This window comes from Neoarius graeffei, chromosome 4 (assembly GCF_027579695.1).
Source record: "Neoarius graeffei isolate fNeoGra1 chromosome 4, fNeoGra1.pri, whole genome shotgun sequence".
Taxonomy (NCBI): domain Eukaryota; kingdom Metazoa; phylum Chordata; class Actinopteri; order Siluriformes; family Ariidae; genus Neoarius; species Neoarius graeffei.
Genome location: NC_083572.1, coordinates 6,560,613 through 6,621,560, shown reverse-complemented (window position 1 = coordinate 6,621,560; position 60,948 = coordinate 6,560,613). Strand labels below are relative to the sequence as shown.

At 42.8% G+C, this 60,948-nt stretch overlaps 3 protein-coding genes and 1 long non-coding RNA gene across 9 annotated transcripts in view; 1 reads left to right on the top strand and 3 right to left on the bottom strand.

Annotated features, from left to right (window-relative positions):
* Positions 1 to 4,778: 4,778 nt before the first annotated feature.
* On the bottom strand, positions 4,779 to 21,681 carry sp3b (Sp3b transcription factor). Of its 3 annotated transcripts, none has more exons than XM_060918730.1 (6): positions 21,512 to 21,681; positions 21,075 to 21,178; positions 12,837 to 14,016; positions 8,581 to 8,770; positions 8,066 to 8,262; positions 4,779 to 5,964 (listed from the first exon to the last, which is right to left on the bottom strand). In XM_060918730.1, the coding sequence occupies exons 1-6, from the start codon at positions 21,516 to 21,518 to the stop codon at positions 5,687 to 5,689; spliced, it is 1,956 nt and encodes a 651-aa protein (XP_060774713.1). In that variant the 5' UTR covers positions 21,519 to 21,681; the 3' UTR covers positions 4,779 to 5,686. The 3 variants fall into 3 exon arrangements, with proteins under 3 accessions (XP_060774713.1, XP_060774712.1, XP_060774714.1); XM_060918729.1 differs by having other exon boundaries at positions 4,786 to 5,964; positions 12,837 to 14,019; XM_060918731.1 differs by having other exon boundaries at positions 4,787 to 5,964; positions 12,837 to 14,019; positions 21,473 to 21,680.
* Positions 20,946 to 54,606, top strand: LOC132884787 (uncharacterized). The gene is made up of 2 exons (XR_009654493.1): positions 20,946 to 22,162; positions 53,742 to 54,606. It is a non-coding gene; the product is annotated as an uncharacterized LOC132884787 (long non-coding RNA).
* Positions 27,051 to 54,618, bottom strand: ola1 (Obg-like ATPase 1). Of its 2 annotated transcripts, none has more exons than XM_060918732.1 (11): positions 54,508 to 54,618; positions 53,840 to 53,940; positions 46,262 to 46,405; positions 45,931 to 46,058; positions 41,290 to 41,465; positions 39,197 to 39,277; positions 38,754 to 38,851; positions 36,223 to 36,363; positions 30,915 to 31,011; positions 27,680 to 27,802; positions 27,051 to 27,463 (listed from the first exon to the last, which is right to left on the bottom strand). In XM_060918732.1, the coding sequence occupies exons 2-11, from the start codon at positions 53,938 to 53,940 to the stop codon at positions 27,362 to 27,364; spliced, it is 1,191 nt and encodes a 396-aa protein (XP_060774715.1). In that variant the 5' UTR covers positions 54,508 to 54,618; the 3' UTR covers positions 27,051 to 27,361. The 2 variants fall into 2 exon arrangements, with proteins under 2 accessions (XP_060774715.1, XP_060774716.1); XM_060918733.1 differs by having other exon boundaries at positions 53,845 to 53,940.
* A 4,944-nt stretch (positions 54,619 to 59,562) lies between these two features.
* gpr155b (G protein-coupled receptor 155b) overlaps positions 59,563 to 60,948 on the bottom strand; it is a 51,426-nt gene continuing 50,040 nt past the window's right edge. For all 3 annotated transcript variants that reach the window (XM_060918725.1, XM_060918724.1, XM_060918726.1), the window contains one exon: positions 59,563 to 60,948. This exon is cut by the window's right edge and continues 552 nt beyond it. The gene's annotated coding sequence lies outside the window, so the exon portion shown is untranslated.

Here is a 60,948-nt window from a genome sequence, read left to right as displayed (position 1 = left end):
GAAAATTTGAAAATTATGGAAAACTGGAAAATATGAAAAATGAATCAAATTAAAAAATTGATTTTTGCGTTTGAAAATGTAGTGAAATACAGGTTGACAGAAACATTTAGAAGTTTATAAATACTTCTTCTTCTTTTGGCTGCTCTCGATTAGGGGTCTCCACAGCAGATCTTTCATCTCCATTGCTCCCTGTCTTCTGCATCCTCTCTCACCACATCTCCTCTTTGGCCTTCGTCGTTTTCGTTTGCCTGGCAGCTCCATCCTCAACATTCTCCTTCCCACATGCTCTGCATCTCTTCTCAGGATGTGCCCATACCATCTCGGTCTCATCTCTCTTAGCTTCATTCCCAAGCTCTCCACGTGTGCTGTCCCTCTGATGTGCTCGTTCCTTATCCTGTCCAACCTCCCATCGCAAACCTTAACATCCTCAACTCCGCCACCTCCAACTTTGCCTCCTGTCTCTTCGTTAAGGGTATGGTCACTTTTGCTGGGACTTCTCCATTGACATTCTTAAAGCAAAAATTGCATCCGATGTGCTCTTCCTTGGCATAAACCTGTACTGCTGTTCACAGATTGCTACCTCTCTTCTCAATCTCGCCTCCAATACCCTTTCCCATAGCTTCATGGTGTGGCTCATCCATTTTATTCCTCTGTAATTACTGCAGCTCTGTACATCTCCCTTATTCTTGTATATTGGGACGAGTACACTCTTCCTCCATTCATTTGCCAATTTTGGTGACTGGATAACGGTTGGAATTTGAAATGTGCCAGGAAAATGGAAAATTTGAAAATTATGGAAAACTGGAAAATATGAAAAATGAATCGAATTAAAAAATTGATTTTTGCGTTTGAAAATGTAGTGAAATACAGGTTGACAGAAACACTTAGAAGTTTATAAATACTACTTCTTCTTGTTTTGGCTGCTCTCGATTAGGGGTCTCCACAGCAGATCTTTCATCTCCATTGCTCCCTGTCTTCTGCATCCTCTCTCACTACATCTCCTCTTTGGCCTTCCTCGTTTTCGTTTGCCTGGCAGCTCCATCCTCAACATTCTCCTTCCAACATGCTCTGCATCTCTTCTCAGGATGTGCCCATACCATCTCGGTCTCATCTCTCTTAGCTTCATTCCCAAGCTCTCCACATGTGCTGTCTCTCTGATGTGCTCGTTCCTTATCCTGTCCAACCTCCCATCACAAACCTTAACATCCTCAACTCCACCACCTCCAACTTTGCCTCCTGTCTCTTCGTTAAGGGTACGGTCTCCAATCCATACATCACAGCTGGTCTCACTACTGTCTTATACATCTTACCTTTCACTTTTGCTGGGACTTTCCGATCACAACTGACTCCTGAAATCCTTCTCCAACTGCTCCACCCTGCCTGCACTCTCTTTCTCACCTCATTATCGCAGCCCCCATTTTCCTGCACAGTTGACCCCAGGTACTTGAATTCACCAACTTTCTTTACGTCTACTCCTTGCATCTTCACTACACTCTCATCCCCGTTCTCATTGATGCACATGTATTCTGTTTTGCTACTGCTCACCTTCATTCCTCTTCGTTCCAATGCATACCTCCATCTCTCCAAACCCAACTCAACCTCCTTTCTACTTTCGCCACGTATCACAATATCATCCGCAAACATCATGTTCCATGGTGACTCTTGCCTCACTTCGTCCGTCAAGCTATCCATCACTATGGCAAACAAGAAAGGACTCAAAGCAGATCCTTGATGGAGTCCCACCTTCACCTTGAACCATTCAGTTGTTCCGACTGCACACCTCAGTGCTGTTTCACTGTTCTCATACATGTCTTGCACCACTCTAATATACTTCTCATTCACTCCACTCTTTCTCATACAATACCATAACCCATCTCTCGGCACTCTATCGTATGCCTTCTCCAGGTCTACAAACACACAGTGTAGCTTTCTCTGGCCTTCTCTGTACTTCTCCATTAACATTCTTAAAGCAAAAACTGCATCCGACGTGCTCTTCCTTGGCATAAACCCATACTGCTGTTCACAGATTGCTACCTCTCTTCTCAATCTCGCCTCCAATACCCTTTCCAATAGCTTCATGGTGTGGCTCATCCATTTTATTCCTCTGTAATTACTGCAGCTCTGTACATCTCCCTTATTCTTGTATATTGGGACTAGCACACTCTTCATTCATTTGGCGATGTTGGTGACTGGATAATGCTTGGAATTTGAAATGTACCAGGAAAATGGAAAATATGAAAAATGAATCAAATTTAAAAATTGATTTTTGTGTTTGAAAATGTAGTGAAATACAGGTTGACAAACATTTAGACATTTATAAATATTTATAAATAGTTAAAAGTACTAAAACTGCTTACTATTAGCCTGTCCAGTCAACAACACTGGTTGGGGAAAAAAAAGTAATAAAAAATAATAAATTATGAATTATTCACCCATTCCATAACACTAATGAATTCTTGAATCTGATTGGTCAGAAGGTGTTGCTTAATTTTCTTTCACATCAGCTCTGACATTAGTGGTGGCTGGAATGCTGGGATCAGATTATATGGTATTTTTGTCTTTCACAGTGGTCACCATGTCAGATTAGACAATCATCTCATCTCATCTCATTATCTCTCGCCGCTTTATCCTTCTACAGGGTCGCAGGCAAGCTGGAGCCTATCCCAGCTGACTATGGGCGAAAGGCGGGGTATACCCTGGACAAGTCGCCAGGTCATCACAGGGCTGACACATAGACACAGACAACCATTCACACTCACATTCACACCTACGCTCAATTTAGAGTCACCAGTTAACCTAACCTGCATGTCTTTGGACTGTGGGGGAAACCGGAGCATCCGGAGGAAACCCACGCGGACACGGGGAGAACATGCAAATTCTGCACAGAAAGGCCCTCGCCGGCCACGGGGTTCGAACCCAGACCTTCTTGCTGTGAGGCGACAGCACTAACCACTACACCACCGTGCCGCCCTTAGACAATCATAGCACCATAAATTCTTGTCTTATCTTGGTAGCAAGACTGGTAACACTCCAAGTTTGGCCCTGACCAATCCTAGCTCACGTCATTGGGGAAGAGGGTCAATAAAATGTCAGTCATGGCTACAGAAGGAGCGACAAGGAACATGTCATAGGAGTCATCAAACTTGGCTGGAAAATGAAAAAATTTTCTGACATGCTAGATTTTCGTCAAGGTGTTGTCAAGCGTCCCATAAGCCACATTGCTGTTCTTTGATGGTCACACTACAAGGCCCATTCATCTTCCCAGTGTTCATATTTGGACCTGGCACTGGATATTTGTCAGCTGCTGCAAAATTGTTTCAAAATTGGGCTGAATTTTTGTCGTCTGAGTCTGGCATTAAGCAAATCATAGTTGAATAATATTTATATGGTTTGGGTTTGTTTTTTGACTCGTGGAGCTTACCTCCATTTCTGACTAGGTACGCATAGCTCCACCCCCACGTCCTATAGTGGTTCAGTGGTGGAGAGTCAGCATTAGTAATTACTTCATATCACTTTCAAGTGTACTCAGACATTCCAAAAGCCAAGTTACAACTCTATTAACATGCAATTTCTCCTCATAAGGATTTAGGTGTTGGGGGGGGGGGGGGGGGGGGGGGGGTGTATCTATAAAATGACTGACAAGAGGCCAACTTAAATAAAAACACATATACCAGACCTGAAAGCAGGTTTCCAAACTGGGGTTTTTTCTCAGCCATGTATACATTTGTACAAAACCCATGGCCTAAACTTTTATTTTTGTATCATCTCTACATATTTTTCCACATTATTTTCACTAATAAGAAATTAAAAATATTGACTACTGCACCTTTAAAAACATATGGAATTTTTTGATATGGTTAAGTTTTGTAAGAAGACACTTATTTAGCCTTTTTGGAAGGAGTCTCCAGTGTTAGTGCTAACACTCGGACGTTTTCAGGACGTGGTTTCTTGATAAGACAAGGTATGTTTTTGTTTTATTAACTTCAAAATTGGAGGGAAAAAAAGTAATAGCAAGCAATAAGTAATAAAGTTGTATTGTGCATGTTCCATAACTTTATGCGTAACTATAAATAGATAAAACTTACAGCATGGTGTTCTTTAATAAATAGAAAATGTCAGCATTGGGGGTGGCACGGTGGTGTAGTGGTTAGCGCTGTCGCTTCACAGCAAGAAGGTTCTGGGTTCGAGTCCCGTAGCCGACGAGGGCCTTTCTGTGCAGAGATTGCATGTTCTCCCCGTGTCCGCGTGGGTTTCCTCCGGGTGCTCCGGTTTCCCCCACAGTCCAAAGACATGCAGGTTAGGTTAACTGGTGACTCTAAATTGACCGTAGGTGTGAGTGTGAATGGTTGTCTGTGTCCATGTGTCAGTCCTGTGATGACCTGGCGACTTGTCCAGGGTGTACCCTGCCTTTCGCCCGTAGTCAACTGGGATAAGCTCCAGCTTGCCTGTGACCCTGTAGAACAGGATAAAGCGGCTACAGATAATGAGATGAGATGCCAGCATTGGCAAATTGCTATACTTTAGCATGGATCCAGTTATTCCACACACTATTGCGTGACTGATTATTTTCCAATAAAAGCACTCCCTGGAGTTTTTTTTTTTTTAAATTCTTTATAACAATTAATATTGTTGCAAAAATAGTTTCCTAATTCTCGAAAATATAAAAAACACCTATACTGAATCATTCAATTCATTAAGCATCCCCACCCACCCTTATAGTAAACAATAAACGTGAAGTTATAGGAAGGATTTTGACTTTAATTGTGTTCCATTTGACCAAAAAAAAAAAAAAGTATAAAAGTAACATAATTTTACACATTTTAAAAAGTAATTAATTTGAAAAGTCCATGGCAACAGAATCAGTTATATACTAAAAATAAATGGTGGCTATAAACAATCTTGGGCACTGGAGGAGGGAAAAATAAAAAAATGCAAAAGAGAAAAACAAGGGGACACCATCATGAATATAGAGAAGTAAGACAATAATTAAAAAAAGAAGTCTTACATTACTGACGTTGTCACCCGAGTTGCATATGGACAATAAAATAAAACTCAAATTTAAAAAAAAAAAAAAATCCTCCAAATCATGATACACAAAGGGTGTGAGAGAAGCGCAGAGTCAATACACATTATGTTAAATGAAACATAATGAAAGAGTGAAGACATGCTTGGACCAAGGCCAGTCGAGAGAGGGATTCAAGAGGAAGATAGACAGATCATGAGTATCTCGCCTCTGATGATGTCACTTCCCTCTCCTATTGCCAAATTTGCACAAAACATCACTCTCTCTCGCTCACACACACACACTGTACCATATCTTTCATGCACACACATCATCCCCTGAACAATTTGATCAGAAGAAAGTAAAAATCCATGCAAGTCCAGCATCATATAGTACAGAATATGATATGATACAAAATAAGGCATTTCTGTGTTAGTGTGTATTCCTATATACTGTATATGCGTGTATACGAGTGTCAAGTGTGTGCGCGCGTAGACCCGAACCATATTTAAATGTCCCTTCCCCCTGCCCCTTCCCTGCTTGTTTGTACAAAAAGACTGCTACAGAGCATAAATTGATAATTCATTTTTTAAAATATATATTCATATTATATATATTTATCACATATATAAAAATTGATAGTGAAAAGCCAGCTGTGAAAGTGGACGGTTTTGGTTTTTTTGGTCACTCCATGACCTCATTGGCAGACACAGTGACCAGCTGAAGCGGGAGGTCAGAGTTTGAGAGGATGTCTTGAGTGCCAGCCTGGGGCAGGTTGGTCAGGATGAGCGTGGCCCCTCCTCCGGCGACGATGCTGTCCGGAGGGGCGGTGGTCTCCGTCTGCCCTGCTGCAGGGACTGAGTTCAGGCCTTTTTTGTTCAGGTGAGTTTTAATATGTTTGGCCAAATGATCGCTGCGCATAAAGCGCTTCGAGCACTGCGGACACACGAACTTCTTCTCTCCTGTGGACAAAAGACACGGCAGATCAACAATGCATACAAACTGTATACGTTCCCTACCGAACAAAACAAGTTCAAGCATTTGGTCAAGCTATATTAAAAGGTTTGGCTTTACTGGTAGTGATGTACAGGCAAATGGGTGGCTGAGAAAAGAAGGCAGGGTTTAGGTTCAATCAACAATTAAAAAAGGTTGTATGGAGAAAATTTGGTATTTCTAAAAATATTTTTAAAAGCAATTAGTCTGAAGAGAGTTTACATTTGATTCTGGTTGCATCATTCAGTTCAGTTGGTCGGGTTCTATGCCCGAACTGATAATCACATCATCAGTTTTTCTTTGGCTAATCAGACACTCTTGCCAGAGCGGTTGGGTGCCCTTGCTTAAGGGCACTTAAGCCAATCCTGCTAGCCTAGGGAATCGAACCAGCAACCTTTTGGTCCCAAAGCCATTTCTCTAACCATTAGGCCATGGCTTCCCCTATGATTAGATATGCAGGGATTTTAAGGTTGTGTGTACAGTAGAGATGAAAGTGGAGCAAAGAAAAAAAAAAAAAATGCTGAACTTTTGAAAGTCAAACTAAGATGGGGGAACGTAGTCTGGCTAACGCAACTTCAAAGCTCTGCGAGCATTTGGTCTGGCAAAGATATTAAGCCCAACCGTTTCCCAAAGCGCGTGGTTGACCCGCCTCCCTAAAATGCCTCAGTTTGCTATTGGTCGAAGCCAGAAAAGGCTGTGACAAAGCTTAAACCAATCACATCACTCTTTCCTCTGACGTATGTGACGCGACGGAAACTGCTTGAGTAACAGGAAGAAGATAAATACCTCCAGGGCTGCTCTTTGCTCCGTTTTCAATGAGAACTTCCCGTTGAATGCTTTCAATACAGCATCTACCGCTGTGTCAAAGGCTTGCCGCTGCTCCATGTTCGTAATGTTTCTAGTGAATGAAGCGCTTCCGGCATAGATTCTGTAAACAATCTATGGCTTCCGGTCGCAGTTCTACTACGTCACTGCCTTGAACACGCCTCTACCCAGGGCCGTTGGAGATGCTCAAAGTTGATTGGCTCCCGATTTTTCGGGAGCTTGGAAGAGCTTGCCTTGCCAGACTAAGTTCACAACAAGCCCCCATGTTGCGTCACACTTAGGATGGGCGGGCCCAGGCTAGGGGGAACGTCCCCCGGAAAAATTTTAACAACATGCAAAACTCTGCATTCTAGTGCATTTTAGTACTTATCTTCACTAACTAAAGTGATAACTTTTAAGCCTTTTTCTTTCATGTACATTAATGATTAACATGTCAAAAATTTCAAATTTAATTCCCCTAGTTAATGAGTAATTTTCAGGAGTGCATTGTTCTAAATTCAGAATTTTCACTATTGGATATCAAAAATTTTATATAAGTGATGCTGTCACATCTTATGTGCAATACTGTGTATATGTTTAGAAAATAATAATTCAACTGATATTAAATAGTTACGCAAAACAAAGACTGCATTTTCTAAAGCACGATATCGCGATAAAATCTCGTTCACATGACATGAGTTATGTATACAAGCATATAAGGTCTTGTACACGGGCGGCACAGTGGTGTAGTGGTTAGCGCTGTCGCCTCACAGCAAGAAGGTCCGGGTTCGAGCCCCGTGGCCGGTGAGGGCCTTTCTGTGCGGAGTTTGCATGTTCTCCCCGTGTCCGCGTGGGTTTCCTCCGGGTGCTCCGGTTTCCCCCACAGTCCAAAGACATGCAGGTTAGGTTAACTGGTGACTCTAAATTGAGCGTAGGTGTGAATGGTTATCTGTGTCTATGTGTCAGACCTGTGATGACCTGGCGACTTGTCCAGGGTGTACCCCACCTTTCGCCCGTAGTCAGCTGGGATAGGCTCCAGCTTGCCTGCGACCCTGTAGAACAGGATAAAGTGGCTACAGATAATGAGAGGAGGTCTTGTCCACACCAGCAAGCATTGCGAGACTATCGCCAAACATAAACAAAAGGCGCGATCGCAACTGGAGATTTTCAAGAGTTTTGTCAAATATCCGGATTTCCGGGTAAATCCAGAAGACTTTCATCTGTAGTACAGGGTAGCTGGAGTGTGAAAAGTGCACAGTGCAGTACCCGTGTGTGTTCTGCGGTGGCGCTGCAGCTCGTCGCTGCGTGTGAATCTCTTGCCGCAGTAACTCCAGGAGCAGATGAAGGGCCTCTCGCCTGAGTGCCAGCGCAAGTGAGCACGCAGATGAGACGTTTTACCGTACACCTTCCCACAGCCGGGGATGTGGCAGATGTGCTGCTTCTTCTTGCCCATGCCTGAACCCCTACACACACACACACACACACACACACACACACGGATGTAGCAGCTGTTCTAAATTTGATTATCAAATCACTCCATGTGCAAATCACACAACATTATTACTGGAAGAAGAGGGTCTCTCTCTGTATTTTTAGGAATCTCATGAATATTAAAATTTTACCCATGGATATGTAAATATAATGTAAAATTCAAATTGTATTTATGATCAGGCTCACTGTCCTCTGAATCTTTTACCCCATTCCCATCCTGCAAGATAGCAAGAAATCACTTTCCTCCATCTGTGTGTGTGTACACACGCATGCACGCACGCATGCCTCACCTCCCTCCAGCCTCCTTGCAGTTAGGGCAGGTACAAGCCACCCTCCGGAGCCTCTTGCCCTCCTGTCCCACCCCCTCAGTCTCCTCATCTAGCAGTCGTACACGGAGGTGCGATAAATCGCTGGTGTTCAGGGTGGAGTCTCCGCTCAGCACCCAATCGTCCGTGTCTGGTTCCTCCTTGATATGAATGCCTGAGGAATAAGGACATTCAAGCATCAATTAAAAATAAATGTGCAAAACATGCAACCAACACGTCCGACAAATAACTAGCAAGTTCCTGATCACAGAAGGTAAGAATCCAGACACGTCCACAATCTAAAAACTACTCATTATAATCAAATCAATTACACAATAATTATATTAACATTAAACCAGTAGTTTGAGTGCCCAGAATGAGCAGATTATATGAAATATTATACGATTTCATAATATTAGCCTTTAAAAGAATTACTGTCACTTGTAATTGTAATTTAACTCATTCTTGTATAAAAGATTGCTTACGTACTTTTTTTAAAATTACGGAAAATGACCTGTTTACATTTTCAAATATTTCACGGATTGTCCCCATGTACGAATACGAGTGTAAAAAGAATGCAAGGTTATACAGTGCCTTGCAAAAGTATTCATCCCCCTTGGTGTTGGTCCTGTTTTGTCGCATTACAAGCTGGAATTAAAATGGATTGAGGATTAGCACCATTTGATTTACACAAAATGCATCCATCTTTCCTTCAGTCCTGAACAGCTTTCCTGTCCCTGCAGATGAAAAACTTCCCCACAGCATGATGCTGCCACCACCATGCTTCATTGTAGGAATGGTGGTGTTCTCAGGGTGTAGGGTTTGCGCCACACATGGCGTTTCCCACGATGGCAAAAAAAGTTCAATTTTTGTCTCATTTGACCAGAGAATCTTCTTCCGTGTGTTTGGGGAGTCTGCCACATGCTGTTTGGCAAACTCCAAACGTGATTTTTTTAAGCAATGACTTTCTAGCCACTTTTCCATAAAGCCCCGCCCACTCTGTGGAGTGCATGGCTTAAAGTGGTCCTATGGACAGATTCTCCCATCTCCGCTGTGAATCTCTGCAGCTCCTTCAGCATTAACTTTGGTGTCTTTGTTGCATCTCTGATTAATGCCCTCCTTGCCCGGTCTGTGAGTTTTGGTGGGCGGGGCTTTCTCTTGTCAGGTTTGTAGTGGTGCCATATTCTTTCCATTTTGCTTTAATGGATTTAATGGTGCTCTGTGGGATATTCAAAGTTTGGGATATTTTTTATGACCCAATCCTGATCTATACTTCTCCACAACTTTGTCTCGGACCTGTTTGGAGGCTCCTTGGTTCTCATGTTGCTTGCTAAGTAGCGTTGCAGAGTCAGGGTCCTTCCAGAGCAGGGTGATTTATACAGACATCATGTGACAGATCATGTGACACTGATTGCACACAGGTGGATCTTAATTAACTAATCATGTGATTTATGAAGTGAACTGGTTGGACCAGCTCTTATTTAGGGGTTTCATATGAAAGGGGTGAATACTTATGCACACTCCAGATTGCTCTCTCCCCCCCATCTTAATTATTGTTTGGGTCACAATAAAACCACAATGTGCACCTTTAAAGTGGTCGGCATGTTGTGTAAATCAAATGGTGCTAATCCTCAAAATCCATTTTAATTCCAGCTTGTAATGCGACAAAACAGGACCAACACCGAGGGGGATGAATACTTTCGCAGGACACTGTACCTGAAATTATAATGGAGGGGGGAACCCCCTACCAACATGTTTATAAATGTTAATATATTCAGGTCCAAAACATTTGTTTATTATTATAAATAGTGGAAAATATTTAATTTAACAAAATACAGGAATATTCTTGACTTTCTTATAGTTAAAGTGCCATTCCACCATTGGATGTATTCTTTGGCATAAAATACAATATATTTTATGACAACATGACTAGACAGAGAAATCTTTTAGCTTCAAAATGATATATCAAACATAATTTTTTGACAACGACAAGTACCGTATTTTCCGGACTATACGTCGCTCCGGAGTTTAAGTCGCATCAGCCAAAAAATGCATTATGAAGACGAAAAAAACATATATACGTCGCACCGGACTATAAGTCGCACTTTTTTGAAGGGTTATTCTATCCATAGAATCTGTGATTGTATCTGATAAGCGGCGCGTGGTTACTGCGCGACTGCATTGTTTGTTTAATAAACGAACAGCTGAGCAGTGATAACGCGCCCTTTGCCCTGTAAGTAGCCTAGTCTGATTATTTTAAATATCTACTACTATCTTTAATACTATCACTATCATTATTACTAATAGCCTATATTATTATTATTATAACTAATATTAGTAGCCTATTACTGATGCATTAATCAGTTTGCTTTTAGAATATTTTTACCGGTAGGGCTTATTATCGCCCCATGGCTCTTTCATCTGTGTTATTAAAGCTGTAGTCATCATCGAGGAGTGTCATTCATTTTTGTCGAATTTTATTTCATTAAATCAGAGGTCAAGTAGGCTATAGGTATATCATCTCCAAAGACAACCGTCTAGTGAAAAAAAAAACAACCGCTTTTAAATCCCCTACTTAAATCCTTAAAAAGAGTAATTTAACTCATGTCTTGTGTGATCTGATCTCCAATGGTGAAATAAACCGGTTGTGATATGAGTAGTCTGTTATTTTAGAAGATAAATTTAATATATAATTTAATATATAGCCTAATAAAAATAATATTTTATAACATATCACGACATATTACTGTCTGTAACTGTTCGTCACTAAAGCGTTTTCTAAGATCATAATGTCTGATATTATTATTATTTTTTTTTACATACACAATAAGCGCGTGTGCGTAAAGTTATAGTAAACCATCCCCCACCTTTTTTTTTTTTTTGAGTCGCCGGACCCACCCACCTCCTGCGTTCCGGGACCTCCCACTTCACAAATTAAGCACTGCCTAAAATCATTACATAACTTATTTAAATAACTATAGCCCTATCATTAATAATAAAACACAGGTCAATCAAGTTTATCAAGCTGGCGATTTCACTCCAAATCAGCAAATCCATTGAATTCCTCATCCTCGGTGTCGCTTCTGAACAACTCTGCCAACTCCAGCGGCAGACGAAGCGCCGTTTCCTCTTCTTCTGCGTGGCTGTCGTCAGACTCAGCATCAGCTCCAGTTATTCCGCGGTGAAAAAAAAAAAAAAAACATATATACGTCGCACCGGAGTATAAGTCGCATGGCTAGCCGAACCATGAAAAAAAGTGCGACTTATAGTCCGAAAAATACGGTATATTAATTTTGCGACCAAAGTCACCTACCCTTTTAATTTCCACACGGTAGTGAAACATGAGGTCATCGGCAGGTTCCCCCTCTTGTGTACCACGTCACGTGTGACGTGGCACAGATTATCAGCAATGGCGGATAGAACGCGATTGTCAGCTTCGGAAAAGAAGCGAAGGAAAATAGCAAGTGATGCCCAAAGGAGACGGTCGATGGTGAATATCGGCACAGCAATCGACAAGTGGAAATCGCGTTCTATCCGCCATTGCTGATAATCTGTGCCACGTCACACGTGACGTGGTACACAAGAGGGGGAACCTGCTGATGACATCACGTTTCACTACCGCGCGGAAATTAAAAGAGTAGGTGACTTTGGTCGCAAAATTAATATACTTGTCGTTGTCAAAAAATTATGTTTGATATATCATTTTGAAGCTAAAAGATTTCTCTGTCTAGTCATGTTGTCATAAAATATATTGTATTTTATGCCAAAGAATACATCCAATGGTGGAATGGCACTTTAAGTTACAGTTGCTTAATGCAGGTTTTGTTTTAAAAGGTATTTTTTTCTTACTTTAATCTGGGATTTGTGTGGAAATATTGTAAAAATTTGAGACATGATGCGTTCAGCTGGACAATTAATAAAAAAAAAAAAGGCAGCTTGATGTGAACTGATTTGTAGTTGATTTCAATCTTAAAAAAAAAAATTAATAAGTAATAATTTTTAAAAAAGGCTTAAAATCTACTACGCAGTGATGAGTTAAAGTCAATACTGGTGCAATTTAATTTTCCTCCAAACTGACTTGTCTAGTAACACAACAGCATGTACAGACATTTGCACAAACCAAGGTTCGTGGGTGGAACAGGAAATAGTTCTGTATTTTGCAATCAACTCACCATGAAAAAATGAAATAAAGCCAACCAGCCAAAACCAGATCAGCAGGAAAATGGTGTGCGCGCGCGTACCTGAGGGACTCTCGGTGGTCTGATCCGTCTGCGTGATGGAGTTGACCGTGACCGTCTGCAGGTTAGGGATGTGTCCGGCGGGCACACTGGTGCCAGGCTGCCCCAGCGCTAGCGTCTGCACAGGGGCGATGGTGATCTGCGGTGATGCCATTCCACCAGCGCCAGGAAGCTGCAGGTTCTGTAGGTTCTGCACACCCTGCACCTGGAAAGTCTGCCATTGGATCTGTCCCGTAGGCGAAACGGTCTGCGCCTGGATTAAGAAGGTGCCCGCATTGAGCAGCTGCACGTTTTGTAGCGTCTGCGCGGCACCTTCTGCCGTCTGCGAGGACACTAGCTGCACCACGGGTTCAGTGGTCACAGGCACGGAGGTAGGCACGTGGTTCTGCTGAATGAAGGACGGATCTTGTTGTCCAGCCGAAACAGCCGTGGCTTGGGTCAGAACCCCTGTGCCGTCTATCGTCTCAGGCAACGATGTGGCAGTGGAGGAGGAGGTCGAGGTCGGTGGAACAAAGGTGTTGGTGCTGTTGGCATTGTTGGTTTTATCCAGCGTACTCTGGACCGTGTTGTCACCCGTCATGATAAGCTGACCGTCAGCTGTAACGCCAGTAGCGATGGTCTGAGCTCCAGCCAGGCCCAGGGACTCCAAGTCAGCGTTGCTCAGGCTGTTAATCGGCACAAACGTGATGTTCCCAGGCAATCCGACTGGCATATTAGCCACCACCTGGCCCTGCCCTGCGAACCCACTTCCTGCCAACGAGACGCTCGGTATCTGCTGCACATGTCCAGTTTGCGCCAGCAAACCCTGCAGGTCGTTGGCGCTAGTCGCCGTGGGGATGCCCTGGGTTCCGTCGGGCAGTATGGCGATGTCCGTACCCAGCGTGGCGCCATCGGCTGTGGACGTAGTGTAACCTAATGATGTGGCTTCTGCGCTCTGGAGCTGCGGGATGACCTGGTACTGGATGCCGTTGGCGCTGGCACCATCTGTCCCAGCAGTCACAAAGACAGGCTGGCTCTGCCCTGGTACAGTCTGCAGTGGCACCACATACTGCCCGTTGGTGCCCACAATCCCCCCACTGGGCAAGTTTACTACACCAGAGTCCTCTTTACTGGTAGAAACCGGGGTGAGCACCTCCCAGCGGTCAGATGAGCCAGTCAGCTGGATGGACGCGAGGTCTGTCGCCTGCTTTGGAAGAGAATGAGTAAACTCAGTCATAAAAGTACTACAAAAGCAAAGCTTATTCTCAAACCAGTAAGACTGCACAAGTCCTTCATAACCAAATCCTAAAAGCAAACAAAATGGAGGTGCGTCATTATGAGCACTTATGAGACATCTTCAAATCATTACAAAAACAAGGAACTGGTAAGAAATTCCTGGAACAGGCCAGTTCAGTTTTGGTTTGATGCACGCGATGCTGCCCCCTAGTGAACATGCTTGTGTTGCATGCAGATGCTTATGCAAACATCTGTTCATAATGGCTGCAAATGCTCAAAAGATCCACAGGTACAAGAGTTCAAATTACTCCTAAAAGGTACAATCAGCATGTGTGTCACGGGCGATTGCTCTAAGACAACGAGGGAGGCTCAGCCTCCTCTAAAAATGACGAACATCGTGTAGGATGAATTGCGCTAGGCTTATGTTATAGCCGACCTTATAACATTGCTATTTCACATCCAGAATCATAGAAATATATGTGCTCAACCCAACTACAGTGCGAAATCATTCCGTTATAACTTTCCCCAGTTCGCCTAATGTGCGCATGAGTTTTTCCCCCTCGTGACAGCGCGATGCAGCCCAGCCTCAGTGGATTGGGAGCTATGTGCTTGTCAATCTCAAACTGCAAGACGATTATTGGACAAATACTGCGAAAACGCCCGCCCACGGAGTCTCACGGACTCCCAGCCTCAATGGACTTCAACGGCATTTGGGAGCTCTGCGCTTTTCAATCTCAAAATGCAAGACGGTTATTGGACAAATACTGCGAAAATGCCCGCCTACGGACTCCGAGCCTCACATGGGAGGAACATGGCAGTTTCCGCGAGGAGACTGGTGATTGGTGAAAGCAGCCGGATATTTTCTTTGATTGAAAGCTCGTTTCAACTATAGACAGGCAGCACAGTGTTGCCAGATTGGGCGGTTAAGTGCATTTTGGCGGGTTTTGAACATATTTTGGGCTGGATAACGTCAGCAGTATCTGGCAACATCAGTTCAGTCCCATGCGGATTCGCAAGTGCTGTGGTGTATTGTAAGAGATCGGCTTACATTTCGATTTCATTCATTACATATGGTTTCTACCAGCTTTTTTAGTTTATATATATTTTCATTGTAAATAAAGTGTAAATAGTGTTGTCAAGTTTGCTATCTTAGTTCCAGAAATTTCGTTTATTTGAGTGACTGAACTTGAACTTGAGGGGGTTAGTCAGCTAGCAAGAAAGCTGCACACGGATGCCAAGCATTGCTGATTTAATTTTGGCGAAGCCATTTGCCAGTCTTCCTTTCGAGGAAAAAATTAAAATTAAAGAGCAGGGTAGACCAACGCCTCAAATTGACTTGGTGAAAAAGGTAGGGAATAATACTCGTTCCTTTCAGCTCTCCTGGTACGAGAAAGTGAATTGGCTAACAGCAAGTGACCCACATCAACAACAGTAAATAGGCTACTTTAGTAATATGTCATGGATGGACCAAAAATATAGAATCTATTTAAAATGTTTATGCTGAGTATATTATATTGGAATATATATTTTTCTGGATATGAATTAAACACAGCTACAATTTGGAAAACATTTTTAAACAAAAACACAGCCGAGGTCAATTTTTAAACAACATGCCACAATTTTAAAATATAAAATGTTAAAATATACCCCCCCAACACCATCATCATGTATATTGGACAGTAGGCTAATGGGCCAAAAAAACCTGTTATTTCACAGTTTGTGACCCTGCCAACAATCAGCCAGATCAGAGGCAAGAGTATGGGCAAAATTGATGTGTTTTTTCTTTTAAAATCTGGAAATATCGTAACCGACCAGCCTCCCCTGTTTGAAAGACTACCAGCTGTCACTGATGTGTGTGTACTGTATACATGTCTGTCCTACTCCATCAGGATCCGATTAGGTGAAGAGCAGATTGTAGAACTGAATTAGTCAAAAGTTTTTGTTTGCTTGCTTGATAAATACTATTTTATCTTTATGGAGAGAATTTACTGGTTAATACTTTGCTCGTCATGGCTGGCCGACCTGATAATATATAAAAAAAAAAAAAAAAAACCCACCAATATTTTAATATCATGACGCATTTCTCTGAGAATATTTATTTTTTGTGATTACAACTCAATGCTTGATAGTAGATCACAGCCAAAGTTAACTTTTTTCCTTTTAGGTTTATTTATATGCAGTGTGAAACCAAAATAATCAATCAGTGTTACTCTGAAATAGGTCTGAAAGGCCCATATAAATCCTTAATACCCATTATTAAGAGTAAATGATAACTATTCCTTGTGTTCTAGAATGCTCTAGTACATCTGCACATGAATATGATTAAGGATCTAAATAAACATTCTACATACTTAGATAATTTACTGGCCAGAAAAAAAAAAAGTCACTTAAAGTGAAGCATATCATCAAAATCGCAATATAATATTACAACCATGAGTCACATATCTGAATGTTACGAATATCGACAAGTGTCCGTGCTCTTATAGATCTGATTTTCCCCCCTTTTAACTTAAATACTTTTGTTAAAAGAAAAAAAGTACCAAGAAAACCTGGAGCAAATCCAAAGTACTGCATAAGTATTCAATTGTAATAATCACCTGCTCTTTGTGTTCTAGTATGGCTGCTCACATATAATATGAATAAGATAAGATACATTACTGGCAAAAAGTTAACTTTTTGGTGATAATGAATATCTTAAAATCGCAATATGAAAAAAATAGTTTTGTGCAAATATTGGATTTTGAAAAATTGTAAGTTTCTTGGTGCTTTATCAGCTAAACTTAATGTTGTATAACACAACAGGTGTGAATATTTCACGATCAAATTTTCACAATATCGCCCGTCGGTATGGTCGGGTATGTTCCAGCACATTTGCTCTGGATCTGGAACACACTTCACAACAACAGAAACTGATCACAATCAGAAAATCAAAGGGGTGTGTGTGGGTGTGTGAGTGAGTGAGACATAGTGAATGAGAGAAAGACACTGTCAGAGACAGAGAAACAGACAGCGAGAGCGTGAGTGAGAGACACTACCAGAGACAGACAGACAAAGAAAAAAAAAAAGTGTATGAGAGAGAAGGGCAGACAGAGACACTGAGTGTGTGTGTGTGTGTGTGTGTGTGTGTGTGAGAGAGAGAGAGAGAGAGAGACAGACACACTGTGTGTGTGTGTGTGTGTGTGTGTGTGAGAGAGAGAGACAGACACACTGTGTGTGTGAGAGAGAGAGAGAGAGAGAGAGAGAGAGAGAGAGAGAGAGAGAGAGAGACACACAGAGTGAGAGAGACATACTGTGAGAGTGTCAGTGCGTTTACATGCACATAGAGAAAATCGAATTTCTGCCGTAGCTCGACTGAAATCGAAGTTCTAAATGACATGGAAACACCTTAGCTCGGCTGAAATCAAACCGAACTGGATTTCTCGTAATCGAGCTACGCGACCTAGATTATGCGATTGTAGCCGAGCTACTTAGTGCATGTAAACCCTATCGAGCTACGTAGTCAAGCTACTTACTTCAGCACTGCCCCTTCCGGAAGTGATGAGACCACAAGCGGGAAACACAACAGCCTCGGTCGGCATGACAACAGTAGTAGAAACGTGCACTTCTGGAGCAATGAGGAGATATATATATATATCGATGTTGCTGTCCTCGTCGTCGTTCTTCCTTCTTGTGAACACGGAACTGATAACTTTGTTTATACTCTTGAATAGCTCTTCTTCATGACGACAACCAGAAGTGTACCAACACGATGGGGCGTGTAGCGCCACCTGTGGCTCGGGTTCACAAATGTACCTCACACAATAGCTCGATTTCCTTGTGTGCATGTAGGATTGGATTTCTCTGGCACCCCTGCTGGGACCCTTAGCTCGATTACCGACAGCAGCTCGATTTGGATGTGCATGTAAACGCACTGATTGTGTGAGAGACACACTGTGTGAGGGACAGAGACACACACAGACACAGAGTGAGTGAGACACTGTGTGTGAGAGAGTGAGTGAGACACTGTGTGTGTGAGAGAGACACAGACACAGAGAGAGAGCGCGAGAGAGAGACACTGTGAGAGTGAGTGAGACAGAGTGAGTCATTGTGTGTGTGCGCGCAAGACACAGAGTGAGTGAGACACTGTGTGCGCGCGCGTGTGAGAGACAGACAGAGAGACTGTGTGAGAGAGACACTGAGTGAGAGACAGTGAGTGAGACACTGTATGAGAGAGACTGTGTGAGTCACTGTGTGTGCGCGAGACACAGAGTGAGTGAGACACTGTGTGAGAGAGAGAGAGACACAGAGAGTCACCGTGTGCGCGCGCGCGAGAGACAGACACAGACACACCGACAGAGAGACAGTGTGAGAGACACTGTGTGAGTGAGTGAGTGAGTGAGTGAGTGTGCGTGTGTGAGAGAGTGAGAGACACTGTGTGAGAGACACAGAGTGAGTGAGTGTGTGTGTGTGTGTGTGTGAGAGAGACACTGTGTGAGTGAGTGAGACTGTGTGTGAGACAGACACACACACACAGAGTGAGTGAGACACTGTGTGAGAGAGAGAGAGAGAGAGAGAGACACAGACACAGAGTGAGTGAGACAGAGAGTCACCGTGTGTGCGCGCGAGACAGAGAGTGAGTGAGACACTGTGTGCGCGTGAGAGAGACAATGTGTGAGAGAGAGACACAGACACACCGACAGAGAGACAGTGTGAGAGACACCGTGAGTGAGTGAGATTGTGTGCGTGTGTGAGAGAGAGAGAGAGAGACACACTGTGTGAGAGACACAGTGTGAGTGAGACTGTGTGTGTGCGCGTGTGAGAGAGAGAGAGCCAGAGTGAGAGAGAGAGACACTGTGTGAGTGAGTGAGACTGTGTGTGTGTGTGTGTGTGTGTGTGTGTGTGTGTGTGTGTGTGTGTGAGACAGAGTGAGAGACACTGTGTGAGTGAGTGAGAGAGACTGTGTGTGTGTGTGTGTGTGTGTGTGTGTGAGAGAGAGAGTGAGTGAGTGTGTGTGTGTGAGTGAGAGAGACACAGAGAGACACTGTGAGAGAGTGACAGAGAGTGAGTCACTGTGTGTGTGCGCGCGTGAGACACACAGAGAGAGAGAGAGACTGTGTGTGTGTGTGTGTGTGTGTGTGTGTGTGTGTGTGTGTGTGAGAGAGAGAGAGAGAGACTGTGTGAGAGACAGACAGAGACAGACACTGAGAGACAGAGTGACACAAAGAGTGAGTCACTGTGTGTGCACGCGAGACAGAGTGTGTGTGTGTGACAGAGACACTGAGGCCAAGTTTACATTAGACCGTATCTGTCTCGTTTTCTTCGCGGATGCACTGTCCGTTTACATTAAACCGCCTGGAAACGCCGGGAAACGGGAATCCGCCAGCGTCCACGTATTCAATCCAGATCGTGTCAGCTCCGGTGCTGTGTAAACATTCAGAATACGTGGAAAACGCTGTGCTGAGCTCTAGCTGGCGTCGTCACTGGACAACGTCACTGTGACATCCACCTTCCTGATTCGCTGGCGTTGGTCATGTGACGCGACTGCTGAAAAACGGCGCGGACTTCCGCCTTGTATCACCTTTCATTAAAGAGTATAAAAGTATGAAAATACTGCAAATACTGATGCAAATACTGCCCATTGTGTAGTTATGATTGTCTTTAGGCTTGCCATCCTTCCAGTTGCAAGTGGTAAGTGATATGTGCTGGGATCACACACACAGCGGCTCAGTCCCGAATCACAGCTTGTTCACTTCACTCGCTTCACTGGACTGCGCACCCTCCAGAGGGCACTCGCTGTTCAGGGCGGAGTGATTTGGAGCGCAGGATGCCTGCGGAGCCGAGCGCATCTGTGTATTGGTATTGCTGTGTGCACGCAAATCGTGTATTGGTGTTGCTGTGTGCACACTAATCGTTTTAAAAACGTTAATCTGATGATCCGCTGATACGGTCTAATGTAAACATGGGCTGAGTGAGAGAGACACTGTGTGTGTGTGTGTGTGAGAGAGAGAGTGAGAGACACTGAGTGAGAGAGACACACTGTGAGAGTGAGAGAGACACTGAGTGAGAGGGACACTGTGTGTGTGTGTGTGTGAGAGAGAGAGAGAGTGTGAGAGACACACTGTGTGAGAGAGACACAGTGTGTGAGAGAGACACTGTGTGAGAGAGAGTGAGAGAGACAGGGACTGTGTGTGTGTGTGTGTGTGTGTGAGAGAGAGACAGTGTGTGTGTGTGTGTGGGAGAGAGACAGTGTGTGTGTGTGTGGGAGAGAGACAGTGTGTGTGTGTGTGGGAGAGAGACAGTGTGTGTGTGTGTGGGAGAGAGACAGAGTGTGTGTGTGGGAGAGAGACACTGTGTGTGTGTGTGGGAGAGAGACACTGTGTGTGTGTGTGTGTGTGGGAGAGAGACACTGTGTGTGTGTGTGTGTGTGTGGGAGAGAGACAGTGTGTGTGTGTGTGTGTGTGTGGGAGAGAGACACAGTGTGTGTGTGTGTGTGTGTGTGTGTGTGTGTGTGGGAGAGAGACAGTGTGTGTGTGTGGGAGAGACACACTGTGTGTGTGTGTGTGGGAGAGACACACAGTGTGTGTGTGTGTGTGTGTGTGTGGGAGAGAGACAGTGTGTGTGTGTGGGAGAGACACACTGTGTGTGTGTGTGTGGGAGAGACACACAGTGTGTGTGTGTGTGTGTGTGTGTGGGAGAGACACTGTGTGAGTGAGACAGTGTGTGTGTGAGAGAGATCCTGACAGACAGACTGAGTGAGAGAGAGGAAAAAAAAAAGTGGGTATGTGAATGGGGGGGGAAGGGTGTGTGTGTGTGTGAGGCCGTGGCCGGAGCAGTGCAGGTGAAAGCGGGGTAAAGTGCCGGTGTGTTGATGCTGTCCGACCCACAATGGGCGGGTTTATAAAGCCTTGGAAAGTGGGTGGCCGTACAGACCGAAGGCTCACGGGATGCGGGTTTGACTTTCGGCTCCCCGAGCGCTTATTATATTTATTTTTTCCTCTCAGCGATCCATTAAAACACCCAAGAAGAGCACCGGAGGCGGGGAAATACCTGGTCCGAGGCGGCGGCTCCTGCGGCGGGCTGCAGAAAGTCGCTCTGACCGCCGTCCGCGTCCAAGGCAGCCATTTCCTGCTGCTTCGCTGGCTGTTCTGGGGCTACAGGGGAAAGACAGAGAACAAACACAGCGAAGTGTAATTCCTCAGCGACTTCCACACCAACTAATAACAATAACTTTAGCTCTCCAACTACAAACCAGACATTTAACTAAACCCGCGACTTCACTCGCTCTCACACTGCACCGCTTTCCCTTCCTGCTCGCATCGAGCGTTTTACTTTGTTAAAGTCGAGCTAACTCACTAGCCTAGCTAAGTGCTAGCATAGCTGCTGAACGGGGAGAAGATTAAAGACTTTGGCTAAGCTAGCTGTGCTAAAGGTGGCTCCAAACTCACCGGCGGTGCTGTGCTTCGATCGGTTTAAGTGTTACGTACCAGTCATAGCGCGAACGGCTAAAAAATAGCAAGGTTATCTGTTCATTTAAACTCCAAACATGATTGTTTTAATCAAAGGCGGGCTGTGATCGGAGATTCGGGTCGATTTTTTTTCCCTTATTTTGATTGACGGTGCGGGAAGCGCAAAAGGTGGGGCTATTGAGCCTTGGACCGTGGAAGTCGCTGCACGTAGAGGAAGTCCCGCCCCGCTTCTCGTTTTGAAACGATTGGCTGCGCGACTGGACTCTTTCGTCTCTGATTGGTCGGACGCGCACGTCAGTTAACTCGATGCCACGAGCTTTTCCTGTTGGTTTGTTTTTCCCAGCTCTGCGACGGGTTTGGAAAAGCTGGTGGATTGTGTACAGGGCCAGAAAGGCTCATGGAGTTAATTACGTCTCCTGATCTTTTAGAAAAACTTTAAAAAGACAACAGAAATGACGTGCTTTTGTTCTAAATGCTATATTAAACACGCTGTGGCGTACTTTCATGTGGTTTGGGATGGAGCCCAGAACATGTCGGTGTGGGGGGAAGGGGGAGAGAAGAATAAAAAGTTACCCTGTTTGACACCAAAAGCTGTCGCTTTACTCGCTCGGGTAAACAAACTAGTATGCGGAAACAGCTGCAAGACCCGGATGTGCCACAGCTTAGACTGTCAGTAGGTTTTTAAATCTGTTTTTAGGTTCCTAGTTCTAGTCGACTTTATTTGCACACATACAGTGGTGCTTGAAAGTTTGTAAACCCTTTAGAATTTTCAATATTTCTGCATAAATATGATCGGAAACATCAGATTTTCACACAAGTCCTAAAAGTAGATAAAGAGAACCCAGTTAAACAAATGAGACAAATATTATACTTGGTCATTTATTTATTGAGGAAAATGATCCAATATTACATATCTGTGAGTGGCAAAAGTATGTGAACCTTTGCTTTCAGTATCTGGTGTGACCCCCTTGTGCAGCAATAACTGCAACTAAACGTTTCTGGTAACTGTTGATCAGTCCTGCACACCGGCTTGGAGGAATTTTAGCCCGTTCCTCCGTACAGAACAGCTTCACCTCTGGGATGTTGGTGGGTTTCCTCACATGAACTGTTCGCTTCAGGTCCTTCCACAACATTTTGATTGGATTAAGGTCAGGACTTTGACTTGGTCATTTGAAAACATTATTCTTCTTTCTACCTTCTTTGGTAGAACAACTTGTGTGCTTAGGGTCGTTGTCTTGCTGCATGACCCACCTTCTCTTGAGATTCAGTTCATGGACAGATGTCCTGACGTTTTCCTTTAGAATTCACTGGTATAATTCAGAATTCATTGTTCCATCAATGATGGCAAGCTGTCCTGGCCCAGATGCAGCAAAACGGGCCCAAACCATGATACTACCACCACCATGTTTCACAGATGGGATAAGGTTCTTATGCTGGAATGCAGTGTTTTCCTTTCTCCAAACATAACGCTTCTCATTTAAACCAAAGAATTCTATTTTGGTCTCATCCGCCAACAAAAATTTTTTCCAATAGCCTTCTGGCTTGTCCACATGATCTTTAGCAAACTGCAGATGAGCAGCAATGTTCTTTTTGGAGAGCAGTGGCTTTCTCCTTGCAACCCTGCCATGCACACCATTGTTGTTCAGTGTTCTCCTGATGGTGGACTCATAAACATTAATATTAGCCAATGTGAGAGAGGCCTTCAGTTGCTTAGAAGTTACACTGGGGTCCTTTGTGACCTCACCGATTATTATACGCCTTGCTATTGGAGTGATCTTTGTTAGTCCTCCTGGGGAGGGTAACAATGGTCTTGAATTTTCTCCATTTGCACACAATCTGTCTGACTGTGGATTGGTGGAGTCCAAACTCTTTAGAGATGGTTTTGTAACCTTTTCCAGCCTGATGAGCATCAACAACGCTTTTTCTGAGGTCCTCAGAAATCTCCTTTGTTCGTGCCATGATACACTTCCACAAACATGTGTTGTGAAGATCAGACTTTGATAGATCCCTGTTCTTTAAATAAAACAGGGTGCCCACTCACACCTGACTGTCATCCCATTGATTGAAAACACCTGACTCTAATTTCACCTTCAAATTAACTGCTAATCCTAGCAGTTCACATACTTTTGCCACTCACATATGTAATATTGGATCATTTTCTTCAATAAATAAATGACCAAGTATCATATTTTTGTCTCATTTGTTTAACTGGGTTCTCTTTATCTACTTTTAGGACTTGTATGAAAATCTGATGTTTTCAGTCATTTATGCAGAAATATAGAAAATTCTAAAGGGTTCACAAACTTTCAAGCACCACTGTACACTACATAGCCAAAAGTATACGGACACCTGCCTGATCATCACACCTATGTGTACTTGTTGACCATCCCACTCCAGATGCTGTTGTAATAAGCTCCACTCTTCTGGGAAGGCTTTCCGCTATATTTTGTAGTGGGGCTGTGGTGATTAGTATTGGTGAGGTCAGGCGGTCTGGGGTTCAAGTGCACGGTCGCCTCACAGCAAGAAGGTTCTGGGTTCGAGCCCAGCGAGGGCCTTTCTGTACAGAGTTTATGTGCTCCGGTTTCCCCCACAGTCCAAAGACATGCGGTTAGGTTCATATGGGACGGCCTTGGGCTGTGGTGCCCTTGAGCGAGGCACCTAATTCCCAACTGCTCCCCGGGCACTGTTAGCATGGCTGCCTGCTGAAAGAAAGAAAGCACAACTTTATTCATCACACAAACCAGAGCAGTGGGCAGCCATGCTAACAGCACCCGGGGAGCAGTCGGGAGTTAGGTGCCTCGCTTAAGGGCACCTCAGCCCAAGGCCGTCCCATATTAACCTAACCTGCATGTCTTTGGACTGTGGAGGAAACCCACAGGGAGAACATGCAAACTCCACACAGAAAGGCCCTCGCTGGCTGCTGGGTTCGAACCCAGTGCCGCCCACTGCTCTGCACATGTGTGTGCGCTCATTGCTCATGTGTGCACGCACTGCTTCAGATGGGTTAAATGCAGAGAGGAATTTCACAAGTGTGTGATGAATAAAGTTGTGCTTTCTTTCTTTTTCATCTCAAAAGTGTTCAGGGGGGTTGAGGTCAGGGCTTTGTACAGGACACTCGAGTTCTTCTACTCCAACCTTGGCATACATGTCCATGGAGCTTGCTTTATGGACGGAGGCATTGTCATGCTGAAACAGGTTTGGGCCAGGCTCAAATCATATGAATTCAACCTGATTTTAATACAATTTTAGAGTGGCAAACAAATTTATGAATATCTGGAATAACGAACAGGCAATATAATCAAAGAACAGCGGTGTGGCACCTGAGACACCCACTAACATCCCAATGGAAAGTCTAATGTGTCAGGGTTTTTTTTTTTTTTTCTGACAACTCCTTCCTTGAAATTCCTTCTGACACCATGATTGACAATTTCTTGACCATCCTCACTGACGACATGCAAAAACGTGAACAATGATTGGTCAGGGTCAAACTTGTAGTATTGCCAGTCTCCCTGCCAAAACACGATAAAAGTTTATGGCACTATGATTGCCTAATCTGACATGGTGACCACTGTGAAAGAAAATAATCAACGACCCCAGCATAATTTCCAGTGAAGGGAAATGATAAAACTACTACATCTAAAGACATTCTATGCAATTCATTCATTCATTATCTCTAGCCGCTTTATCCTTCTACAGGGTCGCAGGCAAGCTGGAGCCTATCCCAGCTGACTACGGGCGAAAGTCGCCAGGTCATCGCAGGGCTGACACATAGACACAGACAACCATTCACACTCACATTCACACCTATGCTCAATTTAGAGTCACCAGTTAACCTAACCTGCATGTCTTTGGACTGTGGGGGAAACCAGAGCACCCGGAGGAAACCCACGCGGACACGGGGAGAACATGCAAACTCCACACAGAAAGGCCCTCGCCGGCCCCGGGGCTCGAACCCAGGACCTTCTTGCTGTGAGGCGACAGCGCTAACCACTACACCACCGTGCCGCCCATTCTATGCAATTGTGTGTTTAAAACTTTATGGTAACAGTCTGAGGAAGAACGATATATGGGTGTGATGGTCAGATGTCCACAAATTTATCGCCATATAGCATGTTTGGTACTCTTAGTACTATACAATAGTAGTACACTATTTTCATTCAAATGAAAGTTTTAAAATTTACTCCTTAATAGCGAGCTGTTTGCCAGGGATGCATGAAATTGACCCAATACTATGTTAAAATTAAAACACACAGTATCCCCATATATTTAAGATTAAATGCCACTCATTACTCACTGCATTTTCTCATGATCATGAAGACTCTACTAATAGCCCTCTTGCATATTTTCTTCCTTTAATTACAAGAAAGTGGCTTATGCCTGTTATCTGGCAAAGAGCTCTTTATTCACTTTATGATCCTGCGTTTGAGTCCTGGATGTAATTAAGTAAGATTTGGGGATATAATTTAATTGAGAACTGAAATAATGTTGATGTGTGTGCGTCTGAAGAGATTCTAAAAGGACATCACCGCCAGTTACTGGCTTTGTAGTGCAAGTACATGTGTGACGCCACTGTGTTTCATTTCCACTATGACTTGAAAGCAGGGCTTTGAACCGGTTCAAGGAACGAAAACCGGGAACTTTTTCTATTTTACATGGAACAGAAACGAAACCAGAAGCTTTATTATTTATGTTCCGGAACAGAAATGCTTATTAAAAATAATGGTAACCGGTTAATACCGGTTTTTATTTCGTTCCTCAAAGTTTCCGTAGCCTACAAATAAAGTCATTCTTCTCCTGCGCAAGTTTCTATGACCCGCTGGGGTTCACTTCCTGTGACGTTCGCTGACTGAATGGAGAGAGCGGGAGGGTGGACTACTATCACGTCTCCACATCTTAAATAAGAGGTAAATATTGCAGTCTATCGTTATTCAAAAACGTCAATTTCAAACACGGTATCAATATATTTGTCCACGTTAATGAGAGGCTCGCGAACATTAAATGACATTAACCTCTGTTAGCCTATCAATGCATAGGGCCTGACTAGCCTTTGGTAACACACTAAACGAATTATCTTTCATTTTTGGCACTTTTTCTGTTTGTGTAGATGGGAAGACATACTGAGAATCCAAATCGCCAACATTTGAAATAATAATTGTTTTGAATTATTTCTTGTCTTATTTAATGAAGGTTGTAATAGAATTAGCCTACATTTGGCTTAAGCTGGATGAGACAGAGACATAATTTTATAGCCATTTGTTAAACAGCTGACAGGGAACGTAATTAACCGTTCCGGGAACGAAATTTTTTTTGTTCTAACCGGTTCGGGAACGTCTATTTAATGGTGGAACCCCAAACCGGAAACGTTAAAATTCCGTTTCTGTTCGGAACGAACCAATAGGAAAAAAAATTCTGGTTCAAAGCCCTGCTTGAAAGAACTAAAAATATGACATGATCCAGTATTTTTGATTCAGTTCTAGCTACAAATGTTCTCTACGAAAATGCACATTTTCCATTTCAGCTGAGCAAAAACAAATAAAAAATAAATTAAGTCACATAGTTCTGGTCGGGAGAAGTGTGTTTATTAGCTTTGGGCTCTCTGTTTCTGCTGTGTGACATGCAGCATTTAATAGTGAAGCCATAAAATAAGCCCCAGATATCAGATATGAGGCTCACAAACAAATGCCAAAAAAAAAAAAAAAAAAACCACACACACACACAGGAATTGCTTGTGTGTGTGTGGATGAACTGAATGTTCCAAAGCCAAACATATGAATGAATCTCATGGGTAATTGCTCACATCTGCAGCACAACTCCCCCACAATTCACATGGTACAGTCCAGCCAATCTCTGACAGGCTTAAAAATGACATCATTTCTTCTTTGGCTGATTGGGTGTGTTGAATTTGAAGAAAATGATGTCGCCATCCTCCACCACATAGTTCCTTCCCTGTTGTCTGTACTTTCCTGCAGCCTGTCCAGAAATCAGGGATGAGAATATTTAAAAAAAAAAAAAGTACAGTTGGTTATAGAAGTCTGCACGCCTGGACAATGGAATTATATTCGCTAAGAACACACGTGTGGTCATGGTTGGCCTTTATAACTTCTTTTCTGTCCTCTGAACCTCTATCAGACCTTCACATCTATAAGAAAATAATGTTGTAAGCCAAGGTATAAGCTTTGGTCTTACCTTAACAGCAGCCTCGGTGCCCTCCTCTTTAAAATCCGTAAACTTCATGACCTCAGCCATAATGAAGCCTTTCTCAAAGTCCGTGTGGATCTTACCAGCGGCCTGTGGTGCCTTGGTGCCTTTCTGTAGATCAGAACAGCACGCAAACACACGCAGGGTTGAGAAAGCATGCAAATATAGCATCATCCTACCATGTAGGGTTGCACAATAATAGCTAAGGTGGTCATCATCTTGATAAACCCAATGTGTATTGCCAACTAGAGGTCTGCACGGGTCGGATTTTTCAGTCCCGCCCACATTGTGCAGTCCCACTCCCGCCCGCAAAGAATTATGATTTTCAGTCCCGCTCGCGCCTGCCATATTTTGTCCCACTCCCGCCCGCAAACCCCGCATGATGCAGACGTTCGCGTCAGCGCTCAAAACTAACGGTGTCCCGGGGACCATAAAAAATGTCATCGGGACACAAAATTATCATATCTGGGACAATCCCGGGACAATGGAAAAAAATAGATCTAGAAAAAAACTTCACATTACATTATCTCTAGCCGCTTTATCCTTCTACAGGGTCGCAGGCAAGCTGGAGCCTATCCCAGCTGACTACGGGTGAAAGGCGGGGTACACCCTGGACAAGTCGCCAGGTCATCACAGGGCTGACACATAGACACAGACAACCATTCACACTCACATTCACACCTACGGTCAATTTAGAGTCACCAGTTAACCTAACCTGCATGTCTTTGGACTGTGGGGGAAACCCACGCGGACACGGGGAGAACATGCAAACTCCGCACAGAAAGGCCCTCGCCGGCCCCGGGGCTCGAACCCAGGACCTTCTTGCTGTGAGGCGACAGCGCTAACCACTACACCACCGTGCCGCCCGAAAAAAACTTCTACATTAATATTATTTACAAAGCCGTAACACATACGTAGACATTCACCTAATTTGTCAATTTTAATTTTAAAACGTTAACAGCGAAAAATACATAGTAGCTACACTTTCGATGCACCTGCATCCGTAGGCTACAGAGCAGCGCGTTCTGTTCTAGAATCTTCAGCCGGAGTCCGCATTATATGGACTTGGAATGGAATTGCTACCGCACACGCTGCGCCGACTCTTGCCAGAACAAAAATGCTTAAGTGGTTGAAGCGGACCGACCGCGGGGAAGAAACTGAAAGCCCAGACATAACGTCTCCGGGACCTTCAGGATCCAAAGTGTCCTCGCCTGGTCTGCAGGCAACGCTAGCAACTGAATGAACTTAATGAACACTGTTAGACACGTTATAAAATACAACAGGAATGATGTGGATGATATTGACGGAAGATACCGTTCAACAGAATAAGTGAGTTTTCTTGGTGTCTTTCTAGTTCAGAAAGTTTAGTCAGTCAGCAGCACAACTAGGCTCGGACCTGCCACTATGCTGATGTTGCTTTCGGCAGCGAAAGTTCATAAAATGGATAACGGAAAGTTCATAAAAATGGGTAACGGTAATGGATAACGGAAAGTTCATAAAAATGGATAACGGTAATGGATAACGGAAAGTTCATAAAAATGGATAACGGTCTCATCTCATCTCATTATCTGTAGCCGCTTTATCCTGTTCTACAGGGTCGCAGGCAAGCTGGAGCGTATCCCAGCTGACTACGGGCGAAAGGCGGGGTACACCCTGGACAAGTCGCCAGGTCATCACAGGGCTATGGATAACGGTAATGGTGAAAATTATAAGTTGGCCTTATAAGTGCCAACAGATATTCAAGGTATAAGTAGATGAAATGAACATAAAAGGGGTCTTATTTTCAACTAAAGTGTACTGCAGATGTAGGGAGTTGAAACATTTTCTGAATGAGCTAGTTGGCCCCTTTAAATAAACGGGTATCTATTCATACAGTGAGATCGCCAAAGTTTAATAAACTGAAAATGCAATAACTAATTTTGAAGTAGATGATGTATAGGACGTGTCGCTTGTGTCTTGTGACTTATTGTAAAAATGATATAAAGGGTTCAAAATCGCATAGTTACAAATATAATAGTAACTTCATATGATAATATTAACCACTGGTTATTTCAGAGAGGAAAAAAATGGGGACACTATTGCTTCCATTCGGGACAATACAACACAGAATTCGGGACCACTGGGGGACACAAAGAAAAAAAAAGTTTATTTCGAGCCCTGGTTCGCGTTATTTCTCAGGAAAGTTCTTGTCTTGACACAGCGTGATGGTGCCCCGCCCCCTACTTTGAGTGGATTTGAGCATAAATATCTACAGCTCACATTTGTTATTGTTTACCTTATTTCTGAATTCAGCATGTAGTATGTCTAATAATAATTAGTGTTGTCAAGCGATTAAAATATTTAATCACAAATCACACATTTTTATCACATGAGAAACCATTGTAATTCTCTGATCAGCATAAAAAAGTGTAAGGGCTTGCTTTGTACCAATGTTTTTTTTTTATTGCAAAGCAAAGCTAGTAAAAGAAATGAATTGATTTCCTGCTTGCGTTAGTCTACAACTTTAATCAGAGAGACAGGTTACACAGTGCCGGTAGGCTTGACTCAATGCTATCCCAGAAATCCTTCCTGTAATATGCAAATTTGGCCGCCTCTGATTGGACAGCCAAATTTGCATATTACAGGAAGGATTTCTGGGATAGCATTGAGTCAAGCCTACCGTCACTGTGTAACCTGTCTCTCTGGTTAAAGTTGTAGACTAACGCAACAAGTAAATCAATTCACTCATGGTTCTCTTGCTAGCTGGGTGTGAACTGCGAGTCATTAGAGCGATCAATGGCAAGTTTAAGATGCTATTTCTCACTCAATCCGGCAATCTGACTTTCTCTGCAAATTTAGGCATCTTAAAATGTTTTTATTAATGCCAAATAAAATATCCAGCACAAATTATATATGATAGACATAGATTAATAATTTATACATTTTATTTCAAGCATGTTTTTAGTTAGCGGGACTGCAGCTTATCACCGCTCCCACCCGCGCCGCATATGTGCAGTCCCGCTCCCGCCCGCGTGCGCATATGTGCACTTCCGGTCCCGTCCGCGCCCGCAATGAGCTTTCAAAATTTGTCCCGCGCCGCACTGCTTTGTGGCGGGTCCCGCGAGTCCCGCGGGACTCCCGCGGGAGTGCAGGGCTCTATTGCCAACAAACAGAACCCAAATGGCCCCCCCAACACATTAAATAAGTCTGTTTAAGTCAAAATAGTGTGTGTGTGTGTGGTTACCCTGATGGTCCATGCGCGTACTTCATCAGGTCCCGCTGTAAAGAAATACTCCAGCTGCAGTGCCGCGTAGCCGCTCTTTATGATCTTGGTCAACACACTAAAGCATGAACATTTTTACACATTAGTATACCAACGGCTAATTGTACACTCACTGGCCACTTTAATAGGAACCTGTTCTTGATTCTAAGATTCCTGTTCTTGGCTGCAGGAGTGGATCCCAATGTGGTTCTGCTGTTGCATGCTGAGATGCTTTTCTGCTCACCACAGTTGTAAAGAGTTGCTATATCCTTGCTGGTAAAAAAAAAAAAAAAAGCTCGAGCCAATCTGTGCCAAGTTTCCCAAAAGCATCATAACACTAAAGATCATTGTTAAATGGTAGAGTGAGCAGCACAATGAACACTCTCTCTCCTAGATATTTTAAGTTCGTTTCTTAGACAAGGATTTTTTAAGATGTTACCTTGTTAACAGTTTCGGCGAGAACCTTCCGCCTTCTTCAGAAACAGTCACCAGATGTCGAGTGGGGACGTGCCTTATCAGCTGATGTTGCGTTACGGAGACGTGAACGTCCCGCCCAATTTGACAGGTAGTTCACGCCTCCTGCTGTCAGGTCGCTGCTCCAGGTGTGCGACAGCGTGTACGCTCCCTCATCCCGGTTCATCGTCCTCTGCGCCCGCTTGCGTATCTCCACTGCCTCTAAAATCCAGCGCTGGTATCTATTTTCTTCAGCGCGAATGACTCTGGCCTCTTCCCAATTCATTATGTGATTTTGCCATTTGCAGTGGTCTGAAATGGACGATTTTAGGTTTTCTTGGTTTGCTTTTTCTTTTTCGGATCTTGTGAGTCTTTTTGTTGTTTCTTTTTCACATTCTATTTGGTGTTCTTTCCTACGTGTATGGAAGCATCTGCCCGTTTCACCAATATAGACTTTATTACATGAACGGCAAGGGATTTCATAGATGACGTTGCATTTATTGTCCAGTTGTATTTTGTCTTTGGGGTGAACTAGCAGCTGTCGGAGGTTCTTGTATGGCTTGACCGGGGTATTGATGTGGTATTTCCTCATGGATCGTTGGATGCGTTCCATACATAAAAGGAGTTACAGAACGCATCCAACGATCCATGAGGAAATACCACATCAACACCCCGGTCAAGCCATACAAGAACCTCCGACAGCTGCTAGTTCACCCCAAAGACAAAATACAACTGGACAATAAATGCAACGTCATCTATGAAATCCCTTGCCGTTCATGTAATAAAGTCTATATTGGTGAAACGGGCAGATGCTTCCATACACGTAGGAAAGAACACCAAACAGAATGTGAAAAAGAAACAACAAAAAGACTCACAAGATCTGAAAAAGAAAAAGCAAACCAAGAAAACCTAAAATCGGCCATTTCAGACCACTGCAAAATCACATAATGAATTGGGAAGAGGCCAGAGTCATTCGCGCTGAAGAAAATAGATACCAGCGCTGGATTTTAGAGGCAGTGGAGATACGCAAGCGGGCGCAGAGGACGATGAACCGGGATGAGGGAGCGTACGCGCTGTCGCACACCTGGAGCAGCGACCTGACAGCAGGAGGCGTGAACTACCTGTCAAATTGGGCGGGATGTTCACGTCTCCGTAACGCAACATCAGCTGATAAGGCACGTCACCACTCGACATCTGGTGACTGTTTCTGAAGAAGGCGGAAGATTCTCGCCGAAACTGTTAACAAGGTAACATCTTAAAAAAACCTTGTCTAAGAAACGAACTTAAAATATCTATAATAGTTAGACATAATGAACTTCCACTACTCTCTCTCCTAGTTAAGATGCTCTTAGCTTTGGGGAAACTCACCCCTGTCCATTTTCTGATCACTGACCTCTTATCAACAAGGTGTTTGTTTCCACCCACTTGATGTTTTTCGCACCATTCTGTTGTGTATGAAAAACCCAGAAGATCAGCAGCTTCTGAAACACTCAGACTAGTCCACCTGGCTCAAACCAACACCCATGCCACAGTGAAAGCCACACTCTGGGATCATGATTTTTCCCGTTCTGATGTTTGAAGCGAACATGCATCTGTGTGATTTATGCACTGTGCTGCTGTCAACGGAACTGCACAAAACAAAATAGCAGGTGGATGTATGGGGTTCCTAATAAAGTGGCCAGTGAGCAAATGCATCTTCCATCTAATGACAGAAAAATATCCTGAATGTCAGTGGTTTTCAAACTGCGGTCTGCAAAACCAGAGTGTCTATAAACTTTGTTAACAAGGTGGAAATCAGCCTGACCATGATCAAAGTTGTACTTTTTTTGTGTTGTTTTAATTATACACTTATTTGCCCGGTCACTTACAATGAATGGGTTTAAAAAGTTCAAACTCAAAAACAAGTAGACGGTGGAATGTTCAAGAACAAGAAGCTGTATGGCTCTGATAAATAGTCTGAAGATTATCCTGCACCAAATATCTGAATAGTTGGATAATATTCATCAAATTATTCTGTCCTGAGTGGGTCCAAGTGCAAAAAACTGTCACAGCTTTAAAGGTCATAGGTAAGGGTCGGAGGTGAAACGTAGAATATCAACTTTATTGTCTAGAAGAACGACCCAAAAAGCGAATTCGATCTTCCTGGTGTCTAATTTGCACCCGAAAATTGAATAAAATGGTTAAAATATACAGTTTTGCCCAATTTCCAAAGGTTTGTTTACATCTCACTTAGGCGCACTTTCACCGCCAGGGGACCGTCGTCGTGACGCCATTCAAGGCAAACAGACCGGGAGCAGCTCTGTGTTTACTTGCGAACCGAGCACACGTGTACGGACTTTGGTCGTGAGAGGTTGTGTAAAATGTCTGATAGCAATTTTGAAGTAGGAACTCTCCAAATTGAATATCGAGAGGTGAAACCGTACATGTATGAACTAGGGATGTTAACCGATGACCGTTTGACCGATGGTTGACCAAATCAACGTCAACCGGTTAATTTTTTCTGGTTGTTGGTTTAAAAAAAAAAATCGTTTTGAAGCTGCCGATTTTGGAGCGGAGAACCTGGAATTCTGTGCTGTAAACGCTTGGGGCATGCCATACGGTGTAAGGACGACAGCTGACAAATCAGAAACACCCATTCAGTCATGTCCCGCCCTCCCGCCCCAGTTGAACACAGCTGCCACTCGGTGAAAGAAAAGTGTAGACACAGGCTTTTTAGCTTACAAATTACTACTGTTTTTTTTTTTTAATTATTAACAGAAGGCACATCGTGTTTAGTCCTGCCTTGGCCAGTGCATTCTGAAAGTATGTTTTGGTCTGTAGCCAACAATGCATGTTATTGCAGATCATATCTCTCCACACAAACTAAAGGCGCAGATGCCGCCTTTTTCACGGCTGAATCGTGCAGATCCGATTTTTTTTTTTGGGCGTTGGAGTGTCTGAATAATTTCATCAGAGTAAATTCTGTATTAAAATTACTAAATAAGCAAATGCCGTTACAGTCCATGAAACAGGAAGTATGAGAAGAAAACAGTAAATCAGAAAGCTGCGCACACTTGCGCAGCTTCCGCGAAAATGTGCGCAGCTTTCTGATTTACTGTTTTCTTCTCATACTTCCTATGTTTCATGGACTGTAACGGCATTTGCTTATTTCGTAATTTTAATACAGAATTTACTCTGATGAAATTATTCAGACACTCCAATGCCCCCCCTAAAAAAAAAAAATCGGATCTGCACGATTCAGCCGTGAAAAAGGCGGCATCCGCCAAAAGGCGCGCCATTTACATCCCTGTTTAAACTCATAGGTTAACCGACTTTAACCGGCTAATGAGGCTCGGTGGTCGGTCAAGATTTTTTTTTAGTTTTCGCCATCCCTAGTATGAACCTATGGCCGTTGCGAAGCAATCTGTGAATGTGGCTCACTGGTTTGACCGTGCGGCCTCGGAATCGGACAGCGACTCGGTCGACTCTGATCGCGGTGACCCCGGACCTCAACAAGACTCGCGCCCAAACGATTTATCCTGGTAGTTATGATAAATTCTTACTTTCGTCGTAATACTAAGTAAGAGCCCTTTTGAAGAATAATTAAACCGCCCTCCCTAGTGGATATAGGGAACGATTACTGGACAGCGCGCCGGTAGGCCACATTAGCCTGCCATCCGCGGCATTATACTATTTATAGCCGATTCTAAGCGCGGAAATATCCCTTTGTCTCATTTCCACAATGATTGTACAGGATCCCTCAGGATTCTTGACTTGTCAATTGCAAGCAAAAGTAAAAATGTTTCCCTCCAATCTTCTCCTTTTTGCTTGAGCGTTGCTGCTCCGTTTCTTCTTTGACTGCTTGATTTTGTCTCGTGCACAATCCACTCTCTCCGCCTCGTCTCCGATTCCGGAAAAAAACAACCCACTCGCTCCGCCTCTTCTCCTTTTTCAGAAAAAGCCAACCCACTCGCTCCGCCTCTTCTCCTTTTCTGGAAAAAGCCAATCCACTCTCTCTGCCTCTTCTCCTCTCTCGGAAAAAGGTAAAAACTTCTTCCTGAACCGGTCCCGTTGTTACAATTCACTGCACAACAATAAGGCATGTTTTTTCTTTGGAAATTCCCAAACGCACGTCTGCACTCAAGCCGAACGGCAATGCAAGTAAACGGAAGTGGACTCAACTCAAGCGATTTGTCTTCAAATGACGTCACGTGCCGAGTGGTCACGAAAATCACCGAGCAGAAATTCGTCACAATCCGCACTAACTTATTTTAATTATTACTTATTAACAATACTTCTTGCGACCGGAAGAAAATTAGAGGGTTTTTTAACATATAAAGTTTCAAATGTGTATAAATTGAAAACTGTTGCCTATGACCTTTAAAGGACCGCGTCACAAACCTTTTAAAGCAGGTGCAAGCGGCATTTCATCACAATAGTCAATATTATTCACTTTTTTTTTTTTAAAGATGTTTTTTGGGCTTTTTTCACCTTTATTGGATAGGACAGTGTAGAGACAGGAAATGAGTGGGAGAGAGAGACGGGGAGGGATCGGGAAATGACCTCGGGTCGGAATCGAACCCGGGTCCCCGGATTTATGGTATGGCGCCTTATCCACCTGAGCCACGACGCCCCCAATATTATTCACTTTAATTACTATAGTAACAGCTATAATTACTACAACTCCTCATCTTTGACGTCTGTACTTATAATGCTTTATACCTGAATTCTTATTTTGCAAATATACCATTAAAATGTCTCCACTGACCATAACGAAACCAATATGAAACATTCTCAGCAAAATAAAAGTTTGGGGGGGGGGCAAGATGAGAAAAATAATGTACGAAATGGAGCTGACCTCTGGGTTTTATTTTCCTCACAGAACTTCTGTTTCTCCTCATCGCTCATGTCCTGGTATTTGTTCTCAAAACCGCCGCTGAAGGGGATCACGAGAGCGCCTGGGTCATGAGTGTCTACCCACTCCTTAATCTTCACCAGCCTGCAGGGAACGACATAGTAATGACTTCTACTGATAATAAATACACAATTACTGATCCACTATAGCATTACAGCTGACCAGATATGATTTAGGTGGTAAAAGTGCAAGTTCGTTTAGGTTTAATTAATAAAATGGACAATCAATCAATATACAAAAGACAGAAGGTGTATGTATTAAACCGGATACTATATTGCAGAATCGAATGGTGCCTCAAGTAACTATTAGTTCATTTTCTGAGCTTGAATAAGAGTGAAATTGTACTTTGGTTGCACAGAAAATTAACACCAAAAAAAGAGAGAGAAAACGTCCTTGTAATATTTTTCAGTCATTAACTAGAAAGGTTTACCAATTACCAATAAGTAAACCAAGTGTTACCTAATCACCAGAATACAGTTGTAAAGAAGGATTAAATAACAGCATGTAATGTTATGAGACGCTAAATCACAATTACAAATTTGACGATTCCAATCGATGAAACAGAAAATTAATCTCTTATTATTATTATTATCAGGCTGCGTAAACTTAGTTTTTCCTCGCTGTAATTGCACTGCGTAGACAGCAATGGACGCAATAACGCAACAGCAGGAATGCACGTGACTTCACCCTAGGTGGAAGTAACACAGCTCTAATACTGCGAAAACGCACACAAAAAAGAAAAACAGATCGACACTAAAACAGGAAAGAGCTGTTGTGAAATCAGATCTCTCATTTTACATATTGCTGAAAGATAAAGAAAAGAGAAGCAAACTGAGGTAGTACAAATGTTCGTAAACGTTTATGAAGAAAAAGCTATTTTTGTTTTTCATTTTTAATAAAAGGAATATTTTAGCGATTATACATTTTACTCCAACCTTTACAAACGTGGGGAAATAATTCCTGTTGGTTATAAAGAATACTTAGTAAAAGGAATATTTAAAGCTAGACGGCCTTTCGGTTTCATAAAATCGGTGAAATTTAGTTCCGTTTGAAATTTGGTCATTGTGATATGTTTATTTCTGTAATATCTAAAAAAAAAACCACGCAAAAAACCCCCAGGCCATTCTGTTCTGTGGCTGGGAAGTTATTTAATTTGAGGGGATTAAAGCAAATAATGTGCATGAAATCACTCGCTTCGCGCAGTCAAGTGGACAGAGGAAGTCCGTGCGCGCATGCGCAGGTTTCCCTTCTTCTTTTGGGTTTTACGGCAGCTGGCATCCAAAGTGCTGCATTACTGCCATCTACAGGTTTACCTTTGAGCGTGCACTGACAGTTCCATCATTCTGTCCCTAAACGAACAGCTGATCACACCGAGGTGCTCGCTGACGCTGATACTTATTAGTTTGGTCCTGCGTTTCCTTTCCTTCGTATATAACATATCTTTTCTTCTCGCTTTCTTTCCGTTACTGTAGTCGCTCTTTCACGTTTCATTTGCACGCACACGTCCTCCATTTTCCTTTCCTGTTTCAAATTTGTATCCCACAATGCCTTGCGTGAACGGGGAAAGCCCATCACATGATGTGACGCATGACGTAGTATCTAGAATCGGGTCATGGTGAAGCAGGAAAAAATAGTGGAGAATTTAGGGCCACGTGGAGATAAATTCATTAATTGTCCTATTTAAACAAGAAAAATAATAAAATTGGAAGTCTACGATTCAAATTCAGTAGCTTTCAGTCCACTAAACAAAAATAATTGGGTGTCGGGAAAATTCTTTTTATGACCTAGGCTTAAGATCTGAAAGGCCAGCTAGTTTTAAGTTGATGAACAGGAAAATAAATACTGCAATTTTTTTTTATTTTTTCCCAAAAAAATATCATGGAAAAATCAAAATCATGAAGCCAGTATCGTGAATCGAATTGAATTGGGTGAATCGTGATATACCTAATTATATAATTAACTAGTTTAAAACATTGTCTTGTTTCACGTGTTTATTTTTTTGCTCATTATGCACTACTATTCTTTTTTTTTTCATAATTTTGCACTACATTTACTGTTGTCACTTTCTGAAATGTTGCCCCAAGGCCTTAGAGAATGCAATTTTGTTCGACTGTACACTTGTGTACGGCTAAAAATCTAATCTAATGCAGGTCCAAATCTCCAAAACTCACAGCGTTTCTGCAGCGCTGCCGCTCCGGTATTGCACAATTATTTCGCGGCTCAGTTCAGCAGCTCACGTCCACAGGAAACGCCACGGTTTGATTCAGAGTCGCATTGTAAACGAGTGACCTTCTCACAAGTGCGCACTTTGAAGCGGACCGATGCCACCTCGCTCAGACGCTCTTAGATCCCCGTGTGACTCCGGTGTTCATACCTGACTAAAGAACCGCACGGAGAACGAAACCACACCAGGGATCCAATCGAACGGACTAAATGCTGCTTATGTGAAAGCATCATCATCCACCACGACTCACCATTTGTTCTTTTTCCTGATGTAATCTTTCTCAGAGAGATTCACCAGATAAATCATAGGCTTGGACGTTAGGAAGAGATATTTATTCAGCACCTCGATCTGTGGAAAAAGACTGAAGATTAAATCAGACAGCAAATGCAATTTCAGTAACAGGATCAGTGACAGGTTGATTATTTCTCTGATCAGCATCATAAATCTAACCGCTCAAAAAGCCTTTACACCAAAACGGACGTGTTCACACAAATAAACGCAAACACATCGGACCCAGACGATAAGATTGTACCTCACAGATCTTTTAAAAGGACAAGCTGCTCCTTCATAACATGCTTTAACTGGGTGTCATGTGATTTGGACCTGGCGCTTAACTGGTTGGCTTTTAACGCGTAGCTGCCTGGATAACACGATTTCAGTTTGTAGAAAAGATGTAAAATAAAATGTCGTCACCTCTTTGTCATTCCAGTCGTGGTAGTATCGAACGTGTTTCTTCTGGTCGACCACCCACGACTTGATTTTACACATAATGTCCTGTTTTGGGGGGGAAAAAAGAAAAAAAAAACAGAATTAACTCATTCTTTCTTAATTTTCAAGCTCAATACAAAATAGAGATGAAAGTGGAGCAAAGAAAAAAACACTGAACTTTTGAAAGCCAAACTAAGATGGGGGGGGGGCAATGTACCCTGAAAATATTTTAATAACATAACACGCAAAACTCTGCATTCTAGTGCATTTTAGTACTTATTTTCACTAAAACAAGTTATAACTTTTAAGCCTTTTTCTTTCATGTACATTAATGATTAAAAGTCCCATGGCATGAAACTTTCACTTTGAGGTTTTTTAACGTTAAAATGAGTTCCTCTGACCTTCTTAAGTCACCCCAGTGGCTAGAAATTTCATAATGTGTAAACCAAACTATGCCCAACATTTGAGAATGGCGCGTCAAAACGGCGCGTTGATAAGCTCTTCCCTTTACCACGTCAGCAAGGGAGATGATCCCCACGCCCCCCCTCTGGATTCCCACCCACTGTATGGATTGCCCCGCCCAGTTGTAGTGAGGAGACCATAGAGGACACAACAACATGGCATCACCTAAGCGAGCGAAACATGGAAATTGCGCTGTACATGGATGTGACAACACAGAAAAGAGTCTGTTTTTACTGCCGACGGGAGAGCCCCTGAAGACGCAGTGGCTTAATTTTATTTACTTCAATAATACGCCGTCGAGTCTACCCAAGACGGTGTATGTTTGTCGGAAGCATTTTCCTGATGAATGTTTCCACAACTTGGGACAGTACAGGGCAGGTTTTGCACATCAACTGTCACTGAAGCCTGGGTCCGTACCAAGCATCCCTGCCGCATCAGCAACAAACACCGAACAAGTAAGTGTAGAACTGTTAAGTCGTTTAGCCGTGTTTTAAAATCGGTGCGTTAGCCTAGCAATGGCTACATTAGCTGTGCAGCTAACCGCTTCCTGCAGTTAGCCAGGTAATCTGCGCTACAAAACTAAAGAGCATGCAGCATGCTCTGTTAAACTGAGTTTAGTCTGGAAATTGACTGTAACTTATGAGCTTATGTTTGACTATTGCTCCGCAATGCATGTCTTCTGTTGGATAAGCGCTATGTTGCTGTAGTTGCTGCTTCTATCCTCTTTGGTTATGGAGTGCGTGTTCAAGCCTAGGGTATTATACGTTCGTAAACTACCATTCCGAACACTCTCACTCTCTGTTCTCTGTGTCACGTTGAGTTTACGAAAGGAGTCCGAGGGAGAACGGGGTTTTGTCTTAGCAGCGTGGCTACAGGCGCTGATAGCAGCGAGTATGTGTGCGCGTAGCTTGGTCAAGCCCCCACCCTCTACCCTTCCCCGCCTCCTGCTTCTCATTAGCAAAACGATGCACTGGGAAAAGCGCTGAAATGGGGCTTTCTCCCAGGAGGCTATATTTACGTGCCGAGGGTTCATTTCGAGAAAGGCTGCGGATATAACATCCGGAAGCCTCCACGAGCCCGTTTAAACCATCAACAAACCACCATGCCATGGGTCCTTTAAAATAAACACCACTTACTTGATATCGAATCAGTAGCCTTGGCGAACCACGAGGTGAATTTCATTTATCTTTTTATCTGCAGATTATCTTCCGATACAACGAGGTTTCTCTTATTTCGTTTCTGGTTCTGATTGGTTCAGAAGTTTATCAATAAGTAGAACAGGTAATTGAACTTGATCAAGATACGTGCTGATTGGTTACGAAGTTTCACTCCTGTTACACTCATTCTTACAACACGATGACAATGGCTTCGCCACTCATTCTCGTGTACCTTTGATAACGTGAGATCAACTGTTCGTATCGCGAGATCACGATTCACCGTTCTGGTGATTGTAACGCTTATGCGTAGTGTGCTATTGTTACACTCATTCTTACAACACGATGACATACTGGCTACTGCCTCGCGTCGCCTCTATGAGGCAGCAGCCATGAAAAGTGATAAATGTTCCCATGCGTGCGTGTGTGTGTGTACACAAGAAAAAGGGGCGGTTCACTTACGTATTCAGGTTTGAGTTTTTTGTCTCCGCCCCTTACAGCCGTTTTCTCCAGCTTGTCTATGATTGGCCCAATCATCTCCTCATCCTTCATCCTGAGCTCCTCGTGAATGATCTCAATGTCACGCACCGGGTCCACGCAGCCCTCCACGTGGATGATGTCTTCATCCTCAAAGGCTCCTGTACACACACACACACACACACGTTAGCAATGACAGGGCTGTAGAACTAAAGATACATTATGCTTGACCCCATTTTAAGGAATAAAAACACGTTCTTTTAGAGCAAAACTATCAACGATCATGATGGTGTGATAAAGCGGCGTCACTGTGACACATCGATGTTGATTATTTTCCCGTTTCCTAACAACGTGTCCTGAAATGTTTTATTCCTCTTATACCACAGGAATTTCCACTCATTGCTTTTTATTTTTTTTTAAATGACTCGACACACTTTTCCTTCTATTTATAATTAACGTCTAAATGTATATGCTTTGAGTTGAGTTACGCAGGTATGTGGAAAAACAAGAGTCCAAAGACTTCTTGTCCGCGAGCTTCTCTATGCAGACGATGCACTAAGCAGTGTGCATCCTCAGCCCTACAGCTACAAGAACTTCTGGATGAGTTCAGTACAGCATGCCAGAGATTTATGGAATCAATTTTGTGCCAAAATGTTCATACAATACTTTTGAAATGTCGAACAAAAACGACAAATCAAAATACACAAAAAAAAAGTCCATTTTTTTAGACTGGCAAACAAATTATTCGTGTAATCGTGCAAAATATCAGTCTCCACGTCTTTCTCAGTTTTGTTTGACGTAATTTATTTTGGTTGCGATTCCAGCTTTCCCGTTTGCGCTCCCTGACTTTTTGCTTGCGGTTTTGGCACAAACTTCACGTGTGGGTGGGCTGTCCAGGAATGCATTCCCACTGGCTAACTTGTGTTTGACTGACAGCTACGCTCAGCGATTCCCCGGAATTCAACAAAGTGTAAATTCAATATCATAGTCGCCACTGAAGTCCACTCGATCCTTGTTTACCGTCAATGGATCGGTCACTCGTCAAACAGTCCGCCAAAATCCGAGTAGGAAATAGCTGAGCGTTAGCCTGGGCCCGCCCATCCTAAGTGTGACGCAACACGAGGGCCTGTTGCGAGCTTAGTCTGGCAAGGCAAGCTATCTCCAGCTCTTCCAAGCTCCCGAAAAATCGGGAGCCAATCAACTTTGAGCATCTCCAACGGCCCTGGGTAGAGGCGTGTTCAAGGCAGTGACGTAGTAGAACTGCGACCGGAAGCCATAGATTGTTTACAGAATCTATGCCGGAAGCGCTTCATTCACTAGAAACATTACGAACATGGAGCAGCGGCAAGCCTTTGACACAGCGGTAGATGCTGTATTGAAAGCATTCAACGGGAAGTTCTCATTGAAAACGGAGCAAAGAGCAGCCCTGGAGGTATTTATCTTCTTCCTGTTACTCAAGCAGTTTCCGTCGCGTCACATACATCAGAGGAAAGAGTGATGTGATTGGTTTAAGCTTCGTCACAGCCTTTTCTGGCTTCGACCAGTAGCAAACTGAGGCATTTCAGGGAGGCGGGTCAACCACGCCTTTGGGAAACGGTTGGGCTTAATATCTTTGCCAGACCAAATGCTCGCAGAGCTCTGAAGTCGTGTTAGCCAGACTAGCTGAGCGTAGCTGTCAGTCAAACACAAGTTACCCAATGGGAATGCATTCCTGGACAGCCCACCCTCACGTGAAGTTTGTGCCAAAACCGCAAGCAAAAAGTCAGGGAGCGCAAACGAGAAAGCTGGAATCGCAACCAAAATAAATGACGTCAAACAAAACTGAGAAAGACGCGGAACAAAAATAAAAGGTTTCTGAGGAGTAATAGACTGATATTTTGCACGATTACACGAATAATTTGTTTGCCAGTCTAAAAAAATGGACTTTTTTTTTTTTTGTATTTTGATTTGTCATTTGTGTTTGATATTTCAAAAGTATTGTATGAACATTTTGGCAAAAAATTGATTCCATAGGGATTTGGTCTCACCATTAGTCTTAAGAAGACAGTTGTCCTATCCCTAACTGGTAATCTAAGCTTCTCGATCAACAACACAACACTCGATAATGTTGACTCCTTCACATATCTTGGATCAACTATAACATTAATCTTTGTCTTGATAAAGAACTGTCTACGAGACTTGGCAGAGCTTCCACTGTGTTTGGAAAACTTGAGAAACGCGTGTTTAGAAATAGGAAACTTACCATCAAGACCAGGGGTGGGCAATTATTTTTTCCATGAAGCCACATGAGAAACAGAAAATTTTGTGGAGGGCCGGACCATAAGGCTGAACTAAATTCTGCATAATATTAATTGTATTTCTTTATATAAAGCGATAAATATCATTGTTTTTACAAGCTGCTAAGACTGGTAAGAGTATGGAAAAAAAACGAGGTTGCCTTACAAAAAATGTCATTTATTCAATCAAATTTCCCAAAACAATGGTTAACAAAATGTGAACGTTTGTACCATTTTTTTTCAGTCACATTCACCCCAAAACACAATAAAGACATCACAATATTGTCTTTCTACTCCAAATATCAAACAAGATGCATCATATTATAATAATGATGCCCACATTTGTAGTCTAATCACCTCATTTGGTGCTTTTTATTTGTTCAGTGAGAGAAATCTAGTCTCTGTTGGTCTTTAACGAGTGCATCAGAGTCAGGTTGAATGTCTGAGGTGGAGATGCGAAGCACAGCTGACAGATGATCATCAGTCGATTCAGTGTAGAAATCAGATCTACAGATCGGCTCGGGCTCCGGCGCCTGCTGGTGACGTCACACTATGTGGTTGGCTGGACCGTTTGAAGGATGACGTACAAGTTTGAGGTTGGTCTGGACAAATTACGGAAGTAGTTATCGCGGGATTCGGTTTCGTGGGATTTCATGTCATGTTCATGTCGCGCGCATTGCGTTTTTGTTGAACACAACTTCAAAATAAAAGCAATGCACATTCAGTCCATGCATGAGGTAAAATTAGAAAATACATTTATTTTGTAATTTCTAATTAACCTTACGCGGGCCGGTCAGAATGAACCAAAGGGCCGGATGCGGCCCGCGGGCCGTAAAATGCCCAGGTCTGATCAAGACCAAAGTAAGAGTATACGAAGCTTGTGTTTTGAGCATACTTCTGTACGGCTCTTTGGGCTGGACAACTTATCGCCGTCAAGAACAGCGACTCAGTGCTTTTCACACAAGATCTTTAAGATCTATACTTGGTGTCACTTGGAAAGACAAGATTACCAACGAGGACCTTTTTCGCATCACAGATTCCAGCCCTCTATCATGCATCTTGAAATCCACTAGACTCAAGTGGGCTGGGCATGTCCACAGAATGCCAAAATCTCGCCTACCTCGGTGCATTCTCCATAGTGTTCTCAAAGATGGATCAAGGGCAATTGGTTGACCTCGCCTTAGGTACAAGGATGTTCTGAAACGAGATCTGAGCGACTTCCAAATAAACCCTGCTACCTGGACATCTGTATGCCCTGATCGTGACACTTGGCGTGCAAGTCTCAGGTGCGGTATTAGGGTGGATAAAGAGGCTACCCTGGAGAGACTCGAAAGACGGCGGAATCGCCTGTCAGCAGGGCTTTGAACCAGAATTTTTTTCCTATTGGTTCGTTCCGAACAGAAACGGAATTTTAACGTTTCCGGTTTTGGGTTCCACCATTAAATAGACGTTCCCGAACCGGTTAGAACAAAAAAAATTTCGTTCCCGGAACGGTTAATTACGTTCCCTGTCAGCTGTTTAACAAATGGCTATAAAATTATGTCTCTGTCTCATCCAGCTTAAGCCAAATGTAGGCTAATTCTATTACAACCTTCATTAAATAAGACAAGAAATAATTCAAAACAATTATTATTTCAAATGTTGGCGATTTGGATTCTCAGTACGTCTTCCCATCTACACAAACAGAAAAAGTGCCAAAAATGAAAGATAATTCGTTTAGTGCGTTACCAAAGGCTAGTCAGGCCCTATGCATTGATAGGCTAACAGAGGTTAACGTCATTTAATGTTCACGAGCCTCTCATTAACGTGGACAAATATATTGATATCGTGTTTGAAATTGACGTTTTTGAATAACGATAGACTGCAATATTTACCTCTTATTTAAGATGTGGAGACGTGATAGTAGTCCACCCTCCCGCTCTCTCCATTCAATCAGCGAACGTCACACAGGAAGTGAACCCCAGCGGGTCATAGAAACTTGCGCAGGAGAAGAATGACTTTTTTTTATTTGTAGGCTACGGAAACTTTGAGGAATGAAATAAAAACCGGTACTAACTGGTTACCATTATTTTTAATAAGCGTTTCTGTTCCGGAACATAAAAAATAAAGTTTCTGATTTCGTTTCTGTTCTATGTGAAATAGAAAAAGTTCCCGGTTTTTGTTTTCGTTCCTTGAACCGGTTCAAAGCCCTGCCTGTCAGCTATAGATGATGATTGATGATGAACTGTTGCCTCCCTGGCATAGTCGTTTACGGCTGAAGCTGGCCTGACTGACTGAGTTGAGTTACGCAGGTATGTGAAAAACAAGCGGTCTCATTACATGAAACACACAAGTAGAGCAGCGGACTCACGTGTCATGTGAAAGATTCCATCACAGGCACTGATGTGCGAGAGGAAGGCGTTTCCCAAACCCTGTCCAGCATGAGCTCCCTTCACCAGTCCGGCGATGTCCACTACATTCAGAAAGGCTGGGACCTTACTACACACACACACACACACACACACACAGCAATACCAGGTGTGTACTGTGCTCCGATTGTACACCTACAGTTCATTAGTGATTACGTTACTGTACTAAAAATGATAAAGTCAGAAACTCGTACCATGTTGCTCCACCAGTTTCCCAGATCAAAGTTTAAACATGTAAACACGCTCATGTGCATCTGTTTTACATGTAGATACCTGGCAGGCTTGTGATACTGGCACAGGAAGTTGAAGCGCTCGTCTGGAATCGGTACGCGACTCTCATTCGGGTCGATGGTGCAGAAGGGAAAATTCTCCGCCGCTGCCTGACTCTTCGTCAGCACGTTGAAGAAGGTTGATTTACTGAAAACGACAAAAAGTTAGCAGCATGTCAACGGATGCACACCAGAGACCTAATTTAAAAAAAATACAGTCGGAGGAAAATGTTTGTACACCCTTTGGAATTTTTTACATTTCTGCCTAAATTGGTCATAAAACATCATCTGAACTCTCCAGCAATCTTAAGAATGAACAAACAATGTCTGCTTGAACTAAAACCACCCAAACATTTGCGTTTTATCATATTTTTATTGACCATAATCATCATCATCAGGGCGGCCTCAGCCGAGCTGCACACCTAGCTGTCCAATTCTCACGATCCAGCATACAGTTGGCTAGCTCGGCAATGTCGGCCGCCCCTGTGTCCCTCTTCAAAGTGTCCAAGAATGTTGTTACTGGGCGTCCAGGCCGGCGAGAGCCGTGGGTTGGCTCCCACAAAACTAGATGGCTTGCTGGCAGATCGCTGTGGCGGAAACAGTGGCCTGCAAGGCCAAGCCTGCGCCAGGCAACCTTGTCTGTGATCTTGGGCAGGTCGCCATATAGGACTTTGTTGGAGATATGGTCCTGCCAGTTGACGTTCAATACAACTCGCAACATGCGGGTGTATGAGCCGTCCAGCGACTTCTGAAGGGATGTATTCAGTGCCCAGCACTCACTTCCATATAGAAGTATGGGTTCCACGGTGGCGCGGAAGAGTTTGATCTTGAGATCTTGTGGCATGTTTGATTTCCAGACAGCCTTCATATCGTTTAGGGCTCTCCAAGCGAGTGCCTTGCGCACCTTCATATCACGACTTGTGGAGCTGAGCCAGGAGCCTAGGTATTTGAAGTCGGCTACTTCCTCCAACGGGCTGCCATTTGTCGTCACTAGAGGAGTTGTGGGGACATTGAAAGACATCACTTTGGTCTTCTGCTCATTGACAGTGAGTCCGATCTGGCGACACTCCAATTGACCATAAGATGGAATTATTCACAGGATAGGGAGGCATAAGTAAGTACACCCTTTGATTTAGTAGCTGGTTGACCCTCCTCTGGCTGCAATAACTTCAACCAGACGTTTCCTGTAGTTGCAGACTAGATGGGTACAACGATCAGGAGAAATCTTGCACCATTCCTCTTTGCAAAACTGTTGCAATTCAGCAAGATTCCTGGGATGCCTGGAATGGATGGCTTTCTGGAGGTCATGCCACAACATCTCGATTGGATTGAGGTCAGGGCTTTGACTGGGCCATTCCAGAACGTGAATTTTGTTCTTCTGAAACCATTCTAATGTCGAACTGCTTCTGTGTTTAGGGTCATTGTCCTGTTGCAGGACCCATCCTCTTGAGTTTCAACTTTTTGACAGATTGCCTCAGGTTTTTCTGCAAAATATCTTGATATACTTGAGAATTCATTTTCCCATTGATTATAGCCAGTTGTCCAGGCCCAGAGGCAGCAAAGCACCCCCACATCATGATGCTACCGCCGCCATACTTGACGGTGGGGATGAGGTTTTGCTGATGGTGTGCTGTACCGACTTTCCTCCACACGTGATGTGGTGTGTTCCCCCCAAACAATTCAACTTTGGTTTCATCAGACCACAATATGTTTTTCCAGTGGCGCTGAGGAGCATCCAAATGCTTTTTCGCGAACTCCAAACGAGCAGAAATGTTCTTTCTGGACAGCAATGGCTTCCTCCGTGGCCTTCTCCCATGAATCCCATTCTTGTTCAGTGTCTTTCTTATAGTAGATGTGTCCACAGAGATGTCTGCATGTTTCAGTGATTTCCTCACGTCTTCAGCGGACACTCTTGGGCTACGTTCACACTGCAGGCTGAAGTGACTCAAATCCGATCTTTTCGCCCATATGTGACCTGTATCCGATCTTTTATTGACAATATGAACGACACAGATCCGATTTTTTTCAAATCCGACCCAGGCCGTTTGGATATGTGGTCCTAATTCCGATTCCTATCCAATCTTTTCATATGCGACTTCAGTCTGACTTCAGCCTTGCATGTCATCAACAAGCCACAAACGTCACTATTCTGCGCTGAAGTAGGCGGCGGGTCTCTCAAAAAAAGTTACAACAACATGGGGCATAATCACGGGCGCAGATAGAGGGTGGGACTCGTCCCACCCAGATTTAAATTCACCTCGTTCGGTCCCCCCCATTTATAGGGAGGAAAAAACGTCTATGCTGTCTTTCTTTGCATAAGGCAAACCTCACGGAAAAATCAAAAGACTAATTACCATTCGGTTTATTGAGGTGCACAGCAGTGTATACATAGTTGCAACAACTCACATAAAACAAAACAAAGACTGATATTCGGTTGGTTGAGCTGCGCAGGCTGCACAGGTTGCGAGCTCGAGCTTGGTTGCTATGGTTACTAACAACAAGTTTGACAGGCATATCGGGGTTGGGGTTGGTTTGCTGGCAGCTTTGTCCCCCCCAGTTTTTTGTCCCCCCCAGTTCAAAAAACGTATCTGCGCCCCTGCACATGACATCAATGCGAGGGACGCTTCGGGCTGTGAAGGTTCTGAATCTTCTCAATGGAAGGACGCAGAGGTTAGGGAGCTGATTTCCATTTGGGGGGATGCAGCTATTCAAGCTAGACTGGATGAGTCATACCGCAACCGGGCGGTTTTACTTCCGTAAACACTGGCCATGCTCACTGCGTGTGACGTCGTCGTATCCTGCAATGCGCATGCGGAACACTTAGGTCGCTTTTCGTTCATACTGAGGATCACATACAAGTCGCATATATTTGTTAATGTGAACGACCTCACAAAAAAATCGGATTTCACAAAAAAATCGGAATTGAGCATTAAGCCTTGCAGTGTGAACGTAGCATTGGATTCTTTTTTACCTCATTGATGATGACTCGCAGTGCCTTTGGAGTGATCGTCGCAGGGCGGCCACTCCTTGGCAGAGTAACAACCGTTCCAAATTGTCTCCATTTGGACACAATTTTTCTAATTGTAGACACATGAACACCAAGGGTCTTAGAGATGGTTTTGTAACCCTTTTTAGCTTTATATAAATCAATTATTTTGTGTCTTAAGTCTTCAGACAGCTCCTTTGAGCGAGGCATGATGCACAGAACATGCCTCTCATCAAAACACACCTTTTAACTGGTTTTCCAGTGGGGTGGGTAGCTTACGACACACCTCAGTGATTGGACATCAGGTTGGCTCACACCTGAGTCAAATTGTTTAATCATCTAATTAGTCTAATTAGCTCTTGGATGAGCCTTAGCTAAGGGTGTACTTACTTATGCCTCCCTATCCTGTCAATATTTCCATCTTATGGCCAATAAAAATATGATAACATGTAATTGTTTGAGTGGTTTTAGTTCAAGCAGACACTGTTTGTTCATTCTTAAGATTGCTGGAGAGTTCAGGCGATGTTTTATGACCAATTTAGGCAGAAATGTAAAAATTTCCAAAGGGTGTACAAACATTTTCCTCCGACTGTAAATAAAATCTCGAGATCAGTTTGAACAAACAACCTCATTTTCAATGTTTATGAGGCATCACTATGTTTGCCGTTATTTTATTAAGCTAATGATGGGCTTAAGAACTTAGGCTAACTAGAGATCTACTAATCGCTAAACGAACACACTTGAACCGATGCTCGTGAAGAAAAACGACTAGCAATGCACCGAACCTCAAAGCTCTGAGCATCGTGCAAAACCTGAACCGTGATGACAGGAAGTGTCAAAGTGAAAAACGAGCTGTTGAAAAGTTGTTTTGATGACACTCTTACAGCTAGTGACGAAACAACTAATTTACAACATTCGATCATAAAAATAGTCGCCAAATTTATGAATCACTTCACGCCACAATTGGCAAAGTTATTTAAATCGATCTGCTTGCAAGTAGTTAAACAGTTGATAGCCTAAATCAGTGCAAGAGCGTTTAATTTTCTGAAAGTACAGTTTATCTTTAATATTTACACGTTATATTACGTGTCAAGTCAATGACTTGGCAGCTTAAATTCAGGATTTGTATCAAAGGTGGTGGGAATCTCCAAACGAGTCGATTCACTCATGAGAAGAACGAAGATGTCAACCCCAAAGCTTCAAAAACAGTATCTCTAATGATTAAGAATGCTTCAGAAGCAGACACACCAACAGCCAATCTCCGCCAAGGACAAAACAAGAAAAATTGAAGACGGTAAACAGTAGGGCTGTAACGATATGCGTATCGAAATCGCGATACGCAGAGCTACGATCCGTATCGCGATACAAGAAGGCAGAATCGCGGTACACCCTTTCAAACTTCTCCTCAGCCCAAAAACAGAGGCGCTTCCAAACTTCAATTTATGAATACTTTACTTTTTATTTAAATTACATTTTAAACTTACTTAAATTACTTTTATTTTTTTATATCTATTAGTAAGTCGTTTTTTCGCCGACCTGCGACAATCTTCTGCGAGTCACGCAACGTCCACACTCGCCACTGGCAGAGCATTCGTTTCTTTTAAGCGGTCGCCATTCTGGTTGCGACGCGGGGAGCGAATCTGTAAACAAGCAGCTCATTGGCTGGCTAGGTGTGCCACAAGCCAATCACAATCACTTGACCGGAAAGGCATGCAGTGTTGCCAGATTGGGCGGGTTTAGGTGCTTTTTGGCTGGTTTTGAACATATTTTGGGGTGGAAAACATTAGCAATATCTGGCAACACTGAAGGCATGTCTGCTTGGGCGGAAGCCTTCTGCGGCAGTTACATTTTGACACGCGAGCAATGTTTCACCATAAAAATTCCGTAATTTCCATCTGTTTTCCGCGATCACAGAAAATCATTGGCCCTATGAGAGTGAGACAGTGAGAGAGCCCCCCCCAAAAAAAATCTTAACGGATTTACACGATTTGGAAAAATGACTTTTTCAGAACCGAAAAAAACAGAGCTTCCGGCTCAACAGTATTATTTTGAGAAATAAAACAGTCTTTGGATATACATTTGTTCATTTTTGCATACATATTACTCATTCTCTGCAGTGGTCTGAATTATTTGTCATTAAATAGTTAATGTAAGTAAGTAAATGTTAATAAGTCAAATTTACTACTTTAAAAAAAACATTTAAAAAAAAATCGTGGGCGTATCGAATCGTGGGTCAAAAATCGCGATACAAATCGAATCGTGAGTTGGGTGTATTGTTACAGCCCTAGTAAACAGTAACTAACTACATCATTAGCTACTGTTGCTGTACGACAATCTCGTGTATTAGATATTAAATTAATGACCACATGAGATATTTGTGAGCTGATTTCAAACACAAAAATATAGACAGGACGCAGAACTTTCTTCCCAAAATCCAAAACAAATACAAACTTAAACAAGTGTTGCTAGGCAAAACAAACCTCGCCTGGTAGCACTTATGATGAATATGAAGGAAAATATCGCAAAAAAAAAAAAAAGATTTTGACCTTTTTGGTGAACTTAATCTCGACCTTGTGTGCGAACATACCTGGCCAATAAACATGGTTCTGATTCTGATTCTCTGCTCTTCTCAGCCAATCAGAACACACTGTACTGCGCGATTGTTACAATCTAACATCACGATGACATAGCGGCTACCGCCTCTATATGAAGCAGTAGCCACAAAAACCTTGACGACTCCCAAAATATTGGCGGTTCTATTTGAGACCAGTGCCCGTCTATCCTGAAAGTTTCATGAAGATTGGTCCAGCCGTTTTCCCGTAATATGATTTAAAAAAAAAAAACACTTATGCTGAATATAAAAGAAGATATCATGAAAAAAATAGGTCCCCTATGGGTCCATGTGGCTACTGCTTATAAATAAAATTGTTTTCTGATCCCATGTAAATATAGCGTATATTTAATCGATGACGCCGTAGCCACAAAAATGAAGCATAATCCAAAAATGAATAATTTAAAAATCACAGAAGTAAAATATACCAAGTGTCTGTACTTTTATATTATTCTACTCTTACAGTTTTCGAAACTGAAACCTCCGAACCAAAGCTGCCGCCATGACCCAAACTCTTATTTCCTGGAAATGGCCCGGCGCTAGAGCTCAGTGGAACGCATTTCCCCTTTGTAATAAAGCATAAACGAGTCTGAAAGCCATTTCTTTAGTCTAGTCCAGCGTTTCGCAACCTTTTTTCATTCAAGGCACCCCCATATAAAATATACGCAGTCACGTTGACCATACGCTGACCCCGGCAGTGACGTTGTGACCTGGGAAAGGGGGCCATGAGACAAATTTTGATGATGCATGAGGCGGCGGCGATGATCTGCATTAGTGTAACTATCGTTTTTTGGAATTTTAATTCCTTTTATTTATTTAAATGTTAGAATATATAATTTTTTGACAGCACCCTGGTTGAGAAAGGCTGGCCTAGTCCGTAGCGGGTGAGGTAATAATAAATCAACAGAGCGGAGAAGTTATCGTCAATGGGGTTTCAAAGTGGGCATGGCCAAAACCCCTTCCTTTGCATATGTAAATTAACCATGAAACCATCCAATAACAGCAAGGTACGCAAATGAGGCGAACAGTGATCCAATCAGCATGTTTGTGGGAGGAGTCTTTCAGAGGCAGCATTCCTGCAGTCTGAGCTCAGAGCTTTTTTCTTTTTACCTTTTTGGTCACCTTGACTTTGGCCGGATGGCCCCCAATATTTTGGAGGTTCTATTTGAGACCAATGCCTATCTATCCTGAAAGTTTCATGAAGATTAGTCCAGCCATTTTCCCATAACATTGTTTACAAAAAAAAAAAAACGACCAAAAACAATACCTCACCCCCTGGTGGACTCCGTCCTGGGCGAGGTTTAAAAAAAAAAACACTGGCATTTCAGTCATGACATCAATTACATTACATTATTACATTATATGGCATTTAGCAGACGCTATTATCCAGAGCAACATACAACAAATACAAAAGTCAGGTAAACGAAGTGCTGAACTTCTAGGAAAGAACATTCTAGTGCCAACTGAACAAGTGACAGTTGAAGTACCAAGACTCAGCAAACAGACTCAATAGAGAAAAGCAAGTCTCCGGTGGCACGGTGGTGTAGTGGTTAGCACGGTCGCCTCACAGCAAGAAGGTCCCGGTTCGAGCCTAGCGGCCGGCGAAGGCCTTTCTGTGCGGAGTCTGCATGTTCTCCCCGTGTCTGCGTGGGTTTCCTCCGGGTGCTCCGGTTTCCCCAACAGTTCAAAGACATGCAGGTTAGGTTAATATGGGACAGCCTTGGGCTGAGGTGCCCTTAGTGAGGCACCTGACTCCCGACTGCTCCCCGTATGTATGTGTGTGCGCTCATTGCTCATGTTCACTGCTTCAGATGGCTCAAATGCAGACAGGAATTTCACAAGTGTGTGATGAATAAAGTTGTGCTTTCTTTCTTTTCTCTTCCAAAGGCTAACCACTACACAGCCTGTATTGGTCAAGGCCGATATGCATGGAAGCAGGGCCGAGGTGCAGCCTGAAGAGTAGAGAAATGAAAAATGAAACAAACCCCACGTTTGGTAATCCAACAATCCCGATTTTGAGTGAGGTCCCGAATCTTCCGATGAGAGGGGGCAGCTTTGGTCCATCTCCTCCCTTCTTCGGAGGCATCTGCAATTAAAAAAAAAAAAATCCATTATGAATACAAGAAGACATCTGATGATCACATGATAAACACACCTTTTTAGGAGCCATGACTGAAATGTGTCAGCACTACTCTCTTCATGAATCTATCATCATTCATAAGTTGAAATCTTTACATTAGTATAGTCAAATCTTACTTAGTTAAGAGTGATTCTTTCTTTCTGGGCTGTCTCATTTCAGCACACATGATGCCCAAAATAACCTCCGATGCACAGTTAAGGAGGGGTGTAGGATGACCAGGCTGGCCTGCTGAGCTAAATATAACCCATATTTCATAATTCATTAATAAACACATATCATTAGCTCTTATATCACTGCCATACTTCCTCAGCAGGAGCATCTGTCTGTCAGTCTGTCTGAGTGTCACAGCCAGATATTTACCTCTAGCTAGCTCCATTCATTTCTACACACTTAGCATATTAGCTTCCTCGCCCCTGTTAGCATTATGGCACAAAACAGTGTGTATGTTCCAAGCTATGAAAGTTGAATACAAACGCAAAACCGTGAATTTATCCATGTTTGTGTTTGCATCACCTTGAATTAAAGCTATGTTTGATTACGAAGGAGGAATTTCAGCGTGCTGGAAAGCAGCTCACACGCTTTGCACAGCCCAGGCGACGGCACGAAAAGAAATCCGGAAGTATAAAACGGTAAACTCTTTCCATTGGTCAGAATCCTGTGTGACGTCATGACGCTGAGACGTAATGCGTCATGACGTTTTAGTCGCTAGGTGGATTTTTAATGGCGAACTCTCCGGACAAACGAGTTTCTGTTCGCTGTTGTTTCTTCTAAACTCGAAAAATGTCCAATATTGCTTGTCTTTAGTCATAATAAACGTGATTAGAGTCACATTTTTTTGGTTTGTGTATAAAAAAAGAACCCTAATCATCTACAATACACTGTCACATCCGGGTATTTTGATTGAAATTCCATACACGCACCATCCAGAAGTATTGGCACCCTTCATGCAAAAAAAAAAAACCCCAACCCAGTGCAGATATTCCTAAAGGGCCCCATACACGTTCAAAAAAGTCATAAAAATTTTGTATCAAAATTCTGATATCAAAATTTTGATGTAAAATGTCCACACACGATTCAATGTTTTTTCTATCAAAAATTCAGTATTGTCAAAAACTTTGACATGGACGCAGCAGTGGCCGTAGCACTCGTGTTCGCTTTGGACAACGAACCGCCTCGGCATCGACGGAAATGGTCGAAAGACTGGTTTTTGAAACGGCGAACGTACGGTCACGTCAAGCTCCTCAGAGAACTTCGTCTCAAAGAACCAGAGGACTTCCGTAATTTCCTTAGGATGGATGCCCCATCCTTCGATGAATTATTGGACCTTGTCAAGCCATTGATATTGAAAGAAGACACTGTGATGCGTTCATCTATACCACCAAGTGAACGCTTGTCCATCACACTGAGGTACAGCCCCCCACACACGCATCAATAATTTGACGACTCTTCAAAAAATATCAAAGTGATTTGATATGTCAAAATTTGGGTTCAAAATTTTGACATCAAATTTTTGACATCAAAACACCCTACACACGATCAAACTTTGTATCAAAATTTTGATAAAATTTTGACAACTTTTTTGAACGTGTATGGGGCCCTTAAGAATGAGCTCAAACACATAGGGGAAGTTGTATGCTCTTGTTCAAACACTTTTAAAAAAAAAAAAAAGTAGTGCAGGTCTTTCCACAAAGCCTCATCTCATCTCATTATCTCTAGCCGCTTTATCCTGTTCTACAGGGTCGCAGGCAAGCTGGAGCCTATCCCAGCTGACTACGGGCGAAAGGCGGGGTACACCCTGGACAAGTCGCCAGGTCATCACAGGGCTGACACATAGACACAGACAACCATTCACACTCACATTCACACCTACGGTCAATTTAGAGTCACCAGTTAACCTAACCTGCATGTCTTTGGACTGTGGGGGAAACCGGAGCACCCGGAGGAAACCCACGCGGACACGGGGAGAACATGCAAACTCCACACAGAAAGGCCCTCGCCGGCCACGGGGCTCGAACCCAGACCTTCTTGCTGTGAGGCGACAGCGCTAACCACTACACCACCGTGCCGCCAGATACAAATATAAAAAGAATAAGATATGGGGAAGAGAGGAAGGGGGCCGCAGGAGAGATATTGCACTTTATATTGCACATTGTCCGGTATTGCTTATTGTTAGGCTAGGCTGCTGCTCCCCCCCAGAGAGAAGTTGTACAGTCTGATGGCGTGAGGGACAAAGGAGTTTTTAAGTCTGTTCGTCCTGCACTTGTCCCATGTGTTTTGGACAGAATGATAGCACTGATTCTCTTCCTGTAATGTCTGACAAGGTTCCAGACCCTTGTAGAATGATCGAATGGTGTGTAAAAAAAAAAAACTGTATTTGCTTTAAGTATGCTTACTGATGGGGCACAGTGGTATAGTGGTTAGCGCTGTCGCCTCACAGCAAGAAGGTCCTGGGTGTGAGCCTAGCGGCCAACAAGGGCCTTTCTGTGCGGAGTTTGCATGTTCTCGCCGTGTCCGCGTGGGTTTCCTCCGGGTGCTCCGGTTTCCCCCACAGTCCAAAGACATGCAGGTTAGGTTAACTGGTGACTCTAAATTGAGCATAGGTGTGAATGTGAGTGTGAATGGTTGTCTGTGTCTATGTGTCAGCCCTGCGATGACCTGGCGACTTGTCCAGGGTGTACCCCACCTCTCGCCTGTAGTCAGCTGGGATAGGCTCCAGCTTGCCTGCGACCCTGTAGAACAGGATAAAGTGGCTACAGATAATGGATGGATGCTTACTGATATTTACACAACTGGGAAACGGGGCATGGTTAACAGTAACAACAGAATTCCATGAGGACTAAGACCAAATTAATTATGTATAATATAGTAATAATAATGTAATGATAAATGCTTGCACTTATTTAAAAATGTTCTCGAGAAAAAAATGTTACTATTTAAAACTTTGCATTTTTGCAAAGAACAATAATAAATGGTTTCTCCTGCTGTTATCAGAAACCGTTATTATGATTGATTACACAATAAAGAACACTTTTTTAAAATAAAATGTTAGAGCTCTAATTTTCTTCTGTTCTACTGACACAATATAGTCGACATAAAACAGGCATGTAAGACAAAATGTATGGTCTAAAAGTACAGTGATAATACAAATATACTGGACTGTAAATCATTCATCCATCCATGTTCAGTAAGTGTTCAGGTTCATGATGGATGCGAAGCCTATATTGTAAACATACAAGAAATTCATAAAACTAGTACACTGTTATATGGCACATTTATTGCATAATTTAAGAAACACCTGGTTATACATGAACAAAAATGTTCACAGATTCTGGAAGAGGCTTATATCTCCAGTTCACATGATCAATTACCTATGTGCATATTTACCTCACAAAATTGATAAAAGTGCTTAAACGTTCACGAACGACAGTTTTTACAGCACTGAATATGTGCAAAAATCAGGGAAGTAAAAGCTGGACAGTAGGGCAGCAGCCATTTTCCGAACAGATTAGTCACTAAACACAATAGAACAGTCTCTTTTCATCACATTTTTTAAACCGCAGAATACAGAAAACAACCCTGATGTGAGTAAATGTCAAAAAGTGCCTCATGAGTACAAATCCAAAATTTAAAATTACATACTTCCTCAAACATACTCCATTGTAATATACAGTACACTCACAGGAATTCACAATAAAATCTCAGATCTGAAATATGTAATCAGTAAGAGAATGAAAGCACCGTATCAGACATTTCCTAATGTCACGTACCTGCAGGTTTTTCTCAGTAAGCGTGCACATGTTGAGAATCATATTTTGTATGCAGTTTGGAAAGCTCAGAGTTTTACACAATCAGATAGCCAGTACAGATACAGACTTGATATCAAACCTCATATGATATTACGACGCTTGCCTTGACCAGAACCTGAACTCGAAGAAAGGAAATTTATTGAACACCATTCAGTTAGGGTGGGAGTATAACACCCCCCCCCAAAAAAAAACAATTTTCATGCTAGCTTTGCATAATGGCAACACTAATCACTGCTGTAAAAAAAATCTTGGAATGCTTATTAATAAAAGGTGTGGATTCTCTTTACCTTTGGCATGCCATGCAAAAGAATGGGCCCCGATGGAGGCCTTTCACATGACGTCATCACAAGTGCGGATTACTTTACGCACCAAGCTTTATGTTTAACAACAACCGGCACAAGTGTACGTGAGTGATTGTAAGCCCAATTCGGTACATCTACAGATAAACTTGTAGAAGTTACATCTAAAAGAACAATGCCAGAGACCTGTAGCGCTTTTGGATGTAATAACAGACGTGGAGATAAGTCTGGTTTAACTTTGCACTGCTTCCTGGCGAACCCAGAAAGACGAGAAAAATGGCGAGCTGCAGTTAAACAGGAATACTGGATGATAAAAACATTTACGCGTGTATGGAGAACATTTAATATTAGGTTAGAGTGAAAGCTCTGTGCAATGGTAAAATGTAAATCTGGATGTGGGCTTTGGACGCAATATACTGTATTAGACCTAATGCTTGGCTCGATTAGCAGCATGTTTGTTATATACTGATAATGTAGACTTGGCTAAACAACATAAAATATGCTAGATCTCAGCCTTGGCTTGTTTATTACTATTAGAAGTCCATGTCTAAGCTTATCTTTGTCATAATACGGTATTTTTCTTTAAATCAGGAATTTTCTATAAAATTCCAGCACAAAACCTGATGGCATCTACAGTGCTCAGCGTAAATGAGTCCACCCCCCCTTTGAAAAGTAACATTTTAAACAATATCTCAATGAACACAAACAATTTCCAAAATGTTGACAAGACAAAGTTTAATATAACGTCTGCTTAACTTATAACGGGAAAGTAAGGTTAATAATATAACTTAGATTACACATTTTTCAGTTTTACTCAGATTAGGGTGGTGCAAAAATGAGTACACCCCACAACAAAAACTACTACATCTAGTACTTTGTATGGCCGCCATGATTTTTAATGACAGCACCAAGTCTTCTAGGCATGGAATGAACAAGTCATCCAGTCCCAGTCACTAAAAGAGGTCATTGTTGAAGAATGGAAAAAGATTGATGTTGCAAAATGTCGCCAACTTGTTCATTCCATGCCTAGAAGACTTGGTGCTGTCATTAAAAATCATGGAGGGGGCATCATGGCTCAGGTGGATAAGGCGCCATACCATAAATCCGGGGACCTGGGTTCGATTCCGACCCGCGGTCATCTCCCCATCTCTCTCATGCTCATTTCCTGTCTCTACACTGTCCTATCCAATAAAGGTGGAAAAAGCCCAAAAAAAATCTTTTAAAAAAAAATCATGGAGGCCATACAAAGTACTAGATGTAGTAGTTTTCGTTGTGGGGTGTACTCATTTTTGCACCACCCTAATTTGAGTAAAACTGAAAAATGTGTAATCTAAGTTATATTATTAACCTTACTTTCACGTTACAAGTTAAACAGATGTTATATTAAACTTTGCCTTGTCAACATTTTGGAAATCGTTTGTGTTCATTGAGATATTGTTTAAAATGTTATTTTTCAAAGGGGGTGTACTCATTTACGCTCAGCACTGTATACTTTGTAAGCCTTTAGTATCTCTGGTGTATTTAGAAATCCCAAATAGTTAAGGATATTGTAGTATCCCAAATCCGGTAGCTGGTTTGCCAAACACTTTTCAATCGGAATAAATGCATTCATGGGTCAATTAAGAAGAAACAACCTTTATTTTTGTCACATTCCTCCTCTGCATTTAAACCCCGCGCATGCACGCACACACACACACACACACACACACACAGAGCACGAGAGCGTAGTGGGCAGAATAAATATATTTGTGGATAAATTATAAATGGATCTGTGACGCCTACATGTTTCTGCTTTTTAATGTAACATGATCTGCTGGTATAAAATGATTTTTTTTGTTGTTTCAGAGAGATTGTCCTGACTGCAGTCGTCTCGATTTTCTTCATTACCTGTCGCAGCTGGGCCATTCTCAGAAAATGTGATGAAAAATGGTGTGGCAGCGGGGGCGTGGTCAAGCGTCGGTCTGTGACCGGAGGGCGGAGTCAGGGAAGGTAAGTGGCAGAATCACTGCACCTGATGTTGGTTAATCTGTGTTTGTGTGTCTTCCCCAGTGACCACACCCTATATGAAGAGAGAGAGAGAGCAGAGGAAGGAAGCTCTCTCCCCAACCAGACGACTGGTGTGTGTGCGCGCGCGTGCGTGCATGACTAGAGAGTAGAACGTCTGAAAAGACTAAAAATAAAGAGTTTGTGGAACTTAATTCTGGCCTGCCGTCTTTCTGTGCTCCACCCACACGAACTGTTACAAACGGTAAAGACGTTTAAAAAAAAAAAATTGTATAGACTAATTTTAGTTATAATCCCTGTAAATATATTTAATAGACCAAAAAAAAAGCATATTTCATGAATTCACAAAGCAAGAGATATCATCATCATCATGAAAAAAATAATGCCCAATTGTTATCTTTACCATTACCCTATAGAGTAACGGTAAAGACAACACTGGATAACGGTAAAGACATCTGATGGCATTTTTGGGTCACTGAGTGCAAAAATAAAATATAAATTATGCATTTATTATCCCAACCTAACTTGCTACTTGGCTAACTAAACTTTTTCAACATGCAGCATCATTATCTTTATCATTTGAGGGTAACGGCAAAGACGGTTAATTTCCCTGATATCTCAAAATTTCATATTTACCCAATCAGTTTCCTGGATTCCAACATTCATGCACCAGTGATTTTTTTTTTTCAAAATGGCTGCTCAACATCGTGGTCCTTCCTCATGTAGCTGCACTGCCCTCTATTGTCAAAGCCCTGAGTTACAGCATGAGTTTACCATTTGGGTAACGGTAAAGGCATCAAGAAAGTACACATTCTTGCGCATATATTTTAAGCTATACACCAAAA

Excerpts from the sequence above, each read along its gene's own strand:
- sp3b (XM_060918729.1), bottom strand. Across the intron at positions 14,020-21,074 it reads GAGCCGCCGCCTCGGACCAG|CAGGCGACAGACCTCGCGTC; the intron begins GTATTTCCCCGC and ends TCTCTTCCAAAG. Across the intron at positions 8,263-8,580 it reads TGCAAGGAGGCTGGAGGGAG|GGGTTCAGGCATGGGCAAGA; the intron begins GTGAGGCATGCG and ends GTGTGTGTGTAG.
- ola1 (XM_060918732.1), bottom strand. The coding sequence starts at position 53,940 with ATGCCTCCGAAGAAGGGAGGAGATGGACCAAAGCTGCCCCCTCTCATC. Across the intron at positions 38,852-39,196 it reads ACGACTGGAATGACAAAGAG|ATCGAGGTGCTGAATAAATA; the intron begins GTGACGACATTT and ends CTTTTTCCACAG. Across the intron at positions 31,012-36,222 it reads GAGGAAAATAAAACCCAGAG|TGTGTTGACCAAGATCATAA; the intron begins GTCAGCTCCATT and ends TTCATGCTTTAG.